Raw genomic sequence first — 60,948 nt, 5'->3', positions numbered from 1 at the left:
TAACAATAATTATTCCCTGGTGGGAGCTGTAGAGAGCCTCCAGAGTACTTAGGGCAAACACATTGCCCTTGGAAGATGACTAAGCAACTGTTTTTCTTCTTCCTGCAAAATGTTTCCAATATCTCAGGCAAGCAAGAATGATTTTAACAACTAAGAAACATTTAGGACAAGCTGAGTCCCTAACCAAGAGTCTCAGGAAAGGAATGAAACATTAGACTATTTACAATGTTTCCTCTTCCTTTGCTTAAAATAGAAACCCTTGTGTGCCAGTTCATGGAATTTTCTCTCCTTCAGATTGAGAATTGCAGTAACATACTTCTGATGAAGATTTTTCTGTGGTTCTAAACTTTCATTCTGTCAGTTCCTTAGCTAGGGAAAGTCCTGAAATGAGAACAGCTATTTTTTTTTTAATTAAAGAAATTTTGATTGCTAATAAAAATTTTTAAAGTTACTTCCCATTTATAATTATTATAAAAATTGGCACTATTTCACATGTAGCACAGCTATATACTTCACTCTTTTAATTAAAAATTTTAAATTTATATACAATCTTTAAAGGCTTCTTTCTACATTTATTTCAAAATATTGGCAATATTCCCCGCATAGGACAGCTAAGTTTTTAAGTCTAATTTCTATTCATACTTTTGACAGACAGGATAATGTATCCTGAAGCACTAAATTTTATTTTCCTTGGAGCACAAAAGGGATCTACCTGAACACCCAGCCCACAGAATAGTCTACCCATTAGAAACTATTTTATTGGATAGACATTTTAATTATGCAAATGTTATGATGCATGTGAAATAATACATACAGTATTATTACAATAATATATACAATTATATATCATGCATGTACGTGTATATTTATTGAATAAAATGAACAATGAATATACCATCCAACCTTAGAACAAGAACATTGCCAACACCATAAGCTATTTGAATATTCTTGCCTAAGTCTCACCCCACCTCCCTATAACCACAATCTGTAATTGTGTTCTCTCGCTTTTAAAGCTTTTAAAATAATATACATATAGGACTTCTTTGGAGATCCAGTGATTTTCTGCTGTTGCTCATATTTGAAACTGCGATTGACTTTTGAATATAACTATCTGTAAATCTCAGTAAGCAATATATTTCTTTCCAATAATTATACCTTTTACTTCTTTTTCTGTACCTTCCTATGCTAGCTAGGATGCTAGCAAAATGAGGAAATGCATTTTACTTGATCAGTCTCTGATTGTAAAAGGATATTTCTAATTTGCATAATTAAAAAGTGTGTGTGTTATACTTTTATAATTCCTTTTACCTGATAGTCTTCTCCTTTTCCTAGTTTGCTGTGTGTATGTGAAACATTATGGTGATTAAGTTTTATCAGATTTTTTTTTTAAGAGAAACTGAGAAAATTTTTTCTCTACTTGCTAATGTGTTGAACTGCACTTTTAGATTTCTTTTTTAAAATATTTATTTGGCTGCCCCAGGTCTTAGTTGTAGCCCTTGGGGTTGTCAGTCTTCACTGAGACACGCCAAATCTTTAGTTGTGGCATCTGGGATCTAGTTCCCTGACCAGGGACCAAACCCGCCCCTGCATTGGGAGTGTGGAGTCTTAGCCACTAACCACCAGGAAGTCTCACACTTTTAGACTATGTTACTTTATCCTTGCACTCCTCATGTAAATGCAACTTGTTGTGGTGTATCATATTGTTTAAGAATAATGCTCTGTATATGTAGCACATGGGGCTTCCCTGCTGGCTCAGATGGTAAAGAGTCTGCCTGCAATGTGGGAGACTTGGCTTCAATTCCTGGGTCCAGAAGATCCCCTGGAGAAGGAAATGGCACCCCACTCCAGATTCTTGCCTGGGAGATCCCATGGACGCAGGAGCCTGGTGGGCTACAGTCCACGGGGTCACTAAGAGTTGGACACGACCGAGCGACTTCCCTTTCTTTTTCATACGTAGCACATATTTTGATGTTTTACTCTTTACTTGAAAAAGGTTGACTTACATTTTTCTTTCATACTATTCTAGCCTCAGTTTTTGTTTCAAGGTTATAATGGTCTATAAGAATGTGTTGAGGAGAGTTTTTCTCTTTTCTTGGAAGAGTCTGTTCAGTTGAACCTGCCTGTAAAACCATCTGAGCCTGCTTCTTCCTTTTGTCTCCACTGTTGTGAAACCAACACATAGGCAATCAGAGCTAACACCTTACTGTGTGCTTATTTCTTCCACTTTTCTGTGCTTTCTTTCTGGACGATTTTTTCTTATTCTATTTTCTCCTCCTCACCAATTAGGAGTTGAAAACACAACTTTTAACCCTTATCATAAAATTTTATTGGGCATAAAGTTTAAAAGTTAAAAATTTATCGTAAAGTCCCTCCTGAGTACAAGGACCCTGGGGATATGTTTAACTTTGATCTTTTTTCTCAACTTACCTAATATTGTCCATTATTTCACGTGTTAACTGAACCTACTATTCTGTTACCTTTAAAAACAAAAAAGGCTCATTAAACTTGATTTGGTGTTAAGTCTTTCCTAAAATTCTGGGACACTACTTTATAAATGCAGAGGAGACCCATCTAGCAAGCCAAGTGTAAAGCTTAAGATTAAACTTCATCAATTATATGAGGGTTTCCCAGTGGCGCTGTGGTAAAGAATCTGCTTGCCAATGCAGGACACACAAGTTTGATCCTTGGGTTGGGAAAACTCCCTGGAGGAAGAAATGGCAATCCATTCCAGTACTCTTGTCTGGAAAATCCCATGGACAGAGGAGCCTGGCGGGCTACAGTGCATGGGGTTACCAAGAGTCAGACACTACTGAGTGACTGAGCATGCGCGTGTGCGAGCGCGCGCGCACGCGCACACGCACACACACACACGCACACACACACACACACACACACACACACACAAAGTGTAGACTCAAAAAGAACAAACGATAACTTCTAATCTGTGCTGGAAGATAATTAAAGCCATAAACAGCCTGTTTCAAGTGTTAGTTGTGTGTTTCAACTTTCACATGAGGTGTTAAGTGAGCATCAGTAGCAGACATTGACTTCCAACTAAATTCAGACAAATATGTCCTATATATTAGCTCCAAGATAAAAACTTCAAATACTTATCCAAGCGCTGAATAAAACACATAAAATATGTTATATCCATAAAGTTTATTTTAAAAAATTGTTAAAAACTGACCATACAGGAATATTTATTAATATACTTAAAAAGTTTGTTCCCCATGTTGAAGGAAAATACATTAGCAACATCTTCTAGACACCGTTTTTATAAAAGTAAAACTTCTAGATGCTGAAATGTACTACAGTAGATTCTATAGTTTATACTTTTAATCACAGGATTGGAAATCATTCTTGCTACTCCCCCGATCCCCCTGAATGTGGCAGTTATTTTACTTAAATTAATGACATTCAATAATGTTATACTACCACAGGTCCTTAAGTAGAGTACACACTGCGTATTTACTAACAGAGCAAAGTCTTCTCTATCTGTTGTCTCATCATTATTTTAGATAAGCATTTGATTCTAAGTACAAACAGAAATACTACATCCCATGATTGTAAACATTCACCAAGAGCTTCCAGAGTACAATGAGTAATAGCGGTGGCCCAAGGGTCAGTCCAATGTTCCTCACTCACATTTGGATACTGCTGAGATTAAGAACTATGTTTTGAAGGCAAATTATCACAGGCCTTACTTGTATTTCTGTAAGAAAGTAGTTCTGGAGATATATATATATATATATATATGTATATATATATATATATATATATATGTTTTTAGTTGAAAACACCTGAAAGTCATTCTAAGGACTATATGAAGCACCATTTTCACTTACCTGAAATACATTGGGTTAAATTCAGCAGTACATGTATGTTTGTTAATGTCAGGGGTTAAAAATAATGGTGGGTCTCAAGTTCCCTTTTGTGGATATATCTGGAGTATGGATACTGAGTTCCAGCGATGCTAATAGGAACCACTCAACCGTATCAAGGGTGGTAACTCCCCCAGGGCCACATGCAACCCGTAAGTCTGAGGCACGACCATTACTTCTGTCAGTGGGTGCTGTACAGGCAGAGTTAAGGCTGTATTCGGCTATAAAGAGTTTGACATCCTCTCTAGTAGTCCCCCTACACCACTCATGTACACCGTTCAAAATGTCACAGGGTGCAGGTGAAAAGTCCCCAAACACTTTTTAAAATACTATTCTCTGTACAATTTGTCATCAATATATTTACATAGGGGAGTGTCCACACTTAAAAACATTTTTAAAGAATGCAACTGTGTGTTGTTTTTTTTTTAAACTCTTATCACAGTTTCCCCAGGATCATCCTTTAGCCTCATTTCCTGACTTCTGGCCGACTTCACATTTGTTAGACACTTCGCTGCAGTCCTTGGGCAAGTCTGGGGTCCTTGGGCAATTCTGACATTGATGTTGCTCTTCAGGATGATATGCGTTAAAGTGTATTCACTGCCACCCACTCTGAGACAGCCCTGGCTGCAGAGAAAACGGTGTCCCTGGTGCTGAAGGGTAACTAGGAAACCCATCCGGCTGAGCTGGGTAGCTTTCCAGAGCTGACGCCGAGTGGACCTGATGGAAAGAAGAGTGCACAGGTGAGCAGAGTGCCAAATCCCACCAGGCCTGTGCTTGCTTTGGCCAGTCCCACTTTTTTTAAAGAAAAAACAAAATGCTGGGGCAAGGTAAGTCTGTTCAGTCTCCTGAAATTTTTAAGAAACATTCAGACTAGTTCAGATGGTAGAGGTGCGTAGAAATGCCTTTAAACTGTTTAACATCCTTTAAAAAAAGAATAGGTTTTCTGGAGAAAATGTGCCTCCACGGTCTTTAGCTTTAACTAAAGACGACAAGCTAAAAGTTAACTGTTACATCTAAAGATTCTGTATGTAAAAATCTCCAGACTGAGATTTGAAAGTCTCTAAGCAGAAAAAAAACACACAGATGAATATATTCTACCGCCTTTGTTACTCTCCTGAGGGAAAACAAGGATAATTTGTAGATTTGGGGGAGGGAATTAGTCATCAAATCTCCAGACATTCTGCTAAGAGCCACTTTGGGTCAGTGCTGGAATACCACTATCTGTATTGCAAGGTTATCACTACAGAAGCTATGTTACACCTGTTGCCATCCTTATTTGCTCCAGGCAGGGCTGCTCACCTGCTGTAACAATGCTGACTGTGCGGCTGCATTATGCTGCAATTCTTGCAGGGATGACTGTGAGGGATTCTGGGAAAATCCCGGGATGCCTGGGAGGGACAAGAGGCCTGGAAAAACTGAACTGCCTGCAGCTTGAAGTCCAGATGATAAGCTGAAACACAGAGAGAATGGGTCAACATGCAAGACAGATATAAAAGCTGTTGCTTCTACATCTGTCAAATACTATCTTAAGATGTTAAAAAACACCCTAGAAATTCTCTATTGTAGGGAACTATAAATAAGGTTTCACGCACTGATGTAAAACCTACTTTCCATTATTAAGGCTATTCTGAATTCAGTGAGTTTACGTTTTGCTGTTTTGTCAACTTTAAATCACCAAATGCAAATCTTAAAGTTATCTGAAAGAAAGTGAAAGTGAAGTCACTCAGTCCTGTCCGACTCTTTGTGACCCATGTACTGTACTGGGCCAGGCTCCTCTGTTCATGGGATTCTCCAGGCAAGAATACTGGAGGGGGTTGACATTTCCTTCTCCAGGGGATCTGCCTGACCCAGGGACAGAACCTGGGTCTCCCGCATTACACTCGTTACTGTCTGAGCCATCAGGGAATCCCTGCAGGCATTGATAGTTTATACATTTATCTCAAAAAGAAACATGTTAGGAGAAACATTTCAAGCCCTTTTAAGTGTCGGCCCAGAAAAAGATAATTTTGCGCCAACAATTCGCTTCTGACTCATTTGAACGACTTCAAGATCACGCACGATCAGTCGTGTGAAGAACCATCTCCCGTCTCTCCAGACCATGCACGTACCCGGCCTGCGCAACCAGAGCAGAGTTGAAATTGGAACTAAAGGCAGAGGCGAAGCCCGGGAGGACGGGCGCTGGCGACGGGGCGGTGGCGGCACCAGTGGCGGGCGGCTGTAGCCCCGGGAAGGCGGGCAGCGCGGGGGCCCCAGGGGCGCTGGAGACGGAGAAGCCGGGGTAGGAGGGTGCCGAGGCCGGCAGCGGGCCCTGGGCCACAGAGAAGAGTGAGGGCACGGCGGCCGGCAGGCTGAGGGGGAAGGCCGCGGCCGCAGAGGCGGGCGCTGGGGCTGAGAGTCCGGGGAGCGCGGGCGCCGCGGAGCCGGAGCCGGGGTGCGGGGGCGCCGCCGAGGTGGAGGCGGCGGGGGCAGCGGGCGCGGAGGCCGGGGGGTTGAGGGCTGGGGTGGCGGCCAGAGGGAAGCTGCTGGTCAGGGACGTGAACGGAGGCAGGGCGGTGAAGACTGGGGTGATGGGTGTGGAGGAGCCGTGCGGGGCCAGGGGCAGGGCGGGCAGGGCGCTCGAGCCCGTCAGGGGCGCGCTCAGCCCCGGGAGGCCCGGCAGCGCGGGGTTAAGGCAGGACGGCAGGCTGACGGGCACCGAGGCCACGGGGTACGCCCGGCCCAGCGCCCCGGAAAGGCCCAGCGCGCCCGCGGCGGCCGGGCCCTTGAAGGCCGAGGGCGTGGGGCTGGTGGGCTCCGTCTTGACCACCACGGGCAGGGTGGTGACGGCGGGGGTGGCGGGGCCGTGCGGGTGGGCGGCCGCGGAGCCGCAGCCCGCCGCGGCCGGCCCCGAGGAGGCCGAGGAGGGGGCGGCGGGCGCGGGCAGGGCGGGCGGCGTGGAGGCCGCCGCGCTGGCCGCGGGCGAGGGCAGCCCGGGGAACAGCGCCAGGCCCGGCGTGGGCGCCTGCGGTGGCCCGTAGCCCTTGTTCGGGGCCGAGCCCGGGGCGTCGGCGCCCTGGTTGGCCAGGGAGGACAGCGAGGCCAGCCCGCTGGTCACCGCGGAGGGCAGGGCGGAGGAGCTCATGAGGCTGGTATCGCTGGACGTCAGGAAGCCTTTCAGGGCGGACAGGAGGGGGCTGTTCACACCCAGGGGACAGGCGACACCGGGCGCCGAGCCCCCGGCGATGACGGAGGGAGTCGGGTTGGACACGCCTTGGGACACCGGCGTCAGGGTCAAGGGCAGCCCTGCGAAAACCGACGACAGCGAAGCGGAGTTGAGGTTGTTGGCGGCGGCGGCAGCGGTAGAGGCAGCGGGGAAGGGGAGGCTGGTGAACGTTTCACTGGAAGCCGGGGTGGCCCGAGGCGCAGCCGTGGCCTGCGGGGCCGGGGCCGGGAGGGCGGGAGGCCCCGGCAGGGGAACGAGGCCAGAAAACACGGAAGGAACGGGCGTGGCCGTGGTGCTGTGGACAGAGGTCACTGCGGCGGCCGGCAGCGAAGGCGTCCTGATCACCGTGGGATTCGGCGTCATCGGCTGGGGCGGGTGAACGGCGGAGACCTGCCCCGGGAACACAGGAAGGACGGTATTCGCCAAGTTCATCCCTGGGAGGCTGGCGGTGGCCGACGCTGACGGATGAGTTCCTGCCTTGACCGGGGAAGCGGTAGGAGCTGGAGTTGCAGCGGGTGTGGAGGGATTGGAGCCATGCGGGGCAAAGAGTTGACTGGCCGGGGTGGAGAATGCTGCGGTGGGAGAGGAGGAGAGGCAAGAGGTGATCATCACGGCTGAGAGTTCAAATGTTAACTCAAAAGAAAATGGATGAAAGTTTATGTGATATTTAACATGTCAAAGAAAAATCAATGACAGGTTTAAGAGGCTACTGAAGTGTACACTTTGCTGGATTCCATTTTCACCAGGCAGCCTCGGTTAGATCCTGCAGAGTTCTGGACTCTGATCCGCACCGCCTTCCCTTTCACAGCGAGGAAGCCTTGACAGTGAGCAAATAAAACTTGCCTTTCATAGCTTCCCAATTTAAAAAAAAAAATTCAAAGAATTTATTTTGTGATTAGTGTTGGCGTGCTCACTCTCTCAGGCTACTTGTCCAGAGTAGTATGACAAGTCATTCCCTCTCTTAAGAGCTGTCAGGACATCGACCCCTCTAGAGGCACCCAAGGTCATCGAATATACTCAGGCCATCTCTGTAGCATTCTTGGTTGCCAGGGTGTGAGTTAATTACCAATCTCTGCAGATTTTCCCCCAAGCACTTTCTCATACTGACTCCTTTTAACCTCTAACTTTACTTGGCTTGTCCTAGGCTTTAGGGGCAAAAGCCATTTCAAGTTCCTCTTTAGTCTTCACACCTAGCCCAGTGCCTGGCATTTATGTGTTTAGTAAGTGTTTGCTGCACTGGACACCTCACGATTACTTCAGCTACAGTTCTCAAACCCACCGAAGGACTTACTCTCAACACTTCTAGAGTTTGCTACAGTACTTTTATTGTGATAAACTCTACAAATAATACAGGCATTTTGGGAATGCCTGGGATTCCCTCCTGAATCAATTAATGAAAACCTTAGCTTCTGATCTTGTTGGTGCCAAACGGAATGCAAGACTTAGGTAGGCAATGTCATGATGACAACTACCGTCCACGCTATATTCACACTGAAGTCTGTTTCAGCTGTAAACAGAGAATGTCCCCTTTGCAGTGATAGCCAAATGAAAGACCTTTTCGTGGGCTAAGACTTCACTTTTTAAATCTATGCGTGACAAGGACTCTGGACATAGGGAAGCTGACATGGTCCATAAAGTGACGCACTGTGTTAATCACGGATAGAGAAGGGACCACAGGAAAAGAATAGAGGAAGCCCACACCCACATAATACGTTTGTGCTCAGTGATGGCCAAAGGGTGCTACACAGGGCTGAACAAATCTTACAGCTGTTTTAGATAATCAGTATGGGAGGAGAATTGACAGATAGCAAAACATAAATATATAAACATTAAACTCAAAAGATCTGTGGGTGAGTGAGTGAGTGAAGTCACTCAGTTGTGTCACTCTTTGGGACCCCATGGACTGTAGCCTACCAGGCTTCTCTGTCCATGGGATTTTCCAGGCAAGGGTACTGGAGTGGGTTGCCATTGCCTTCTCCACACAAGATCTTAGTTCATACCATATTCATATCATGATAGTTTCAAGAAAATCACTATCATTTTAAATTGAGAGTACATATGAAAATAGGTTTGTAGCTCTGTATTCCATTTGTTTTATAAGAACTAGAAGCACAAGGAATATATGCCTAGTTTTGTGTTTGTAAATAATATACCAAAAAATGATTTAGGTTAACATTGGCTGGGAAACATCTGGTGGGGAAAACATTTGAGAATTCCCTGTCTTATTTAACTTCATGCTGAGGACCATGTAGTTAATGACAGATGGCAAGGGAAAGCCAAGCTGTCCCACAGTGTTCTTTATAGCAACCTCTGTTGGAGATCTTTACGTATAATAACACAAAAGCCATGCACTATTAATCACAGTGCCTGCAGTCAAAATGGAATGAAACAAAAGTGGACCCCCCCACCCCCCAAAACCACACCATGGGAATCCACTTTCCTGCCATCTAATGTGGTTGTTAACCACAAAACACGGTATGTTAGGTCCTGTGCTAATTACTTTACACCTGTCATTTCATTTGTCCTCATAGAACCCTGACAGGCACTAACACCCCCATTTTATAGATGGGCAGTCTCAGGCTTAGCGTGATTAAGTAATTTGTTAAAAGATCATGCAGCTATTGAGTGGTGTTCAAAGGACGTAAAGTTTCAGTTATGCAAGATGAGTGAGTTCTAGAAATTGGCTGTACAACACCATGCCTCCAGTTAACAATACTATAATGTGTACTTAAAAATTGGCTACAAGGGTAGATCTCAATAAGAGATCTCACCACAGTGATAACAATGATGATGATAAAAAGGTCATGCAGCTATGAAGTGACACAACCAAGACTTCAGCAAGGTCTGTCATACTTGTGTGCTTAAGCACTATACTTGTTTGTTTCTTAATATGGTTCAAAAAGGAAACACAATCTTAAGCATGCTAACATAACACAGCAAGGGAAAAGCAAAATGTGCTCTTCCTAAAAAAGGTGCTGACGGTTTATTCTCTTCAAAAACGGATCTATTAACAAAGCTGAGCATAAAGGCCGAGGTTTCCTTCACCCCCCTTTGCTAGAAGCTAAATCGGCTGCTTAAGGTGACAAAGCCAGGTGGCACCAGAGATCACACAGTTATGTCCTGACGTCTCACTTAGGGCCCTTTCCTCCCTGCTATGCTACTGCCTTAGAAATTACCATGTAAAAAGCACTGTTTCCACACATTCTCGGGGAATGGAATTCTCCCACCAAGATTCCTACCCGTGCACTGTGATGATCAGATTCATGTGCTACTCTGCTACGTAAGAACTGGTCCCAGGTTTTGTCTCACAGCAGAGAGCACCTCTTTCCTGAGCACACATATCCTCCACTACAGGGAGGGGAAACTGTCACAGAACCGCTGCCACGTGGAGGCCTCGCCTCACCCTCACCTGCTGACTGCGCTGCCTGCTCTGCTGCCCCTTCTTCAACTCTTTCTTCTTTCCTTACGTTAAATTACACTATTCCGAATACTTATTGAAATAATTAAGTCTAAAAAATCTATCTGACACAGCATTTGTCAAAAAAGGGATTTTATCAAAAAGAAATGTTGTTTATATATTTTAAAGAATGAGGCTTCGAATATCATATAATGTAAAGTGAATGCAGATACAATGCCACATAGCACTGAGACGGCTTCAGAGTTTTACAAACAGCACACAGAGACGTATGTTATTTTTAAATCCAGTTAATATGGATTTTAAAGCTTTCTTAGATGATTCTATAAGAGAGACATTTTATAGACTATATTTTATATATTGCATGCTATGTGTATAAGATGTAGCACTATTAAAATTTTATTTTTAAATAAAATGTATCACTCTTCAGTCACTTTTAGCAAGCATCGATTAATTAAATTTTTTAACCAGGAATTTTCCCTAAATCATAAAGATTTCAAATACACTCAAACTCAAATTGATCTCAGTGAAAAACAGAGCAGGCAGCCAGGACAGACATCAAATTTGGTGTTTACCTTGATTCTGTGTAGGTTTTGACTGACTGGAGAGGTCTTCATTCTCTATGAGAAAATAAATAAATAAAAGTTGATTTCCGGCTTTAATCAAATTATGCACCACCATAATCATCAGAGACTGGGGTAAAAGAAAAACAATCCAGAATATGTATGTATACTGTGTTAGGAAAAACAACATATGCCTATTAAAAAAAAAAGGAAATAAAAATCATAGTAGTAACTATACCAAGACTGCAAGGATTATGAGCAATTGTCCCCACCACGTCTCCATATTGGGCTTTAAGCAAACACTGTTGTTTCACAGATTCATTTAAGAAGGCTTTTAGGAGAGATGGTGGAAGGCCTCGTGTGCCTCTAGGAGGGAGTGCAGTAGGAGTGCAGACAGGAGGCTAAGCGGACAAGCACTGCTGGGCACCGCTGCCTACAATGCAGGGGAGACCTGGAAGGGGGAGGTGAACGCTGAGGGCAGAATCCATTGCTGCTCAAGGGGCCAATCTCACAAGGTGGGTGTGTCACCAAGCAAATGGAGAGAAAGTGGCTCTGTCCACTGCTGTACTCAGTTCTAGAAAAGGCCCCATGCTAGGAGATGTCAGGGGGAACTGCCCGAGCTGAGGCTGACTTGAAGCCCATGAAACCAGTAGCCTAAGGCACACCCTCTCCAGCCCCATGGGAAAGGACCCCTCTCACTAAGCCATTAGTCAGAGATACAGTGGCAAACAAATGACCTTTAGTGGCTTGACAGTTTAACTGCCCAAGAAAGCATCAGTATGACAGGCGTAAAGTGCAAAAAGGGAACCCACAAGCCCTGACATAGAGAATAAAAAAGATCAAGCTTGTTTAAGGGACTTGAGTACAAATAAACTTAAGACAGTGTCTATCCAGAGATTTAATGAAAGAAAAAGAACTTTAAAATCCTGTAATGCAAATGATATATACACACATAATATTGTAAGAAAATGAGCAGAGAAGCTGAAGACTTTCAATATAAAAATCTACTCCAAGTTAATAAACGCAAAGAATGGTGAAGATCAGAAATAACACTACTGAAAGCTAAATTACATAGCTGAAATTAAAAGTTCCATTTAAAATGGCAAAGAAAAATTTTTTAAGGTATTGAATGACTAGCTAAGAGACTCAGAACAAATACACTGAAAAATAAGAGTACTAGAAGGAGAAAAAAAGAGATTAAATATCATTAATTAAAAAGACAAAATTTTCCAAAGCTTTAAAGACTTGAGTTTTCACATCGAAAGGGCTTACAGAGTTCTAGGAAGGATTAACCATAAGATCCACACCTAAATATCCTGGTGAAATATCTGAACTCCAAAGACTAAAGACATTTGTGAACTCTAAAGATAAGGAATGTCTTCTTTGTAAGTTTATAGAAAGAGACTAAGGTTCTAATAAAATTAGTGAGAAATGGGTTTCTCATCTATATTCTTACACCTCTACCCTTTCTGAAAAAAGCTGATTAGAGAAATTTTCTACTAGAAGAAAATTAGAATGAGTATACGAGGACAGGGCATCAAAGAGAAGCCACAAAGTTAAGAAGCCATGAGTCAGAGGCACAGAAAGAAAAGTGTATTCCATCAAGAGACACAGATTGATGATCAAGGAGAGGGAGTATGGAAGTCAATGGTGGGATGCAGGACAGCTGTTTTTACGTTCTGTACACTGACAACCACTAAGAATATGAAGATGATCCCTAGCGATGTTTAAAGATAGAAATTCTAAGTTTGAGTAGGAGCAAGAAAAGTTGTTAAAAAAGTTTAAAGTAATTTGAATGAATCCAAGTAAACAAAAATAAGAAAAATGAAAAACTGGGATAAAAGAATAATAATGAGCATAAAAATAAAATGGAAGAACTAAGAACAAATATGCAATTTTTATGATTATCTGAAACCCCTATTCGAAGAGTTGAGTCATTGGAAAAGACTGATGCTGGGACGGATTGGGGGCAGGAGGAGAAGGGGACAACAGAGGATGAGATGGCTGGATGGCATCACTGACTCGATGGACGTGAGTCTGGGTGAACTCTGGGAGTTGGTGATGGACAGGGAGGCCTGGCGTGCTGCAATTCATGGGGTCGCAAAGAGTTGGACACGACTGAGCGACTGAACTGAACTGAAACCCCTATTAAGTCTCTTTCCCACTGGTTTACAAAAATCAGATTCTAGTATATATAATTTATAAAACAACTAACTTACCAAATAAACAAAACCCTAAAAAAATATTATAAATAAAGATATAAGCAAAAGACTTCTGAAAAATGAAAACAAAAAAGTGTGGACCCAATAAGGGTCAATACCCAATAAGGCTGGGGTGGGTTGGGGGGGGGGGGGTGGGCAGAGGGCAGGCGGATTACTTATACTCAGTAAAGTATAAGTCAGCTGACATTTTATACCCAGAAGAAGAGACTTTCAAAGAAAAAAAAACACTAAAATAGGAAATCAGTAACAAGCACCTACAAATGAAATATCCATTTATAATTGTAACCAAAAAACTCCTCTAAAATTCCTAGATACAAATCTAAGGCAAAAAACCTATATGAAGAAAACTACAAAATCTTCTTGAACGAAGCAGAAATTAACACACTGTAAATCATCTATAACTTAAATAAACCTCCCCCACCTCCAAAAAACACTTACTGCAAGCAATAACATAAAGCCTGGAAAAACACTACCACCTGCCATGATTTAAAGACATACATATATAATTAAATGGTAAAATTTAATATAAAAAAAGTCATCTCTCCAGATTACTATGTAACTATAAATACATAAATTCAATTCTTTTCTAATTGTATAAGGTGATCTGAAAAGTTCACATGGAAGAATCAATTTCCAAAAGTGGATAAGAAAGATATGAAAATACAGTGAGAGAAAGCTAGCCTTATCAGATGTCAGAATACACTGTAAATCTGCTAATTAAATCAATATGGTATCATTGCAACATAAAGTAACTAGATTGGAACAGAATAGAGAGCCCAGAATTAGAGCCAGGTGTGTAAATGAAAACTTAAGATAAACGTATTATTTCAAAGCCGCAGGGAAAACAGATTAGTTAATAAAGAGTGCTGGCATGGATGAACTGACTACTGTCTGGAAAAAAAATTAAGATAACCCTCTACTTCACCCCACATGAAAATGAATTCCAGACGGAGTAGGAATCTTAAAAGACTCAGACTACCTGGCCTAACTATTTAGGGTTAAGAATGCCTGAACTAAGGTAACATCTGACTCACTGTGACCCCATGGATTGTAGCTGCCCAGTCTCCTCTGTCCATGGAATTCTCCAGGCAAGGATACTGGAAAGTGAAAGTGAAGTCGCTCAGTCGTGTCCGACTCTTTGAGACCCCATGGACTGCAGCCTATCAGGCTCCTCCGTCCATGAGATTTTCCAGGCAAGAGTGCTGGAGTGGATTGCCATTTCCTTCTCCAGGGGATCTTCCCAACCCAGGAATTGAACCTGGGTCTCCCGCATTGCAGGCAGATGCTTTTACCATCTGAGCCACCAGGGAAGGTAACATGGTTCTAGCTTTTCTTTCACAACCTCTGTCTGTCTACACAAAAATGTAAAACCCTTAGGTTAAAACATACTGTGAATAAGGGCAAGAAATAGAATGACAGATTTTAGAAAAAAGATTTTGCAACTTTAATCAGAGTACTCAGCAGCAAACACCAGAGCCATTCTGACTAGAAAAAAAGAATTTATTAAACATTAGTAAGCAATTCTGAATCTTGGGGAAGGGCAAAAGTAAATTAAGACAGAATTTAACTTCAGTTCTAGCCCTACCCTACACACGTACAGAAACAAATGGCAAGTAAATGAAAAGCTATACACTTAAAAACAATCATTACAATAGTAGTTAGAGAATACAGATCTTGCTGCACTGCTGGGTTGGGGAAGGGTTTCCTAAACAAGACAAAATTCAGGAGAGTCAAATAGCTGAATGAAATAAACTTTTATAAAAGATAGACAAAAGAAGGTATCAGCTGAATCAGTGTATCGGATTGGCAAAAGTAAAACAAAAAACCTGTTATCGTTCCATTGAAAGGGTGTGAAGAAATGGTATGCTCATATACCCTCACTGGCTGGTATAAACAGGTGCAGTCTTTTGGGGGAAGAATTTGACAAGATAGAAAAAAACATTTACACTTCGTACCCTGAGTTCCCAATGGGCCCAAAGGAAAGGCTGGCCTGGAAAGCATGTGGGCAGGCTCAGCGCTTCTGAGCACCTCCTCACAAGCCTTTCCTGCCCATGGAAGACACAAGGGGCCCTAACAGCGACACTCGCCGAGTCAGCGATGCTTCCACTGCCTGTCAGTGTCCTACTCAGGAGAAACGGTTCCCGTTTCTACGGCCTGCTCGTGTTCACACTTACCTCCACATAATAATAAAGGCCATATGCTACAGACCTACAGCTAACCTCATACTCCATGGTGAAAAGTTGAAACCGTTTCCTCTAAGATCAGGAACAAGACGAGGATGCCCACTCTCTCCACTTCGATCCAACACAGGTTTGGAAATCCTGGCCATAGCAATCAGAGAAGAAAAAGGAGTAGAGGGAATCCCAATTGGAAAAGAAGCTGTTAGACTGTCACTGATTGCAGATGGCATGATACTCACTATACACAGAAGACCCTGAATAGATGCTGATCCTAAAGACGCTACCAGAAGACGACCAGAACTCATCGATGGATCTGGTAGAGCTGCAGGCTACAAAACTCACACACAGAAGTCTGCTGCATGTGGACCAAGGATTGCTCTAGTGGAGCCTGGATGTCATACTCGGCTCCATCAGCAGGCTTGGGGGCTGTGCTCCCTGTTAGGACACCACCACACCACACATCTGTCCCCTCTGAATGTAAGGCAAGAAAGGTATTGGCTTTTAACACCCCAAAACAACCTGATTTTACCTGCTGCTACTGGATTAGGAGTATATGGAGGTGGCGGGGGTACTCCTGGAGCTATGACGTTGGCTAATGGCACCAGACCTGCATTGTTATAAGCACCTGAAATAAAAATATAATACAAAAAAAAATGTACACTTTAGCATCATTCCGAGTTCAAGCTGTATTGGCACAGCCACCTACTTTATTTCTAAAACTGTGTTATCTAGTACAGTTGCATTTTACACGGAGGCTTGGGTGAAGAGTGAGATCGAATGAGACAAGCAGAGACTTCTATTTCCCAGTGCAGGCACATTCCAGGCCTAACTCACTGAAGGGCAGAGTGGGCAGAACCTGCCAGACTTGTATGATTTGCCTTTTATGTCAAGCACACACACTTGGCCCTTTCAAGTTAAATGCACTAATGATGTCTTTGAATACCAACTATCGAAAAAGGGATTCAAGATGATTTACCCATAAGCAAAAGCTTATATAAATAATTAACAATGAAAAAAAACCCCTACCATTAATTTATCAAAAGGAAAATATCCTAAATGAGACTCTTAGTCTTCTGCACTGTTGTAGACCAACACCCTAGAGTAAACAACTGTGGGCAAAGGAAAGCTCAGCATAGCATATTTCATGAGTGCTCCAGATTTCCAGAGTATATATACCAACCTTTACTTTCAACTTAATAAATAAGGAGCAAAAAGGAAGAAAAAATGAACTCTGAAAGAGCTCCTTACTTGGCGCAATAGTTGCGTGTGGTCGGCATGGAGGTATCGGGTAAGGAACAGGCTTATGTGGATTGTATGTTGAAGGAGGCTAGAATGAGAGGGGAAAGTACAGCAGTCAGCAGAACATCAAGGAAGCTGTCTCCTGCCAAAACAAAATACAACTTGTCTTTCAAAACATTTAGGTCTAAGAGGACAAAAATGCCCCAGCATATCCATTGCCACTGCACTAACAAATGGCACAAAGGAGGGAAATTTCTTTGCTTTAATAAATGTGGCTCCTATTAAAGTCCAAAGAGAGGTCCTGCCAAAGACTGCGGTTGCTGTTGCTCAGTCGCTCAGTCGTGTGCAGCTCGTTGCAAGCCCATGGACTGCGACCCACCAGGCTTCCAATCTCCTGGAGTTTGCTCAAACTCAACTCCATTTGGTCTGCTCCAGAGGTGTTAATTTTTCATTTCAGTTGAAGATCATCTCCAACAAAAGGCCCAAGCTCATCCTGAACAGCAAATTCTTCTCTGACCCAGTCTAGGTTAATCCAAGGAACACAAGAAACCCACCAGGTTTTGGAGTCTCGGCTACCCAAGAACTTCCCACATCCTCCTGGAAAGTCATCGTCTTGTTCTTACCCCCTTTTCTCTTTTTGAAAGAAACAAGCACTATTTCCTTTGGCCTTTGGCATTCTGACAACTCTTGTAGAATGCAGACTGGAATTATGAATTCAGTAGCTTAGTCTTTTTACCTTTTGAAATCCACAAATCTTCCATTTTAGAGTTTACAGGACTTAGGTATGAAAGAACATTCAAAGAGCTGGTCTCCAGAGGACCAGAGGTAAGCAAAGCTAGGCCACATGCTGCAACTGTAACTACAGAGATGGAGAGGATGAGAGATCACACACACCCCCTCGAGGGGGCTGGCACCCACATCTTGGGGCAGACAGGATGCCCTGGAGTGACGAACCTATACTCTCTCCAGCACTCTTAATGGCAGCCCTGGATAATGTGCTAGTTCTGTGCAAGGACTATGGTCTGTAACTGTTCTACTGTAAACAGCCACCCAAGTTCTTGTCAGGTGGGCACTCAGGACTGCAAGGCGGCTGAATGTTGGCCTCTTGTAGTACAATCCTTCAACTCATGAGGTTGTCTTCTCTGCTCTGTTTATATTCCAATCACTCCCTTGAAAATACACTCCACCTCCTGGCTCCATCCTCACTTCACTAATACTAACACTAATCCAGCCATCACACCTCAACCTTAGTTAAAGTGAACTCTCCACTCTCCATGTCTCCAAGCGAACTGCTGAATATGGCTGCAGAAAAAAAACAGGAATAGCAGTTCAACTGGTCTACCTTTAACATACGCCATTCATCCTCAAAGGGGCCTGTAACACTGTTAACTAATTGTAGTGTATTTCCCTAGGAACCCATTCACTTTCCTAGAGTTTCTACTGCACTTTAGACTGCCCAACAAAACATGAAATTTATGCTTTGAATAGACAGAAAACCAGATATAAGCATCAAGACTTGTCCTGTCACTTATTTTCTAAACATACTGGTTTGGATGGTCCGAGAATCCGTGCGGCTATTCCTTTGCCTTCATTGGTACAGTCTTCACCATCTTTCTTCAAAGGGGTTCCCTATTTCAAAAAAAAAAAAAAAGAAAAAGAAGGAAAGATAATTGAGATCAAAACAAAACAAAACCCATACAAACCCCAAAGCAAAAACAAAACAAAACAAATCCAGACCCTTGCTGTGCTACCCTGAAGAGAGGACATAACTTGGCAGGAGTGTAAGGAGGGACCACAGCCCCAGTCCTGCGCTGGCTCGTGATCCTGACACAGTCCTCATAATACGTACAGAGGTTCAAGGCAACACACAATATACACATGGGGAGACAGAGGAGGAGAAAGTATGTTCTAATTTTTTCACTGCACAGTAGGAGCAGCCAGAGACAGCTCCAGTGCTATAGTACCTGATGCTCAAAGAATCAAAAACAGTACTTATATTACAGTTGAAAATAAGTAATAAGAAATGGTGTTCTCTGTAAGTATTAAGTGTGATCACTTATATTGACCTCACTCGAGACTGCTCTAATTAACAGATGAAAATAAGCTGACACCCTATTACAATGTGTCCTGCTAATTGTTTGTGTTCTAAGTGGTACATACTAGTTTGGAGCTAGTTTCCAAGGTGGCCCCCAGTGATCCTCGCTCCTGTGTGTCCCTGTGCAGCCCCCGACATGAACAGGACTGACCCATGGAACAAACAGGATGTTCCAGAACTGAGGGCATTTGACTCCCAAGGCTGAGCCACAACAGACAACATGGCCTTAGCTGGCGGTCTCCAGGACTATCTGCTCTGGTAGAAGTCAGCTGCTGTGTCAAGAGGTATTCGAGCAGCACTACGGAAATGTCCTTATGCTGAGGAACAAAGACCCCCCGCCTGCCAACCTCAACACTAATTTGCTAGGTTCGTGACTCACCTTGGAAGCTCAGGCTCACGCTCCAATCAAGCGATCAGATGACAGCAGCCTCATGAGAAACCCTGAGCCAGAACCAAACAAAGCTATTCCTAGATTCCTGGTCCAGAGAAGCTGCATGAGACGCTAAATGTTTCTTGTTTCAATCCAGTAAGTTTTGAGGCTATTTGCCACATTGCCATTAAAAATACACCATTCTTTGAAAAAATTATTTCACAAAGAAATCTGAGGAACACTGGGTGACATAAAAATAAGTGTCTTTCTTGTGGGACTTCTCAGAGCCTTTATTTTGCAATGTGATTCTCCAAAAGAGACACTGCATGCAGGATTTCCCAAACACACTTCAGTGTGTGAAACTGTTTGAAGAATACTGAGAATCTGACAAACAGTCCTTTATTACACGCAAATCAGTGCTTCTAAAATACTTACCAAAACAAGTCCAAACTAAATCACTCTCTTTTCTGTGGCTTGCTGTTCTATATATTTTATAGAAATATTTTAATATAGCTTATGTATGAGCTTTCATTCAGTGGTGAATCTATGAATTATGTTGCTGACATCGTAAAATTCCTTTACTTTGTAGAAGCATCATCAACTGCCATTTTCTTTACATACCATAACTGTGTTCAATTTTATACAAAGAAGTTGCACATGTAGCCACACAAGTATACTTACTGGGAAAATTCCATTGATGCGACTAGGTTTTCCTTTGGGATATGGATTTCCTGGGATTGTTCCACAAGAAGATATCATCGCATGAGGAGCTTTGCAACCCCCTTTGAAAGCCTGAAACATAACAAAGAGGAGGACTGTTAAAAAAAATAAACTCACAAAAGGCAATGGCACCCCACTCCAGTACTCCTGCCTGGAAACTCCCATGGATGGAGGAGCCTGGTGGGCTGCAGTCCATGGGGTCACTAAGAGTCGGATGCGACTGAGTGACTTCACTTTCACTTTTCACCTTCATGCATTGGAGAAGGAAATGGCAACCCACTCCAGTGTTCTTGCCTGGAGAATCCCAGGGACGGGGAGCCTAGTGGGCTTCCGTCTATGGGGTCACACAGAGTTGGACACGACTGACGTGACTTAGCAGCAGCAGCAGCACGAAATTTAGTATTCTGGATATTGGGAAGCCCTGCTAAATAGGATGGATTAAGGAAGAGCATCACATTCAATCTGTTCATACATCAGTCAGCACTTCCACTGGTGAACATGACTAAAATTAGTAAGTAAAATCACTTCACTTAAATGGAATTATTTAAACGGTAACAGAATGTTTTTATCGTCGCAACTAGTAGACTCCTACCCAAAGATCTCTTCACGACAGATTCTGTAAATTGTGTGCAAGGACTAAATATGACTGGGCTGCAGCTCCTAGGGGAACAGTCCATGCCCGCCTCAAGCAGGTTTCTAACCACTAATCCAGTTGCCACCTGTCAAAATCCTAAGAAATAACTACCTTGAATGATGAATCAAGTTTTCTAGACTTGGACAAGTACAACTTCTCTCCCTATTAGAGATTTTAAAAGAACAAACTGGAATTTAGTCTTATAATTATTCGTAAGTTTGATGAAAATAAGCCTGATGACAAATAAGTCAAGTTCCTGGTGGTGGTTTAGTTGAAGTGGTGTCTGACTCTTGTGACCCCATGGACGGTAGCCTGTGAGGCTCCTCTGTCCATGGGATTTTTCCAGGCAAGAATACTGGAATGGGTGTGCCATTTCCTTCTCCAGGGGATCTTCCCGACCCAAAGATCGAACCCAGGTCTCCTGCACTGCAGGCAGATTCTTTAAAGTCTGAGTCAGTTCCTCCTGAACACATAAAGACAAAAGCTTGGAGACATGGCAGAGCTACCAAGGGACTGAGAATAAACACCCCGTGAGGCTCATACTGAGGCACCACTGGCTTCTCACTCTCAAGCCATCTCTTCATACCCCAGTGTCCCCCTAAAAGCTCTAGTTCCCCGCCACAGACTGCAGGGCTGTCATTATTAACCCATCACAGAATAGCAATCAGGTTATTCATCAAAAGTTAGCATAGTAATAAGATTGGTACTGTTTTCTTCATCAGCATTCAGGAAAACCATGTGCCATTTATATAGCAATCTTGAGGAAATTACCTGTTCAAGCACCCTCTTACACCGTTTCTTCTCAGACATATTTATCCTGAACAAATCTTCAATGGGTCGAGAATTCTGTGCATCAACAATGTTTCTACCAAGGAAATACAATTTAGCTTTTCATTTAAGAATCTGGACACACACATTTAATACACAGATATATCTGAGTAAGCTTTTTTCCATGATGTAACAAGAAGAGAATGATTATTCAGTTTTTATTGATGAGTGTAATTAACATGTTTATATAAATATGGTAAATATAGTAACTCAATGATGTTTATCTGGCTACTTGAAAGTAACAAAATAATATTTTAAATTTTTTTAAAAATCACTATTTTGAGATTCTTACAAATCTACCCTGTGTCAGGAGAGCTAATGGCTATAATACAAACCCCTATGCTAAATGCATAAAAATCAAGGTTGATCTAAAAATGAAGTTATGTTTTATTTTAAATGTGTGTTTTGTGGTCGTTTATAAATATATTGGGGACTTAAAAACTGCATGTGCTGGAAATAAATAGCAATTTATAGACTCTCATAAATACATTATAGGAGAGTAGGTTCCTTTTCTCTAACATTCATTTCTCAAATTTATTTCACAATCATTTCTCAAATGCTGTGCCAAGTGTTTTAAATCTTACACTATTGAAAATCTGCATCCCTACCACATAGATAAGATCCTTATTTTCACAACGGAGGAACACAAGATCCAGAGAGAATAAGTGTATGTGAAGCAAAAAAATATATACTGTCAGGATGTGGAAAACCCATCTAACCATCAGTCCTCTGGGTTTGTCAACATGCCTTTCAATTTATTCTGAGTGGGAAGGCAAAGCAAGTTACTGATATGCAGCCAAATCAAAAGAATTAAACTCAATAAGCCCCACTAATTTTACAAGTTTATAATCATGTGTAATGAGCACACTAGCTACTTAGATATAAGAATTCAGCTCTATGCTTTCATACATTTTATTAGTTCCATTTACCAATATAATTCTGACACATTAACATACACTAATGAGTTAAAAGATGTTTGAAAAGTTTTCCAAATTTTTCTCTGAGTAAAAAGAAGAAATACTTACGAAGCTAACAGTTCAAGAGCAACCAGTTTGTCTTTACTGAAGGTGAAACAGTTGAGTATATTGACCACTTCTCCTGGGTGAACAGCCACCATTTTCTAGTAATAAAAAAATAATTTTACTTTCAACATGAGAAATTTTCATGCCAGAATCTGCCTTTTGGGGGTGGGGGGTAGTGTAATTAAATGTTCTTAATATAAATATGTGAGATGAAAGCTGCTTAATCAAAAGTAAGCCCTAACAACTATGTGGATTAAAACTAGGCTTTTTTAATGTAACTACTTTAATTGAAGAACTAAGTTCTCCTATGTGCTCTTTCTTATCCACATCTCTCAATATGTTCATCTATAAAAAAAAAATTACATATTCTACTTTCCTCAGAAAGGCTATATAAAGAGAGGCTATTTACAAATAAGGAAGACACATTGCTCGAAAAGTTAGAAAAAAATTGTAATTCGGAGTGCTAGGTTATGTCACAATCAGCACTTCTAGTGAAGTCCATGGTGCTGAATAGTGTTATTAAAAAAAGGTACTCCAATCACACGATTAGGGGAAAGATGGGTTAAATATTAACAGGTTCTTTTACTGCAGAACTTCTAAGAAAGTTAATGTGCATTGTGACACGAGGTGAGAGTTGGACTGTGAAGAAGGCTGAGCGCCGCAGAATTGATGTTTTTGAACTGTGGTGTTGGAGAAGACTCTTGAGAGTCCCTTGGACTGCAAGGAGATCCAACCAGTCCATTCTGAAGGAGATCAGCCCTCGGATGTCTTTGGAAGGAACGATGCTAAAGCTGAAGCTCCAGTACTTTGGCCACCTCATGTAGAGCTGACTCATTGGAAAAGACTCTGATGCTGGGAGGGATTAGGGGCAGGAGGAGAAGGGGACGACCGAGGATGAGATGGCTGGATGGCATCACCGATTCGATGGACACAAGTTTGAATGAACTCCCGGAGTTGGTGATGGACAGGGAGGCCTGGCGTGCTGTGATTCATGGGGTCGCAAAGAGTCGGACACGACTGAGTGACTGAACTGAACTGAACTGAACATACTTTAATATTTGTCTAGGATACCTATGTTTTTGAAAAGCAGGTCAATTTATATATTTATGTTAGCAGTGGAGGAAATTCAAAATCAAAGTCAATATAAGGAGATCAGTTAGAATCAACTGAAGTTGTTTTTAAACACTATTAACCTGTATCACCAAAAGAATTGGTAAAACTGCATACCCCCTTACGTGTTTGTAAACGGACATCTAAAAGTTTTATTGGAAGGTTACATACCTGCAAAAGATTGATTTCCTTATATGTAAGTTTATTATATATTTCTGAAGACCTTGGATCTACTGCTCTAGCTCATTTATGAAAATGTCCAGAACGTAACGTAATCGTCAAAGTCAGTCTTCAGTATGAACACAGTCAAATCAGATTTATTTTGTCTCTAAGTGCATGAAGGGGTGCCTGTGCAGCCTTCCCACTTCTGAGTCTTAATTCTAAGGTGGGTGGGTAGGCAAGCTGGCTTCAGAGCTTTGTCATGAGTTTGCTGTTCTGATAAAATAAGCCAAGGTCCCCAATAGTATTTTTTACAGAAGCTCTCTGCCTTGATCTCCTTTTCTTTGGTCCTTAGAGAAAGATTTTTCAACCCCTGCTGATAGGTGAACGAGTGAGACAATCTTTTCTTTTTTTTTAATAAAGCAGGAAAAAAACCAATTGTTAAAGAGAAGAAGCACTAACAGACCCAGACACTTTCTTAATCAAATTAGTTTAGGAAGATAAGAATCTGTATGTGCTGTGTGCTGGCTCAGTTGTGCTGACTTTTTGCAACCCCATGGACTGTAGCCCTCCAGGCCCTTCTGTCCATGGGATTTTCCAGGCAAAAATACTAGAGTGGGTTGCTATGCCCTCCTCCAGGGAATCTTTCAACCCAGGAATCAAACCAGCTTCTCCTGCACTGGCATGCGGAATCTTTACCACTAAGCCACTAGGAAGCCCTCAAGATCAGCACATTTCTTTCAAGCTATCAGTGCCTGCTACTCCCGGGAAAATGCTCTATACAGTCAGACCCCATTTGACTTCAGAGCCTCTGAAAATCTAGGCTCTAGCACTCTGCCACCCATATGGTAGCCACTAGACATGTTGCCTGCTTACATTAAAATCAAACAACACCTTAAAAATACCATTCCTCAGATAGATGACACATTTTAAGTGCACAAAACCCACATGTAACCATATTGGATAGAGCAGATACAAAACATTTGTATTGTCACTGAAACGTCACTTGGACAGCACTGGTCTAAAAAAATGCAGGCATAGATCAGCCTGACTATTCTTCTAAGACTAAATACAGGAAGGTGAAGACACACAAAAACGGAAGTAAATAAAAATACTTATGAATTTGAATCCTATGTTTTGCTTGCCTATAAATATTTTCTACTCCAGTCTGCCAATTAGAACTCTGTACAATTTAACAGTATAGTACATATGATTGAAATTTACAATTTGGGAAGCTTTAATGTTTTTAACATAGTTATTTTTGAATAGAGTATAACGGAATTTAGTGTCTGCAACTACAGCAAACAAATTGCAACTTGAGATGAATTACAGAAAACGAGGGGAGAATTCAAAATACTTAAAATTCTACATTCTAAGGAAAAGTAAATTACTTACGTGCTGTAATGCTTTCATTGCCTTCAACTGAGGCTCCGCCCAGGAGAAATATCTCAGTAAATCAACCACCTGAAAAGCAAAGAACTAATTTAGCTCTCCCGACAACGTGTTTGCAAACATTTCTACAAGATGTATCCCCGTACTCTGAACACTATTCAAAGTGTGCTGCCGGGGCCCAGAAGACGAGGCATAAGCATGACACCAGAGTTTAGACTGTGAGACAGAGCAGCCACGTGCAGCTACTTATATTTAAATCAACTGAAACTAAATCAAAGAGAAAACTCAGTTCCCTACTGGCATAAGCCACATGGTAAGGGAGGGCTCAACAGCCGTGTGAAGCTACCATTGTGGTTAGTGCAGATAGACAGCATTTCCACAATTACACAAAGTCTTGGACAGCACTGGTCTAGAAATAAAGGGATGCATAAGGTAGGGAAAGAAGAGAGTACCCGGAGAAAAAGAAAGTTGGAAAAGTACTAGATGGACCTAAAATGTTCACTTAGGAATATAAAGATATAGTATGAATGGAAAGCTTTAAAACATTTAGTGGGGAATTACAGTTTTAGCCATAGAAAAAGGTCTTCAGTGGTGTGGTTTAGTGGTGGTCCAACTTCTACTCTCTAACTCAGATGTGGAGGGCACATTATTCTGACTTAGACCACAGATCTATTCTCTAAAAAGGTGAGAACTACCCTGAATCATGCCAGCAGCTGCTAAATAGTAAGTCCCTTTGAGAGCACAGCCAGCCAGGCTCTCTCGTACTACCACCAGCCAAGTTCAAGTGCATGAGGGAGACGCTGTGCCATGGCCAGCCAGAGGTGCGCAGAAACCACAGCACTGCAGTCTCCGGGTTCACCGCCTCCAAGGACACCCCAAAAGGAACAACAACAAAGACTCGGGATGAGAGGATAATGAAATCTGGGTTAATGAATTATTTTACTCTGAGTTCCTCACAATGCTACGGGTGCAATTATTCCACAAAGCAAAGTTAACACTAGAAAATGGGGTGGTATGTAGAGAAGAGTAAAAATACTTCTCACTCCTCACTGAGAGATACGTAAGTAGCAAACAGTTACGGTGTGTTACAACTTGGTAAGAGTATGTCCTTACTTTTATGGGAATAATGTTTTTACTATACACAGTGAATGCTACCTGGGACTACACCAACCATAAAATTTTATAAACTATCATGTATGATATAGGATGGGAGATATTCATTATAATAAGTAGGCTTATAAGATCACACTTAGGAAATAGCTTGATAAAATTTTTAATGACTGTAGCAAAGTCATTAAATTTCTACTATGGGAAGTTTTCTACAAAATTTCACATGTATACATAGAAACACTTACAAGAGAAGGAAAGAAAAGCTATCAGCTATGTGAAATTACAAATCTTCCTGAAACATTCAAGTTTTAAAAAAAAGCACTGTGAAAAGTTATGGGACATCTGGAAACCACTCATTTAACAGGCAGCAACATGTGCAAATCACAGAGTAGCTCTCAGGAATTTAGGAGGCAGAACTACCGGCTTAATGTTATTCCAGTTTTGAAAGTCTTGAGAAAGAGATGAAAAGTTGGGGCATTTACTTACTAACTCAATCTACAGTTTCATCCATTGTCTACCTTACTCCTGTTCCCACCATTTCCCAGAACTCTTCTCCAGATGTACATCTACTTCTGCTTCATATCTCTATCAAGTACTTTCCAAGTATTCCTTGGAAATCCAGCTGTCTCTGCATGTGTGTATATACACGCAAACTTATTTTTCAAACTCAGCAAACTCCTAAAGTTGGGTGAAAGTTTCCACTAAACAATCCCACTAATAATATCAGTCTTCTGGAAGATACAGAAACTACTTATTAGACACTACTTTTTTCCTTATTCGTGGCTTCACATAAGAACATATATCACCATTTGTTCCAAGTTGTATAAATTGTAGTGAATTCTGCAATTACTGACTCATAAACACTGTACAAATTTAGGTATGTTAACTATTAGAAGTTTACAGACATAGGATACTGTGCTCAGAATATAAACACTTTGAACTGTGTTTTTCAGACACTGCATTTTAAAATCATTTTAGCATATGATATCATGATGAAAGTGGGTATGCTTATAAAATATGCCAACTAGAAATTATGTCAAGTTTTCTGTTAAAACCGAAAGCTTCTAAAGTTCCTGAATAAACAGAGCAACAAAGTAAAAGCAATTCTGAACTTGATCAGTAGGTAAATAAGTAAAGGCACTAATCAGAACATCACTGTTAAAAATATATATATTTTAAAAAAGCTTTTGCTTAAATAAACAAAAGAATACCTGTTCACTAGAGAAATATCCGTGTACATATTCAATCGCTTTTAATTTGTACTCTGTCAGAACAGCCTAAAAACACAGAAAAACAGAATAAATATATGTAAGCAGAGCAGCAATACACATACATGAAAGTTGCCTATGCAACTCAAACAGCGACAGACCTTCTGCAGCCCAGAGACAAGGAGGCTGACAAAGCCACCATGGTGCTGTGACATTCTACCTTTGGGGTTCCATGCTGCTAGGGATACAATTAGACACCAGGAAAACCCCTGGCCTGCCTACTCACTCCTACAAAGGAAGGGAATAGAACTGTAACAGATAAGATTCTACATTAATAGAAATTAAGTATTCCTGTAAAAGTGACTGCAGTTTTAAATCGCCCCAAATTCAACCAAACCATCATTTTTAAGGTTAAATGTACTAGGCATTACTCATTCAGCAGATAATTATTTACTGCACACCTATATGCACTAACTGATAGCGAAACATGGGTAAAACAAGTTCTAGTCCAGGCTCTCAGTGTTTTCTACTGAGACAGGAACCCAGAAGCCAAGCCTTGTGCCTGCCACTAACTGGCAGTGTGGTCTCTGGGAGGTATTTTAATTGCCCTGAGAGCCTCTTCACTCACAAAAGGGAACACCAATCACTACCCACCTCAGGATTAAAACAGTCAAGAGTAAATGTGACACAAGTTCAGAGAGAAGTTCGTGGCCTTGACCCAGCACCATCTAGAGCCACAGGAAATCATGTATGATTCTCCTGGCAACTACATGCTAAGCTTAGAGATGGAAATACCAGACTATCACAATCTGGTAACAACCACTCATTAAAAATCCACTAATCCCCTTTGTATGGTGCCAGAGCGTAACTAGATTTACTGTAGGGGTCACTTTCTAGTCTCTAGAAATATGGACAGTACTAGTATATAGTACTTTCTAGCATATGGAAATATGGTCAATCATACCCCTCCCCCCCAAAAATGAACGAATCCCTTTGCATTCATTCCAGAACAATCATAAGTGTACTTTCTACATGCGTCATGCTGCTAGATCGCCATGACGAGTCAACAAAGAAACATGCAGGGAGCTCAGTAGTTGAATTTTCATGGAAAAGGGAAGGGAATGGGATTCTGGATAATGTGCTCTTGGGGGTTTATTATTGCCATTATTGGACACAATCAAGAGCAAGTTTCTGGCCCAAATCCTGGACTGTGTTGATGCCAAGTCATGTCTTATTTCTTTTATCAGCACCTGAGAGGCTCAGCTGTATCCCCAGGCACAACACCATAGCTGGAGTCAGAACCCCCTCCCTTATCAGCTGGGTAACTTTGAGCTGGCTAGTTAACCTCCAGAGGCTAGACGTGCCATCTGTAAAATGAGGGGTATAGAACTCACACCTAGAGAGCTATCTGCCAGATTAAATCAAATGAAGCATGGAGGAAGTGCTTGGAACAAGCACACTCACAAGTGCTCAATAATGAATATTATTAGCCTCTTCTTAGAAAGCAGATTACATATTGCTTTCCCCCCTCCCTTCTTCTTCCTATTTCTTTTTCTAGGGTCTTCTTACATGCCTTTGTTTTTAAATGACAATAGTGACAGCTAGTATTACCTACAGACATAATGGTAACACTCAGGAAGAGATTACCTGGTTTAAACTGATTTACAAAGTCTGAGAGCAATTTTGAAAAGCCAACAGTAACTCTCATACTTGATACACTATATTTTTATCCTATTTTAATAACCTAGTACTATGTTGATGTATCTAATTATTTGGCACAGGCAGAAAAAGATACATCTTGATTTCAGACCAGAAATAAGGGACTTACGTTATGAATTTGACTTTAATCTCTACAAAAGTTCCTATTCCTTTCATTAGTATTTACCATGTCATCTTTCCACAATTTAGCAGGGAGAGAATATACAAACCAACACCCTAGAGCTTCCAAAAGAAATTGACTCCTCTCCCTGAACAAATTGTTTTCTCATAAACAGTAGTTTAACATCAGCTCATTAACAAATTGTGGCAAATTCTAAGTATGTACTCAGCAGGCTGACATTTTATTGCAGATTTTTATTGGGCAAATTGGATTTGGAAAAGAGGAAATTTTATTTTGATTCAAAAAAAGAATACTCAATAGCATTAACAAATGTAACCTAACATGCAAATTTGAAAAAAAAAATTTACAAAAGATGAAGGATAACAGCATTTTGCTTTATACAGAATGAAGAAAAACAGGCAATTTTATTAACAATTCATAAGCTAAAATAAATAATAATCACCAGTGCACAAGGTAACAAGTCTTTCCGCCTCAATCAAGGGTCTTGAAAATATAAAAAGGGTGAGGAAACAGCCCTGATATTCTAAGCAAAGGACCCTGTATTAACATACGAATGGTTAGTCAGTATTTCCAGGTTTAATTTTGTAAAGGCTTAACTTTTTGCACTTAAAATACTGTTAAGCCTCAAGGCTACATTCCAATTTTTTAGAATTTTTTGCTGTCTGGTGGGATGTAGGCTACCTAGAAATAGTCTCAAAATGAAGCAAAAACCTGGCAAGCAGAAGGAAAAAAAGTTTTGAAATGCGAGTTATTGAAGCCCATTCCTAAGAATCTGCCTTTAAGCTTAATGCCACACTTTTTATTAGGATACTAACTTTGTCCCGCCGAAGCAACAAATACAGTCTGCTTACACTCAGACTTAAAAATCCTGTCATTATAGTCACCATTAAAGAAACTTTCTACGTATTTTTAGTTTTCAGTCAAACTTACTGAAAGATGAAGAAATCGGTTCAGAAATACGAAATCACTTATCCAAAAATAGAGTGATTCAAGATTTGTAGGGCGGGCTTGGGAACCGAGGGCACTGAATATAATAAGCTCCGCAATACCGGTCTGATTCTCGAGCAGTTTGGAGTTAGCAAATCTCCGTTTCGTATCGTGAAATGTTATCAAGATATAAACTCCTACACTAGACGTTAAAATTCCAACCAGTTTTGCAATCCTTAAATCCGTTTTACACAATCTGCTCGCAGTCCCTCAGAGAGAACAAACCTTGAGAATTCGTAACTCATAGATTGAAGGAATTAAGTGCAATTACCTTTCTAATTTCATCCAGCACCATTTCAAAGGACTTTTTGTCCATCTTGACTACTATCTCGACGAGGTTTTAACAGTTACAGTTTCAATTACAAAACGATCATCCCCGGTCCGCTCCGAGAGTAAAAAATGTTTCCAGCTAAGGAAAAAGACTCAAGGAGCAGGAGAAAGGATGCGCAAGAGGTAGAGGACTTCAAAGTCTGCAAAAATTTCTAAAAATGGGGACTTACAAAAACTTTTTATTAAAAACAAAACAAAACCCGTCAGGCTTCCCCGGCTTCTTTACACAAAGCTTCAGGACCGCTCGGGGAAGAGCCGGGTCCTCTGAGTCCCGCAGAGAAAACCCGGCGTTTGGCGGCCCGAGGCAGAGCGTCTGTCCCCGCAACGCAAGGCCAGGCGCCGCCGGAGGAAGATCGGGGAAGCAGCCTTCCCGGGTGTAGCGGCCCGAGAAGCAGAGGCACCCGCGCCCCGAATCCTGCGGCCGGCGGGGAGGGAGGCACGGGCTTCTTGGCCCGCACCAGCGCCTCGGCTGCCCCTCACCGCCGCGAAGCTGGCCTCATGGCCCGGCTCTCACTCACTCCCCGCAGCTACCGCCGGACTCCTGGGGCCCGCAGCCCGGGCAGTGGCGGCCTGGCCGGCTCTTTGTTACCAGCTGCCACCGCTTCCGGGAGCGGGCCGGCGGCCGGCGATCACCGGGAGCCGGGCGAAGGGGGTCACGGTCTCGGGTAGGGGGGCTCCCGAACACCGCAGCGCCAACAGCGCCGGGAGCGCTTCCTGGTTACCCCCACAGCTTCCCCCGGTTCGTAGGGGACCTTCGATGGAGCCCGTCGCGCCGCAGTCAACTCAACACTGCGCCGCCAGATTAGGCCCTTCTATCCGGAGAGCCCAAGAAGGGGTCCTGGTGTGGGAATGTAGGTGTCCCTGTCAGATGCCTGTATGTCTCGGAATTGGATGCCGTAGAAGTCCTTCCCAAAGCCTGAAAGTTATTTTTGGAGGGTCACGCCCTTAATTCGAGAGCTTGATTGTGCTCGTTTTTGATTGGTAAGTCCGAATTTAAAAGGATGTACGTCGAGTGGTTCAGGCATATCCACCGGCACCCCGACTTGGTGGACAGGAAAGGTCCACAGCTTGGATGGGCGGAAGGGCGGTCACGTGGTAAGCCCGGGGCTTGTGACGCGGCAGCGGGGAGGGAACGCGGCGGGAATGCGGAATCCCAGTGGGGACTGTGTTTCGCTCTGGTGTCCGGTGCTTTTTGGTTCTGAAACCTCGGGCATCCAGGGTAGGCGCTTTGGAGCTAAGAGTTCACTGCGGCGACGAACTGCCTGAGGCTGTCCTCCGGGCCCCAGGCGCCTGCCAGTCCTTCTCCCTCGCCAGTCTTCCCGTCCGGTCATGACGAGATTCTGGGTTTGCATAGCCGGCGCTGGCTTCTTTCTAGCGCTTCTGGTTTTGCATTCGCGGTTCTGTGCCTCTCGGGTGAGCTGGATGGTTAGGAAATTGCTTCTCCGGTAGCAGCATTCTTACGAGGTGGTCTTGGGATGGAGATGGAGCTGGTTCTATCACTGGCTCGTCTCAAAACTGCATCTGAGGCCGAACCGCCGACGTGTCGCCCCTTAGCGTTAAAAAGTTTGTAATGTGGTGTGTGTGTTCGGTTGTGTCTCACTCTTTGCGACCTCATGGATTGTAGCCAGCTGGGCTCCTCCGTCCATGGGATCCTCCAGGCAAGAAAACTGGAGTGCGTTGCCATGTCCTCCTCCAGGGCATCTTCCCCACCCAGGGAGAGAACCCTGGTCTCCTGCATTGCAGACAGATTCTTTACCGTCTGAGCCACCAGGGAAGTACACTGTCAGTTTCCTCATTTTCTCTTCCTCCCCAGCTCCCACCACATCTGCACTTGGCTTTTAAAATTTCCTGGAGAGCTGAGGAGATTCTTTACCGGCTAGATGTGGATTGGCCGAAGTATTCAGAATACTTCACCGGAGCAACATTTTGTGTTGCAGTTGACTCCCTCAACGGATTGGTTTATGTAGCCCAGGTAAGTAAAACTGGGATTTTTGTTTTCAAAGTTACGAACGCAAAGAAAACAGCTTTCCTGTGCAACTGTACTAAGTATCTATGTACGTTTATGTTACGCCAGTTGTGGAATTTGTTTTTTTAAGTCAGTGTTTTGGTTTTGAGCTTGATAGAGGTTAATATTGTTTGTTTTGTAAACATTACATCATTTCTTGGTTAACCTTTGACTTCTGTTTCTCGTTGTGAAAATAATGATTGCTTCCTTAAAACTGATCCTATCTAAGCAGTTATTTTTGTATACCTTCAGAGAGGGGATAACATCCCAAAGGTATTAGTGTTCACAGAGGATGGATATTTCCTACGATCCTGGAATTATACAGTTGACACACCTCATGGTATATTTGCAGCCAGTACACCACAGGAAAAATCCGTCTGGATCACGGATGTAGGAAGTGGTATGTGTAGTAATATCTCTTAAATTATCTTGCTAGAAACCTCCTCTTTTCCCATGTTCTTGCCTGTCCATTTTAAAATCAGAGTGGCCTAATCTATTTGTAATTTCTTCAGTGATTTGTGAAATCGCCTTTCTAAATTTTTATATCGTCATTATGTATAATTGAGACATTTAACAAGGAGGCTATCATTGTGATCTTTCCTTTAATTTGTCACGGGACTTTTGCATGTTAAAATATCAGTTGCTCTTCTTAGATTACTTCTGTGAAGCCAAATAAAATGGTAGTCTCTAAAAGCTAATAAATGGGGTCTTTGCCTGTTGTTTTCCTTTACCACTTGTCTGAGAGATTTTGCTGAGAAACCAGAACTGCTTTCTTGCCCAGAGTGCAAGATTTGCAGAAACTGCTGGTGGTGTGAATGCTTCTGAAGTCCTGCTGACTTTAGCATGTCTGAAACCTTTCCATTAAATAATTTTAGTAGGGTGTGCAGGCGGTGCTAGTGGTAAAGAACCCACCTGTCAATGCAGGAGACATGAGACTTGGGTTTGATCCGTAAGGTAGGAAGATCCCATGGGGGAGGGCATGGCAACCCACTCCAGTATTCTTGTCTGGAGAATCCCATGGACCAAGGAGCCTGGTCCATAGAATTGCAGAGAGTCAGACATGACGGAAGTGACCTAGGACACACACATGCTGCCAAAGTAAGCACAGTTGAAGTTACAGCTGTGAGAATAGTGTTCAGAGATAGCTGTTGCCTGTGCTTGTGATTTAAGATAAGAAGATTTAAGAGATAACCTGGTATTATTATTTCAGGATCTCAGGAAATAAAGAGCTCTTGAAGAAAATATTTCTAGTCTTGTGCCAGATAAGTTCATGGCTTGAAGGTCATTCTGTTCCCCCACTTGGGGTTAATTCAGATACCATTTTGGAATTAAAGAGGTCTCAGGTTTTGTGAACAGTGCACTAACCGTATCTGTTCTCAGTACCCAGAAGATTTCTGAGCCTTAGTCCGTGAGTATCAGAAAATCTTGGTTACTTCTGAGCTTATTGTTAGACCTTACTGACGTTTGACTATTTTTGCTTTTTTTTTTTTTTCCCCCTTTTCGGGATTCACAGTTAAAAGGAGGCCTTCACTTTTTACTTCCTTCCACTCATGTGATCCTTTTTTATAAAATACTTGACTGGTTCCCGGAAACAGAAAGAACACACATTTTGCTTTCATTCTTTCCATTATAGCTTGTTTTTCCATGCACAGATCTGAAGACAGTTTTTCTATTTCTTCCTATATTTCAAAGAATAAATGCTCTTTAGTTAAAACATGGCTGCATGTTAGCCATTAAAAAAAAAAAAAAACCCCACTGTTTACTGGTATCCTTTTTCCAATTCCTTAGAGACTTTGAAGTTTGTTTTCTTTACTGTTTTGCTCTCAATTACTGCTACAAAGTTTAGCTCAAGTCTCCAAAAGATGTATAATAATAAATTGTCAAGATAGGATGCAATGCAAGCTGATTCACACTGTTTCCAGTTTATCATTTGAATGCCTACCAGTTACTTGGTCTTGATATGCCTTCAAGTTGGTTTCTGTTAAATTGCTTTATCGTTTTTCCTTTTTTATTAATATTCCAGTTTATGCTTTGCTTGTAATAATTTTAACTCTATGGAAAGATTTATTCCTAATTTAGGAAAGAAAAGCTAATGGGTTAAATTTTGTATTTGTTTCCACTTGGAGAAAATGTGGCTTAAAAAAAGTCAGTATTGTTATGAGCCAGTGTTGCTTTTAAAAAAAAAAAAGCTTTAAAAAATGAACGTGAAAATAGATATATGTGTCTGTATTATAAAGAACTTTTTCATTGAGCTACTGAAACTGAGATGTGCCCATGAGTAACTGAAATAGTTTTCAAATATGAGTTGTTCAAGTTCTTCTTGATTTTCTTTTGATTCCTTTTTCTTTTTAAATTTTACACCTGAGTATAGTTGATTAACAGTGTTCTGTTTCAGGTGTACAGCAAAGTGATTCAGTTATGTGTATAGGTGTAGCTTGATTTTGTTGTTCAAATAATGTTTATTGAAAGTCATAAGATAAAAAAAGAAAATGATGTGCCAGTACTTTTACATCATGAGCCTTCTGTTTTAGGAGTCAGTTCTCTTTGGTTGTATATATTTTATTTAGAATCTATTTATTTTGGAGTACATGAGATTCTAGTCTGAATAGATTTGGCTATAACGAATGAAGCTTCATTGCTTGTCAGGTATAATATATTTAATTATTAGTGTTTAAACTTTTTATTGCTGTTTAATTTTCTCAGATTTTTTGCTCTCAGCTTACTTGAAACATGTAAATGTTTGTGCAGTGGTTATATTTGTGAAATATGCATGTTTGTCTTTATAGGATTCTATGGTCATACTATTAAAAAATACAATTCCTTTGGTGATCTTGTTCAAGTTTTGGGGACCCCAGGCAAAAAAGGCACTGGTTTGAACCCCCTGCAGTTTGATAACCCTGCGGAATTACATGTAGATGACACAGGAGATATTTACATTGTGGATGGAGATGGAGGGTTGAATAACAGGCTGATCAAATTGTCCCAAGGTACGTGGCTTAGTTTCGTGTGGTGTTCTCAGAGTATCACTCAGTTAGTTGGCTCTCATTTGTCTGACGCTGAGCAGAGCTTCAGTCAGCGCCTCTGTCTTCACATTGCCTTCTCTGTGTGCCCTGTGTCTTCACACCTCCTCCCCTCTCTCTTATCTGGGCACTGGTCACTGGGTGCACTCTAAACCCAGTCATCTCCACCTCAGGATCCTTAACTGTATCCGCAAAGGCCCGGTTTCCAGTAAGGTCACAGTCACAGCTTTGGAGATTTGAGACTGGGGCGTGTCTCTTTTTTGGGGGGTTGGGGGCGAGAGGGACATCTTCAGCACGATACAGGGGCATTAAAAATGGCCACCTACAAAATCGTAATTTGTAAGCTCAGAGACAAGGTAATACCAAATAACATATTGATTATGAGGGGGAACCAATTTGAAGAAGAGGTTGGCATGAACCCTAAACAATGATATTTGGGTTATGAAAAATTTAAGTGGAGAAAACCATTGAAGAAGCTGATTGCTTGAAACAGAGAAGGAATTTTTTTTCAAGCATATAGATTAGACAAATTTACATAAACAGAAAGCCAGGAAGGCATAATCAGCTCAGGGTGTAATTGAATAGTTTGTAACTCATGACATACAATATAACATGCTAATGCATAAGGCATCCTACATGTTGTACCGACCAGGTGTGTTTACCGTTTATAGATTTTATGATCCTTTGGCTGCGTGGAGAAAATGGAACAGGGCCTGCTAAGTTCAACATACCCCACAGTGTTACAGTGGATTCCACTGGTCGGGTAAGTATATGGTCTGATCTCTGTGTTTGGACTGTCTGATTGTATGGGGGTGGGGCATGTATCAATATATATGGATCTTGGTGTACATATGCCTGTCTGCACACCTGGATGTGCGTGTATGTTAGTGAATGTGTGTATCTCAGGGCGTCTGGGCTGTTCCTCCAGGACTGGGTATACCCACGTACTCTTCTACATACCTCTGCAGCCCTGGGCACATGTCATTAAAAACCATTTCACTGAGACTTCCCTGGCCATCCAGTCATTAACCCTCCATGCCTCCAATACAGGGGGTGCAGGTTCGATCCCTGGTTGGGGAACTGGGATCCTGCATGCTGTTCGGGGCAGCCAAAAGATGAAGAAGAAAACAAAACAAAAAAACAATATCCATTTCTCTGTTTGTATGCCGTGGGTTGTATACATCAAACCCAGTACACCAAATGTCGCTTAGAGCCAGTCTGCCTTCCTGTATTACAGTAACAGTTCCCTGAAGAACTCAAGACAGCCTGTCGCAAACCTAAATGAAACCTACTGTTATCATGCTTTATATGTCACTGAAATCTCTCAAGCTTCCTCTTTTAAGTGCTTTGGCACTTTGGACAAACCCTCGTAAATACGGTGGAAGTTTAAGGATGCGGTACGAGAGAACAGCTGGCTTCCCACTGGCCTCAGCCCCTAAGGATGTGGGCTGCTTTTCCACATCTTGGTCTTGTTGGCTGACCCAGGAACCGGGAGGTTGGAGGGACTCAGTGATAGCAGATGCTTGTTACAGGAGTGAGTGAGTGACTGGTTCTCAGTGTCTCCTGATTCCCTGCGTGACAGTGGAGTGCTCCAGCTGTTTAGCCAGCCAGATGCTTAGCATAGCAGCCAGAACATGCTAGGCTTTGGGTCAAACCCATGTGTGGCTTTCCCATCTATTGTAAGCTCACTCCAAACTATTTAACCTTTCTGTAGTTGAATTTCTTATCTGAAAATGGGGCTTTAACATGCTCTCCTTTGGGGTCCTCTAAGTCCTCGATGGGAGTGCTTATGAAACTACTGAAAATAAACAGTCATTCTCTCCCCCTCTTCTTTTTCCTTCCTTTTCATTATGATGTGGACATTCTCCAGTCACCGTCTTTCTGCATTCGCAGGTGTGGGTGGCTGACCGAGGCAATAAAAGACTTCAGGTGTTTGATAAAGACACAGGGGATTGGTTGGGAGAGTGGAAGAACTGTTTCTCGGAAGAGGGGCCTTCTGCAGTCAGGTAATCGTTTCTTTTTTTGTTTTTAAATGCTTGTTTAATTTGGTTTTTGTTAGTTTCTCTGAAGAGCTAGCTGAAAGTTTAAAATATTTGTTGTGGATTTTAAGCAGGGAAAAGGAGGAAGGATAGAAGTACTCACAGAACATGGAATCACGTTTCAGATTCAGGCAGAGTGCTCAGTTGCTTCAGTCGTGTCAGACTCTTTGTGACCCTATGGACTGTAGCCACCAGGCTCCTCTGTCCATGCAGGCAAGACTATAGGAGCGGGTTGCCATGCCCTCCTGCAGGGCATCTTCCTGACCCAGGGATAGAACCCTTGTCTCTGGCAGTTCCTGTATTGGCAGGCAGGTTCTTTACGACTAGCACCATCTAGGAACCGCACCCCATATCCCCCTCCCCCGCCCCCCAGGCAGAGTGTAAGCGGTTAAACTCTCATGTGTTTGAGATAATAAAGGGTGGCCCTTCTTGCAGCCTCTGCCTTTGAGGTGTGGTGTATTTTTAAACATAGAATAAAAAGTAAAACCTGGAGTCTGTAGTTTCAGACCCAGCTTGACACCAATTCTCCATTAGTTTATCTGTGTGTTATTTTTAATACTCTGCTCAGTGTTATGTGGCAACCTGGATGGAAGGGGAGTTTGGGGGAGAATGGATACATGGATGTGAACGGCTGAATCCCTTCTCTGCCCACCTGAAACTACCACAACATTGTTAATCGGCTATACTTCAGTGTAAAATAAAAAGTTTAAAAAAAAAGTAGTAAGCTAATCATTTTTGGCTAAGTCTATCATCACAAATCTCTTGTTCCCTCAGGGGCAGAGTCAGATCAATTTTAAATGTCCTTTAAAAGAACCCTTCAGCAGGTGGGTCCTTGTACAAGATGTAATATTGTAGGGATACGTACGTGTATTGCAAAAATGAACATTTATGTTAGTTTTGCACGGTTGATGGTGTGACATCTCCTCCTCAGGTTTACTCCTGATGGTAAATACGTGGTCGTGGCCCAGCTGAATCTGAGCCGGCTCTTAATCCTGGTGGCGCCCCCGGTAGGAAACATCGGTGACTGCTCTGTGGTCAGCACAATCCAGCTGGCCGATCAAGTCTCCCCGCATCTCTTAGATGTCAGCAGGGAGACCGGAGCAGTCTACGTAGCCGAAATTGGAGCAAAGCAAGTGCAAAAATACATCCCCGTGAATAGGTATTTCTCTTTATTCAGTTCATAACTGTTGGTTTTTGTTTTTGTTTTCTGGAGGTTTTTTAGTTGGAAGTTCAGATCCTCAGATTCTCGAATTTGCTGTTAGATACTCTCAACTGATGTTGAGGCACAAGGATTTGTTTCTTTTTTTTTGCCTGACCTTGTTGTCAGAGAGATACATGTTTTTATATCATCATGAACCAGGTTGTTGGGCATTCCTGTGATTTAGTTCCACTTCAGTGTGCACAAGGATGTTTTAAAGAAATGTAACTAATGAAGAATAGGACGGGAAAGAGAGACTAGGGTAATAACCCAGTAATTTGCCCTCTAGACTCATTTTCCCTGGCGGGGAAGCAGAGAAATTAACATGGGTTTGCAGCATAATTTATTGAATTTCATATAGGTAGCACAAACTTTCTCTTTATTTGCTTCATAAACAGTGAAGTGCTTGAGAGATGGGATCTTGATTAACGAGAACCCACAGGGCGCCGGGCCCTGAAGATGCAGACGTGAAGAGGCAGGGTTGTCTGCGTGCCTTTGAGTAGCTTACAGTCCACACGATGTGGTGACAGTAACACGCGCGATTGGACTTCTGGAAGAGGAGCGACAGGTCTGAGTTGAGGAGTCTTTGCAGGAGAATCAGTTTCAGCTCCAACTGGAAAAACTGAGGAGGAAAAACCATGAGTTTCGGGTAGAGAAGTGATGAAAAATCGCACCGTTGCTGTGAACCTCAGCAGGCTTTCTTTTAATGGCCCAATTTAGCTTTGGTTGTTTAGCTCAGGGGTCCCCAGCCTTTGGGCTGTGGACAGGTTGGTACCGCCTGTCAGGTCAGCAGCAGCGTTAGATTAGAAATAAAGTGCACAAATGAACGTAATGCACCTGAATAACCCTGAAACCATCCTCCCCATCGCCTGGTCTGGGGAGAAACTGTCTTCCATGAAACTGGTCCCTGGTGCCAAAAAGGTTGGGGACCACGGCTTTAGCTGTAAGATGCTTCATCTCAATCCTTAAACACAGAAATAAAGTGGCTGGTGTCTAAGCCCTTTAGCAAGGGATCTTAAAAATAACTAGAATGTTTTTAAAGGTAGCAAGAAAAATACATTCTCTTCTCGGTGCCTCTTTTCTTCCTTTTTCTTTTTTTTCACATGAACTCTGTCTGTTCCTAACTTTTGTCTGCCTCAAAGAAGTTTTAGATTTATTTATATAAGGGTGTGTGCCAAACACTTGGAGCTATTAAGATGAATAATTTCCTGCTTTTTCTTTCTGCATCTTTTTTTAACCCATTTGTTCTGAATATTAACCTCGCAATTAAGACCATTTTTTCAGTTTGTTCTAGTTTATTCTTGAGTTGAAAGGAAACTTGCCATATTACAGTCTATTTCACATCATTCTTTGCCTTTTCTCATATCAGTTCAGTTCAGTTCAGTTCAGTCGCTCAGTTGTGTCCGACTCTTTGCGACCCCATGAATCACAGCACGCCAGGCCTCCTGTCCATCACCGTCTCCTGGAGTTCACTCAGACTCACATCCATCGAGTCAGTGATGCCATCCAGCCATCTCATCCTCTGTGTCGTCCCCTTCTCCTCCTGCCCCCAATCCCTCCCAGCATCAGACTCTTTTCCAGTGAGTCAACTCTTCGCATGAGGTGGCCAAAGTACTGGAGTTTCAGCTTCAGCATCATTCCTTCCAAAGAAATCCCAGGGCTGATCTCCTTTAGAATGGACTGGTTGGATCTCCTTGCAGTCCAAGGGACTCTCAAGAGTCTTCTCCAACACCACAGTTCAAAAGCATCAATTCTTTGGTGCTCAGCTTTCTTCACAGTCCAACTCTCACATCCATACATGACCACAGGAAAAACCATAGCCTTGACTAGACGGACCTTTGTTGCCAAAGTAATGTCTCTGCTTTTGAATATGCTATCTAGGTTGTTCATAACTTTTCTTCCAAGAAGTAAGGGTCTTTTAATTTCATGGCTGCAGTCACCATCTGCAGTGATTTTGGAGCCCAGAAAGATAAAGTCTGACACTGTTTCTACCGATTCCCCATCTATTTCCCATGAAGTGATGGGACCAGATGCCATGATCTTTGTTTTCTGAATGTTGAGCTTTAAGCCAACTTTTTCATTCCTCTTTCACTTTCATCAAGAGGCTTTTTAGTTCCTCTTCACTTTCTGCCATAAGGATGGTGTCATCTGCATATCTGAGGTTATTGATATTTCTCCTGGCAATCTTGATTCCAGCTTGTGCTTCTTCCAGCCCAGCGTTTCTCATGATGTACTCTGCATAGAAGTTAAATAAGCAGGGTGACAATATACAGCCTTGATGTACTCCTTTTCCTATTTGTAAGCAGTCTGTTGTTCATGTCCAGTTCTAACTGTTGCTTCCTGACCTGCATACAGATTTCTCAAGAGGCAGGTCAGGTGGTCTGGTATTCCCATCTCTTTCAGAATTTTCCACAGTTTATTGTGATCCACACAGGCAAAGGCTTTGGCATAGTCAATAAAGCAGAAATAGATGTTTTTCTGAAACTCTTGCTTTTTCGATGATCCAGCGGATGTTGGCAATTTGATCTCTAGTTCCTCTGCATTTTCTAAAACCCGCTTGAACATCTGGAAGTTCATGGTTCACGTATTGCTGAAACCTGGCTTGGAGAATTTTGAGCATTACTTTACTAGTGTGTGGGATGAGTGCAATTGTGCGGTAGTTTGACCATTCTTTGGCATTGCCTGCCTTTGGGATTGGAATGAAAACGGACCTTTTCCAATCCTGTGGCCACTGCTGAGTTGTCCAAATTTGCTGGCATATTGAGTGCAGCACTTTCACAGCATCACCTTTCAGGATTTGAAATAGCTCCACTGGAATTCCATCACCTCCACTAGCTTTGTTCATAGTGATGCTTTCTAAGGCCCACTTGACTTCACATTTCAGGATGTCTGGCTCTAGGTGAGTGATCACACCATCGTGATTATCTTGGTCGTGAAGCTCTTTTTTGTACAGTTCTTCTGTGTTTTCTTACCACCTCTTCTTAATATCTTCTGCTTCTGTTAGGTCCATACCATTCATATGATTTCTCATATCAGCCTGCCTTTTTATCCTAATCATGTGTCATGTGTGTTAGTCACTCAGTCGTGTCCAACTCTTTGTGACCCCATGGACTGTAGCCCACCAGGTTCCTCTGTCCATGGGATTCTCCAGGCAAGTTGCCATTCCCTTCTCCAGGGGATCCTCCTGACCCAGGGATTGAACCCAGGTCTCCTGCATTGCAGGCAGATTCTTCACTGTCTGAGCTGCCAGGGAAGCCTCTTTATCGAAGTGTTTATGGTAATCTACCAACGGAACTCTGTCCTGAGCTCCAAGACGTGCTTGTGCCACTGATTAAGCTGTGTGACCTGAACGAGTCACCGTCATTTTCTCTTCTGTAAATTGGACTGTCATTGTGTTTTCTCCTTCAGGAAGGCTGTGAGGTTCACGTGTGCAGTAGTGAGGTTCACGTGTGCAATAGGCACAGATGTGCCCTTTGAATTCTGTAGTTCCAAGTACATTGAAGGCATCTTGTTAGAAAAGGTCCTTCTAAATGTGCTCTTTACCTGATACCAGCTATCAGTTTTGCCTTAATTTTGCATTTATCAAAATGCCAAAAATTTATGCAGTTAGCCAAATAATAAATCTACTTGGATGAAAATAAATAGTTTGAGGTTTTGTTTGTTTTGCTTTCAAGTCAGATCAAGAAGTGCAAATGTCTCTTTGAAGGAATATAGGTTAGATTTTTGCCATTTCAAAAATGTTGTATTTAACTTTGTTTTATGCAAGATTCTTATACAACTTGCTGAAAGTAATAGTTGCGTGGACCTTGCTAACGTGTTTATTAGCATACTTGTAGTCATGGTATTTCACCTTTTTCCTCTGGATTAATTAGTTAAATTAATTGAGAAATGTGTTGTATTTTCTGTTAAATAAAAATTTTGCAAAGAAAATGCAGTATTGTCTGGTTTTCCAATTAACGTTTGATTTTGTTGTTATAAAGCTGTATATAATTATGCCATTAAGTAATTTCAGCGATTACTGGTTGATACTGAGAGTATATCCTCCTCTTCATTCACATGTGAAGTGAGGGCTGAAGTGGGTAAATATTGGGAGAGGCTGTGACTTTAAGATGGTGGATGGGGTACAAATGATAGTGGTAACTAACTCTATTTTTGCATTAGAAATGGAATCTCTTTATGTCTCTACCATCTAGATCTGTTCTGGGAGAGAGGGATAGGGTGTTCTAACTTAAAAACCAAGGCTAAAAAAAAGAAAATCAAGACTACAGGTAATCTTTCTTAACCTCCACTAAAGCATCGAGCCTTTAGATTGGAATGTTTATCCATCAAAGCATACATGCAATCTGATGAGAAGCTAAGGAGACCTATATACTTTGTAGAGCTCAGGCCATATTAAAGAACAACTTCAAACAATGAGGCTGCTAGGTCAAAAGCAATCAAGGCTCAGCTTCCATTTTGCCTTTGTTTATTTTAAACACTGCTGGATTTTAAAATAGGATCGATTGGATAGCCAACATTAAAACAGGAAACTCAGGTTTTTTTGCTCCTCAGACTCAGGAGAGTAAATCCAAATCAAAGTCTTTCATAGAGAGTCAGAATAAACCAAGTTTATTCAACAGAAATATTCAAAACAACGCACAAATGAAGACACTTAGGTGAGTATCATCTGCCCTAGCTCTTCAAGCTACCTAGTTTGGAAAACAAAGCAGGCTTGCTTTTCAGCTTTTCTGGAAGGGGCCATTTGACACTTGTGTTACATTCTTGATACACAAGAGGGCAGCAGAGTCCTGCTTATGATAAGCATTTCTTGAAATCAAAGTGGGCATCTTTATACTTGACCTATACGTGACCTTCTTTATATTTCTGATTTTTAAAAATCTGAGGCAGTAGTGTTAACCATACTTTTAATTTTCCTTCAGCTTGTTTGCATCTTGAGGAAATTGGTTTATAGGTGACATCTTCCAAGGGTTGTTGGAAATATTTACTGCTTTATTGGACGTTTCCATGCTTAAGAAAAAAAGGGTTAAATCTTTTCAGTAATTCAAACTAATATCTAGAAGTGAATAACGCATTTTAAACATTTAAAATTGTAACCTGAAGGCATACTTAGTACAACAGAAAATGTATCTGTTACCAGAGAGTTATTTTTCTTCTACTAGCCTTGTTGTTGTGTTTAACAATCTTGTCACGTGGTTGCTGACTCTTGCTGATAAGAATGATGGATTATTTTATAGAGAGGCCCAGTGATTTATCCACTATGTACTTACCCATAGAATTCCTGAGTGTATTAAGTAAATCAATCCTCTGAACATTTAATGACATTTAATACAGATACTCTCTTTGTATGTAAGAACTGAGTGGCATTTGAACAATGAAAAATAGCACTCTGGAACTTTTGTTTCTTCCATTGTAAGCAATGAAATGATACTGTTATGATTCAGTTCTGCTTCTGTGATATTTGTAAAGAAAACATGTTACATGATGTAACACATGAAACAAGCATGTTTTGAAATGAGCATCTTGTTAAGTGGAATCTTTTGAATAAAATCTTTTAAAAGGTAGATTAAATTACCTTTGTAATGTGTTACAACAGTGTCATATCCTAAACTTGCTCCTCAGTTTTCAGCCACTTCATTCTCAAGAAAGAGAATCGTAGTAGCATGTTCCAAATCTCAGACTTATTCTTTATCAAGAATGATGTGTGAATTTTAAAAGATTGATGTATAAAATACTATATGATGAATGTTCAAGTTTCGCCCTATATGGCACTTTTACATACAAATGGCCTCAATCAAGTTATAATGTGTTCAACATTTTTACATACAAATTAAGTTTATGTAACAATGAGTATTTTAATGATTTGATGTTTACTGTATTTAAATACTAATTTTTAATTAAAGGGATATAGGAACTATGTATACATTTGGTTTGATCACTAATTTTAAATTTTTATCTAGTTTTTTTCTTTGTGTTTTCTGTGTGTGTGTGTCTATTTAAATAAATGTGTAAAGAGCATTATGCTCAGATAGGTCAAAACAACTGTATCAAAAAAATTAACTGCAAATTACCATGGCTAGTTGTATACATTTAAAGACTCGTGGAGGAAAGCCTTATTTGGCAACAAACTGTCTAAAAAAGATTTGAAAGGTTTGTTGGCCAAAAGTATTACAAGCCTTGTTAGGAAACAATTTGTTGCAATCTCAGATAACAGTAGGTGTAAATATAATGGCAAGTTTATAAGACAGGATAGTCTGTGACCCTGGTAAACAAATCTGAGGTCTTGAAGTTTTCCTTTGGAATGCCACATTTTAAGGGAAAACCCCACAAATAGACTCCAGTCCCAAAGCAGGTGACCAAGATAATACTAATGTTAGGAAATAATTCTGAGACCTTGTAATGTGATCCTATAGTAGTAAACGACTCAGTGAGCTTTCCTCTAGAACTAAGACAATGAACAGAAATGGCAGAGTAGCCAATTGGCCCAGCCCAGTGAAAGAACCTTCTAGCAAAGAGCTGCAATGAAAGTGAAGTGAAAGTCCCTCTATTGTATTGGATTCTTTGCAACCCCATACACTATATACAGTCCATGGAATTCTCCAGGCCAGAATACTGGAGTCGGTAGTCTTTCCCTTCTCCAGGGTATCTTCCCGACCCAGGGGTCAGATCCAGGTCTACCCACATTGCAGGCAGATTCTTTACCAGCTGAGCCACAGGGTAGCCCAAGAATACTGGAGTGGGTAGCCTATCCCCTTTCCAGTAGATCTTCCCGACCCAGGAATTGAAAGGGGTTTCCTGCATTGCAGGCAGATTCTTTACCAACTGAGCTATGAGGGAAGCCCTTAGCAGTGCAATGGACTGTGTTAATACTGCAAGTGGTAAAGCTTATTGGTACAGAAACCTGGAGTTAGTTTGACCTGAGTTCTGATCCAGGCCCTGCCACTTACTGTATCATTTTGAGGCTCTCTGCTTCATTTTTCTGATTTGTGAAGATAATAGTATTTTCCTCATAGGATTCTCGTGAATACAAATAAGATCATGCTTGGAGAGCATTATACTCAGTCCCCAACACACAGGAAGTACTTAGCAAGCCTGGAGAGAGCCCCCTGCAGCATTTAAGCCAAAGGTGGGCAGCCATGCCACCTTGGACACTTAGACCGGGAAGAGGACCCTCCTTATTTATGACTCTTGTGTTTAGTCACAGTATTGAAAACTAAATTTATAGTTGTGATAGACTAAGGTACCTATCACACAGAAATGCTATTTTTTTAAAAAACACTTTTCAGTTTGCATTAAAGCTATTTATCAAACCATCAGATATGTACTTGCCAATTACCAGGAATCCAGTGATACGCAGGGTAAATTTTCTGGAATTTACATTCTGCTTGGGGGGGACAGAACAGTTTGAGTGGAACAGTGAGACACTGATGAGAACTTGTGGTGCACGTTAACACTTGATTGGCTAAATAAACATCCATTCCCAATCTTCTTTACCTTTTACCGCCTTAGATACTGGAAGAGCTAGGTGCTTGCCTCCTCAGCTTTGCGGCATCTAGAGGTAAGCATATGATGCGGTATGGTCTGGCCAGGGTGGCCCTGGGACTTCTGGAAGATCATCTGGTTTCTTTGACTTAGAAAAATGTGTCTTTAGCACCATCTTCTCTCTTGAACTTAAATGTGATGCCTGGAGTGACAGCAGCCCTTTTGGAACTATAAAGCAGCAGGCCAGCATTCTTAAGGAAGGCAGTAAGCTGGAAGGAGCCTGGATTTTTATGATTGGGAAACTACCGAACTGGTCTTCTAGTTCCTTTCTCCAGACTTATGATGTGAGATAATTAAATATTTTAGTTACTTAAGCCTCTGTTAGTTGAATATTTTCTTGCAGATTAAATTATTCCTAAGAAATTCAGTGTTGAATTAACCTGTATTAATTTGGGAAGGGCGGATATTTTGTATGGTTTTAAGGGTCTGTATCTAAGAAAATAAGTCACTCTGCTTTTGTGTCTTAAGTCCTTTCATAAGATTGTATTGGTGTTTTTTAAAAAAATACACATCCCAGGCCTTTCTTTTTAGACACATTTTGATTCTTGTGTCGAATTTATCCTGTGCGTTTATTAATAGTAGTTACTATAGTAGGATTTTTGCCCCCCTGTTTCTAATTAGTTTTTGGTAATATAGAGAAAAAGTATCAATTCTTTTTACATATATCTACTCACCTTTATAAGTCTTACTCATCTTAATTAGTTATTGGAGATATTCAGATATTCTAGGTATACAACTCTGAAAGTAAGGGTGAGTATACATCTTTCAATATTTTTATTGCTTGTTTGATTTTTAAACTTTCATTGCATTAGGTACACTGTTCAAAACAATGTTGAATGATAGTCGTGATATGGAATATCCTTATTTCTGATTTTAATGGAAATGGTACTTCACCAATTTATACAGTATTTGCTATAAAGTTTTGATAATTTTAATAATTAGGTTTTTCAATGTCTTGGATTTTTCTTTTGAGGGGGAGGGCATAGGATCTTAGTTTCCCCACCAGGGGTTGAACCTAGGCCACTGTAGTGAAAGTGCTGAGTCTTAACCATTGGACCACCAGGGAATTCCCGTCTTGGAATTTTATTAAAAATACTTAGTTTTATAAAATGGTTTTAGGGATTGATGTTTGCAATATGTTAATTAAAGTTATAGTATTTTCCACATTTATTGTTAGAAAAAAATTTACTTGCTCATAATTTCTTGCTTGGGATTTTATTCTTGAAAAAAAGAGGGCAGTAGAGTTCCATTTATATACACTTACTTCATTATATACACTTCCACCCATTTTCAAAAGGAATTTGAGTTTCTTCACAATAAAATGTTTTAAATATGTTAATATATGTCAAAAATTGTGTGAGATGAGGAAAGTACATTTATTCAAAACCTAGATTAATAATAGGTACAGCAGTTAAACAGTAAGTTAATTCTAAACTTTCTTGTAGCCATAGTAAAGAAGGAAACATGAATATGTAATTTTCATCTGATACAAGGAAGTAGATCTGTTTTTAAGAAACAAAAACTTTTCCCCCAACTTTTCTCATCATGAGAAGACTAAAAAGGGACACAGAGATGAGATAAAGGCATGAGCTACCCAGGTCATCCGTGTTCCCTCCTCCCCCATCAGTAGACTTTCAGAACCTGGAAGACTAGCCAGGGGATGAGTGAGCTGCTGGGCTTGGGTGTGAAATTTAAGGCTCATCAGAACACTCATCAAGATAAACGATAGTTTAAGGCAGTATTTTTAAAAAAAATGCAAAAAAGTCTCTGATGAAGAAAGTATCAGACTTTTAAATAAAGACAGGACTCAGCAAGATATGTATGAGGTTGAGGCAATGGAGGCCACATTATACAAGTGGAGGATTAGATCCTACTTTTTTTTTTAACTTTTTGGCCATGCCATGAAGCCTGTGGGATCCCAGTTCCCCTACCAAGGATGGAATCCGTTCCCTCAGCAGTGAAAGCATAGTCTTTCACTAGGACCACTAGGGAAGTCCCTAGTTTATTTTTTTGTTGCACCTAGTTTATTTACTTTGTGTTGAACCCGATACCCCAGCAGTGAAAGCCCGGACCTCCAAGGAAGTCCCTAGATCCTACTTTAATTTAAAATGTTGATATTGTCTTCATTTTTTCCATTAGCTTTGAACTTTAGAATGTTGTATTAAAATATTACTTACCTTGATTGCCATATTTTGGGCACCCCCTTAAATTTTGTGCCCAAGCAGAGGGCCTCACTTACCTCACCCTCATCTGAATTTTGGGAAGAAAAGAGACTGGAAAACCGATCGGAGCCTGAGGAATAGTCCTGGGGACTCATGAAAGAGGAAGCCTCACTAAGAACATCCCAGACCAGACTCCTTTTCATGCATTATTTCATCTGTAATTACTCCCCAAGGCAGCTATTAGCATAATGGTTTATCTAAGGAACCGAGTGTCAATGTGGAAGAGTAGAAAGCAACCAAACCTGGTTTCACCCAAGATCTACGTGCCTCAAAAGCCTTGCTGTTCCCACTGTTGATACAGGGGCCACATCGCTGCTCAGCACAATTCTTGACATTTGCGCCACCTTTCAGGTCAGAAGCTCTACTGTGTGAAGACAAAAATCACAATGAGAAATTTCACTTGAAGCTGCCTGAGATTTTAAACCCTAGCTTTTCTCTTCCTCACGCTCTCTAAAAAATAACTATTCTTCCTGAGTTGCTTGTATGTTCAAGTAAGAAGCTTCTGACAGAGTGGTGGTGGGATGCACCCTTCTTTGTATTGGTCTGCCATGTGCTGGGCCACAGCATTGCTGAGACAAAAGGTCGGTCAGTTAAGTGAATCCAGCGGCAGTGTACACTCGTGTTATCAATCTAGCCAGTTACGGCAATTCATATTGGGTGCGGTGAGAAGAGAGCTGTGTTTGGAGTCTGAAATGAAGTTGACTGCCAATACGTGATTTTGAATCATTTATTCATTTCTCTAGGGTTTCAGATTCCTTTTGTATGGAATTTTTTCCATGAAAATATGATTGTGTGAAATCCTCCCTTCTTTTAAGCCCACCTGATCCATTGATGAAGAAAGTACATTGTGATTTCAACAGTCACGTGGGGAACCTGGGCTCAGTCAATACTTCTGCCAATTCCTAAATGTAAATAAGGCATACAGTCTATCTGGATCAAACCTATCAATAAATGACTATGTATAGGGCTAGCTCCACTAATGACTTCATCACCGCTTTTTGTGGTAATCGCTGGGACATCTACCAGGACTTGTCCTGTCATAAATAGAGGATTGCTATGAATAAATGCATTGTTTGTCTTATTTGTACAAGTTCTTCGGTGAACCATAACCATTACCTAAGAAATCATCTTTTGACTTCCAAAAACTAACATTTTAAGAATCAGACTGGACATAGTCTTTCAAGCAGAATTAATCAAATAGCTCTTTGCACCTTAAGAGTTGAGGCACAATTTGGTTGTATTTCTTTCACCTTTGTATACCCAAAGCCAGGAACAGTGCCTGGCTAATAGTGGGTTCCTCCGAAGATAAAACATAGATGTTTTTGCTCATTTATTCTATGCTTAGAAAAATAGACACTGCAAACATTAGGCTCACAAGCCTCTCACCCAGATAAATATCTATGCTCTTTGGCAAATGACCCATGAAATAGAGCATTCACCTTGAAGAGGAAAGAGTTGGACCCAGAAAAACTGGTGGTTGATGTTAATCAAGTTTTACCTTATTGGAGCTTATTTAGGTCAAAGGCTAATCCTTGCTATTTAACTCCATTTTCTAACATTTAAGTATTTAATCTTTTAGGAGGATTTTCTTTGGAGGAATTCATTCCTTCAACAAATATATTTTTTCAGATATACAGGGGCTTAAAAATGTCTCTCTCTCTTTAAGGATATCACAGAAGACTCTCTCTTTAAGGATATCATAGGCTAATGGATAATAGAAACATGTAAGGAAAGAGTTAAATGCAGTTAAATGCAATTATAGGAATAAGTCCGTCTAGTCAAGGCTATGGTTTTTCCTGTGGTCATGTATGGATGTGAGAGTTGGACTGTGAAGAAGGCTGAGCGCTGAAGAATTGATGCTTTTGAACTGTGGTGTTGGAGAAGACTCTGGAGAGTCCCTTGGACTGCAAGGAGATCCAACCAGTCCATTCTGAAGGAGATCAGCCCTGGGATTTCTTTGGAAGGAATGATGCTAAAGCTGAAACTCCAGTACTTTGGCCACCTCATGCAAAGAGTTGACTCATTGGAAAAGACTGTGATGCTGGGAGGGATTGGGGGCAGGAGGAGAAGGGGATGACAGAGGATGAGATGGCTGGATGGCATCACTGACTCGATGGACATGAATCTGAGTGAATTCCAGGAGTTGGTGATGGATGGGGAGGCCTGGTGTGCTGCGATTCATGGGGTTGCAAAGAGTCAGACGTGACTGAGCGACTGAACTGAACTGATTCAAACAGAATATGGGCATACATTGGCAATGTTTAACTCTGATTTCCTGAGTCTAGGAGACTTTAGTGAAGAAGCTTGAATTTGGTCTAAAGGATGAGTAGGAGTTCTCCAGGTAGAAAAAGAAGAGAAAGACATTCCAGAACCAGGGAAAGAATCTGCAAAAATATACAGGGACAAAATTACATAACAAACCTGCATGGGTGCTCAGTTGTGTCTGACTTTTTGTGACCCCATGGATTGTAGCCCACCAGCTCCTCTGTCCATGGGATTTTCCAGGCAAGTATACTGGAGTCTTTCTCTTCTTTTTCTACCTGGAGAACTCCTACTCATCCTTTAGACCAATTTCAAGCTTCTTCACTAAATTCTCCTAGACTCAGGAAATCAGAGTTAAACATTGCCAATGTATGCCCATATTCTGCTTAAATCAGTTCAGTTCAGTCGCTCAGTTGTGTCCGACTCTCTGTGACCCCATGAATCACAGCACGCCAGGCCTCCCCGTCCATCACCAACCTGGCTGTGCATTGGAGTCCTCTAGTAGTAACTTTTAAAAAATACACATTTCTCTTTCTCTTCCATCAAATCAACATACTGAACTTGCCCAACCAGCGATCCCTGAACTCATGTTTGCTGCTGCTGCTGCTGCTGCTAAGTCGCTTCAGTCGTGTCCGACTCTGTGTGACCCCATAGACGGCAGCCCACCAGGCTCCCCCGTCCCTGGGATTCTCTAGGCAAGAACACTGGAGTGGGTTGCCATTTCCTTCTACAGTGCATGAAAGTGAAAAGTGAAAGTGTAGTCGCTCAGTTGTGTCTGACTCTTCACGACCCCATGGACTGCAGCCTACCAGGTTCCTCCGTCCATGGGATTTTCCAGGCAAGAGTACTGGAATGGGGTGCCATCGCCTTCTCCGGAACTCATGTTTAGGGGCTTCTTAAGTGGAGAGACATTGACAAATGTGAAACAGAGGTTTAATGTCAAGGTAAAATTTACTACTTGGGGAAGGTCGCATTGTCACTGCGGGCTTTTCCAGTGGCTCAGTGATAAAGAATCTATGTTCAATGCCGGAGACTGGGTTCAGTCTGGATTGGGGAGATTCCCTGGAGGAGGAAATGGCAAGCCACTCCAGTATTCTTGCCTGGAAAATCCCATGGACAGAGGAGCCTGGTAGGCTATAGTCCATGGGGCCGCAAAGAGTTGGACACGACTGAGCGACTTCACTTCACTTATCATCACATTCTTACAGACAGTTGTACATCCCAGCATAGAGTTCTGGAGAGAGGTCTGGGCTGAGGATAGGAATTTGGGGGACATCTTTGCTTATGTATAAATAGAAGTGAAACCAATAGGTGATGTCACTCAGAGTGGAAAGAGTAACAGAAGACTGAGAACCAAAGTCTAAGAGTCAAATTTTAAGAGGAGATTAAGAGAGAAGAGTTAGCAAAGGACACGGAAAGGGATCAGCCAGAAGGATGGGAGGAAATCCAAGAGAGAGCAACATGACCGAAATTACAGGAGCTAAAAGAGTAACTTCAAGAAGAGGATGTGGCCAGCACTTAAAAACGTGCTTAAGACGCAGCAGATGAAATGACCATTTGGTGAGCAAAGAGAAGGTTATTAGCAACTTTGGTGACAGCAATTTCAGCGTAACAATTAGGAAAGACGAGCCAATTTGCTGTGGGTTGAGAAATCAACTGGAAGTGAAGAAGAGATAAGGAAGGGGCAATTACTCTTTAAAGAAGTTTGCCTGCAGAGAGAAGAGACATAGAGGGGTAGCTAGCTAGAAAAGATACAGAATTGAATGCACATATGTGTCTGGTTTAACATGAGAGAATAGTAAAGATTTGCTGAGAGGAAGACAGAGTTTGAAATTTTCAGTGAAAGCATAATTGATACAGGAAGAGAAGGGAGTCTGGAATACGGAGTGGGGTTTACCCTAGTTTTCTTTATGGTTTTATCTCCTTCCAGTCATTTGGGGAAAACAAGAGGCCATACCAGAGAAGAAGGGAAATTTTCTTTTTTCTTATCTCCCCAACTGTATCTTCCCGCTTTATTCTCTAAAGTGACTCCATCCCACTTGCACTCCCTTAAGTACACTTTGAAGACATACCTTTCACAGGCACAGAGATTTTGTGGCATTTTATGTGGTAGCATGATAAAAGTATTGTCAATAAAAGTATGGTGGTGATTAGTATTTCTCATTCAAAGCACACAAAACTGCATTGACTTAACCTCAAAAACAAGGCAGAATTGAAGTTACTGTTGATTCAATGACCTTAAAGTGCAGTTTTTATTTTTTGCTGCATCACAGAAATTGGCAGTCATTGTCCCCACACATTCTTTTTCCTGTTACCCTTGAGAGTATATTTTTAAAACTATTTCTCTATTTATTGGCTGCACTGGGTCTTCGTTGTGGTGTAAGGGCTTCTCATTCCAGTGGCTTCTCTGTGGTAAAGCATGGGCTCTTGGGGGGGGGGGCTCAGTAGTTGCAGCTCCTGGGCTCGAGCGTGGGCTCGGTAGCCATGGTGCACAGGCTTTAGTTGCCCTGTGACATGTGGAATCTTCCCGGAGCAGGGAATGAACATATGTCCCTGTAGTAGCAGGCAGTTTCTTACCCATGTGCCACCAGGGAAGTCCTCCTTGAGAGTATTAATTGAGGTACTTCTGAAGGGAATTAAAGTCTATCTCTGTACTATGCCTTCCTATAGTCAAGTGAGCTGAGTTATTATTTCATCTAATTCACCATCTCTTTCTCATTTTTCAAAGTAAAGAGATCACTATGGAGAAAATGTGTTCTCATTGTGGAAGTTGTAGGTGTCTGCAGAGCCTAATGAGGGCACTGTGCATTATGGATTTTATATATTAAAGAATAACACCCTTCCTAAATGTAAAATTAATCAGATGCACCTCTGTTGGTATCATTTTGGAAGTTGTCACACAAGCGTGGGAAATAGAAACAGCACATAAAGATAGACACAATGTACCTCAGGAAATCAAGATTTTAACCTCAAAGGATGTAACAGAAGAGGCAGTATTTGAACCCAACACACCTAGGTTGAGAATGCATCTGTGGTATCTACTGTGTCCCTTATCTTCTAACACCCCCTGGAAAAGGTGAAATGCCTCTTCAATGGGACAGGAATTTCTGCAGACACTGTTTCAAATCATTTTTAGAGTTGTATAGCTATAGCTCCTGGGCACTTATGAGAACCACACAGTGAAAATAAAAAAAATTTCCCCCAGATTCTCCCAAACTGCCCAAATTAAGATTTGTTATTTGTACCCTAGAGATGAGTACAGAGATAGACTTGGGAAAAAATAACCTCTTTCTGGCTATAAGAGTCTAAGGAGGCTTGGGAGCAGACAACCTATCTGGTTATGCATGAGCACCATGATTTGGTGAGTTTTCTTCCCTCTGAGCTTCTGTGGTTGAATACTTCAGTCTTTCTTTGTCTGCATTCCTGTTGTTTGATGAGGTATATAGATTCCACAAACACGACCCTCTGTAGATTACAAGGTGAGCTTATACCTGAAGAACGGAATATTCATATTCAGCATTGAAGAGCAAAATATCAAATGAAGTAAAAGGAAAAGAAGCAGCTGGTAAGGAAAAAACCAAAGCCCAGAGAGGCTAAAATAGGAGCTTCCTAATACTCTTGCAAGGACTTCCCAGGTGGCTTAGTGGTAAAGAATCCACCTGCAATGCAGGAGACACAGATTCAATCCCGAGGTCGGGAAGATCCCCTGGAGAAGGAAATGGCAACCCACACCAATATTCTTGCCTGGGAAATCCCATGGACAGAGGAGCCTGGCGGCTACAGTTCACGAGGTCACAAAGAGTCAGACACGACTCAGTGATTAAACAACAGCAACAATACTCTGGCAACCCCCAACAAGTGTTCTATTATTCTTTCTGTAATGTTCTCTTTTCATTTCTTATCTTGCTTATTTGCAGTTTCCTTAAAAAAAAATCAATACATCCAGAGCTATATTTCTCTTTCCAAAGAACCAATGTTTGCCTTAGTTCATTGTTTTTGTAATACCTTGGTTTTTCTATTTTGGCTCTTATTCTTTCATCCCATTCTCTTTGGGTTTATTTTCTTCTTTTTATAACTTCTTAAGTGTATGCTTAGCTCATTCTTTTAATATTCTGCTTGTATTGCATAACGGTATGAATTTCCATCCAAATTTTCATAGGTACTATCTTAATTATAATTTGGTTCCAAATACTTTATTTCCATAATGATTCTTCTTTGAAGTCTGTTCTTAAATTTATAATTATGAGGGACTTTATCTTTGCATTTCTGATTTCTAACTTAATTGTGTATGGACAGAGAAAGTAATATGTTTGATACAGACTATCTGGTATATTTAGACAAGGTTTTTAAACATGTATATGGTCAACGTTGTTAAGGTCTATCTATGCTTCTGAGGAGTGAGAACTCTATGTTGTCCTTAGATAAAGCTTGCTAATTGCATTATTTGAATTTTCTTTAATTTTTTTCACCTCCTTGAAGCTATTAATTAGTGGGAGAAATATGAATTTGTTTATTTTCTGTGGATTTCAATCAGATTTTGCTTTATATTTTCTTATATTCTCTCTAAACTATAAGAAAAGAAGCCTCAGGAGTATTAAAGAACATAAACCCTGGAGTAATTGATTTCCATTGATTGAATGTATCATTAGTTGGATTAGATTAATTTGAATATTTCCTCCCACTGTCACTTTTCCAGGCTTTTTAGCCTGAGGCTCATTTAATGCCTTGTTACTTTTATGGTTCCATTAAAGTCACCATGCCCTGGGCAAAGTCTTGTTAAGGGAGGCAGGAGTTACTTCCAGGAGATCTCCAGCCACCCGGATCTGGATGGTGCCTGCTTTCTGACAGCTTTCTGTGGAGGTTTACCTTTTCATTAGCAGAATTTGTCACTTAACAGGGGACTCCAGCAAGTGGAAGGGGTGAATGGGCTCTGTGTCCACACACCTTCTTACACAATCTGACATAGTCAAAGAGGTAGCAAAAAAGGCCCTGCCAGCCATCAGATGAGCTGAATTTAATACATTCTTCTAGTCATAATTTAATGGCCTTTTATTCCCCATCTCATCTTCCTTGTTTCAGTTTTTTCTCTTGATCCCCTTTATAACCCCACGGAGATACACCGGGTCATGGATATCTGTGTTTTTTTTTCTTTTTCTTTTGTAATTTTTTGGACATAATTTTAGCTCTCAAGAATTACAAAAACTGTACAGTTGTTCTTACACACTCTTTGTATTCAGATGAACATCTTTCCTAACCATGTATACATTTGCCTTACCTGAGCATCTTTCATGAACACAGTACATTTATCAAAAGAATAGAAATTAACCCTGCTATAATAGTATTAACTGAAGTTAATAAAATAAATAAGATACAACCAGATTCACCAGGGTTTCTGTTAATGGCATTTTTTCTGCTCTAGGCTGTGACCCAGGATCTCGCATTACATGTAGTGATCGCGTCTTCTCCGTCACCTCCAATCTGTCATGGTGCCTCCTTCTTCTCTCGTCTTTCATGAATTTGATACTTTTCATGCCCAGTTATTTTGTGGAATGTCCCTCACTTTGGATTTGTTCGATGTTTTCTCATGCTGAAGTCCTGCCTTGTTGGGAAGGATTGGACAGAAGCGAAATTCCTTCCCCAATGCACTGTTATCGGTGGTACCTGACGTCAGTATGGAGCTATCATCGTGTTAACCATGATCACTTGGCTAAGGTGACACCTGCCAGGAAGCTCTTCTGTAAACTTACTACTTTTCCCTTTGTAAATTACGACACATTTGTAGGGAGACACTTTGAAGCTATGCAGATACCCTGTTTGGACTTAAACATTTCTCCAGGCTACCCAGGGTCTAGTCTTTTGGGAACATAAAATAGAAGCTCAGAGGCTCTGAAAGTTCCTCTTTCCTCCAAAAACAGGAATCTTCCACCGGTTCAGCTTACAAACTTCCCTCGAAGGTTTTCAGTTTCCTTTTCATTTTGGTCACAGAGGAATTGCTTCTTACTGTCTTACAAGCTCGGTGAACACACTGGAAAGAGTACTTGTGTCTTGTCCATTATTTCTCTGTGTTTTGTAATGGAAGAATTTTTTTGGATAATTCAAACATCCTGCTGAAAGTGATCCTTGCTCTGCCCACACGCATACGCTGACACTGATATCCACCTCCATATTCTCAAGGCCATCATTACAATGGTTGTACTTTCTGAATCCAAAACCAAGATTCCTCTTCTGAAAAAAAAAAAAAAAAAAAAAGGACTCCTTTTGATCTGTGAAATCTTTTTATGGGAAAAGACTTACAATTGTGTAACACTTTTCAAATAAAATGTTCCATGCATCAAGGGAACTCTACTCAATGCTCTGTAGTGACCTAACTGGGAAGGAAATCCAAACAAGAGGGGGGATATATGTATACATGTAGCTGGTTCACTCTGCTGTACAACAGAGACCAATACAACATTATAAAGCAATTGTTGTCCAATAAAAACTAATAAAAACAAAAAGAATTACCATTGTACATACCTTAAACTGTGATTAAATATTGTCACTTTCAGTCATTTTTTAAAAATAAGATTACCTAAAATTGAGACAATCACAGAAAATACTGGACATATGTTCTCTGCACCTCCGGCTCATTAATCACGTTGCTCACCTTCTGCGTTTCTGTTTTGGGCACGTGATCTCCTACAACACAGTTGCGTCTGTGGAACATCAAGCTCCACTGTTTTTCTGTAGTTGATGTTGATGATATGAACGAATAACTACTATTTCTAAACAATGGATAGATACACAGTATACGCAACAAAATTGTTCTTAACAATTCTTAAAAATTGTTTTGACAATCTCCTACTACAATTTTATTACATCTCCCATGTCTGACTTCTATACTCATACTGCCAATACCCTTCCTGCGTGTTTCTTTCTCTGGAGCTACTTTTTTTTTTTTTGACTGGTGCCATCTGTCATTATAACTCATCTTCCATGCTGAGTGGCTTTGCATGAGGCGATTGCTGGTTCCCTGGCCACTTGGACCTCACAGTCCCCCATGAAAAACCGGAGGACCCCACTCTGGCTGGATTCAGATACCTGACTCATCTGAATTTCCTGCTGAGATGGAAACCTGCGATGGAAAGTCAGTCAAGTGTTTTCTGTTTAGGCTGGAGTAGAGGTTGGGTTCTGTGTGTGTATGTGTGTACATGCAAGTGTGCTCATTTGGAGAGTGAGACTAAGTCTCAGTGTGCAATAAAGCAAGGAACAGATGGTGCTGTCAGTTCCAGGCACCGCACAATCGCACACCATATGAGCATTCCCCAACAGTGCTGCATATGCAAACCCAAGCTGCCAGCAATCCCTCGGATCCTTAAATTCCCAGAGCTCCGAGAGAGCATATTGCACTGCATTCCTCTGAACAATAAAAATTACTTGACTTTCTGCCTTCCCTCTACATTGCTTCCCACACCCTGCTCCCTGGGGCTAGTTGGAGATGAGCTTCAAACTAAAATATTATGAAATTGAGTCTTTAGTCATTTGTTCTCTAAGGTAAAGCAATACTGACACACAGCGATGTTAGAAATAAATGATTGGGGCTCATCATAATAAACGTGAAAATTATTCACTGAACCAGTAAGTGAAAATCTCCCTTTATGAGCAAAAGCCCGTATGGAGTAGACAATTTTTTTTAAAGTACAATTCCTGCCCTCAAACCAGTAATCAATCAGAGATGATAAGATACACAATATAACCAAAATATGAGTTGGAACATAAACAGTATAAAGTGAAAAAGCATTTACATGAATGACATTGTTGTTCATTGGAGGATAAACCTTATGGAAACAATAACTTTGAGTTAGGCTTTGAGAAAGTCAGTTTAGGTATAAGACAAGGGGGTTATAGTTTACTAATAAATTAATAGAAATTATACACATAGTACCAGATCTATTGCCACCACTAGTTGTGTAACCAATGGAGAATTAAAATGAAAAAATATTGTATTATTTGGTTCGGAGATTTGGACATTTTATTCTCAGTAAAGACAGCCCACTGCAGCATGTTCTTCTCTGTTTGAAAGCTTTCAGTTTAACTGGAACTCATGCATTGCTGCTTGAATGTAAACTGGTACTACCACTTGGAAAAAGGAAAGCTGAATGTCGGCATGTCGAATGTCTTATGATCCAGTAAGTCCATTCCTATAATATAGTCATCAAAAGGCATCATCTAGAATATTAATAGCATTACGTAGCCCCAAACTGGAAGCTACCCAAGTGCCCATTGATGTTAAAAAGTAAAGACTGTATCATGGAATATTCACTCAATGGAATATCATACGGAGATAAATGGATGGTATATATATTTATGTGTGTGTGTGTGTGTGTGTGTGTGTGTGTGTGTGTGTATACACACACAGATGAATCTCTCAGGCATAAAGTTGAGCATACAAGAGAATAGATAATGTATGATTCCTTTTATAAGTCTTTTGTGCTAATTGCTATGGACTGAATTGTGTTGCCCTACATAAACTGTCTAAAGTAATGTGAGCTGTTAGAAGTCAGAGTAATTGTCACCTTGAGGAACAGTAAGTGGATGGAAGCACAAGGAAGGGTTTCTGAAATGTCAGTAAATTTGCAATTTCTTTTTCTAGGTTCTGGTTAAATGAGTGTGTTCAGTTTATGAAAAAATATCAAACTTTATTTTTGTGAGACATCATATACTTTTCTATAATATATTTAATTAGAAGCCTTAAAATATTTTCTTAAATCAAGATAACCTAGATTTCTCAAATATAAAGCATAGCAGGCTTTAGTAGACCTTCCTCTTGATCTTTGAAATCTAATTCTTTGTCTTATTATTATAAAAACCTGACTCAGTTTCTAAGTCTGTAATGCCTCTTCTGAACAGACAGTATGTAGTTTTCTTCAACAGGTAAGTTGGACCTAAAAGTTGACACTCCTTAGGTTCTTCTCTTTAAGTATTGCTGTATTCAGTTCTGTCCTTATATTGCCTCTTCTTGCTTTCTCTTCCGTCTCTACGTGATCTATCATCCACCTCGTTGCTTCAGTTTCCGCCACCGATACGAAAGACCCAAGTTTCTGGCTCTCTTTCTCCTTTGGTCCAGAGGCCTTAAGGGCATCTTCACCCGGATGTCTCACAAGCCCTTTAAATGTCACCTGTACCGAGTGGAGATTGGTGTCTCTCACAACAAGCTCCCTGCCCTGTACTCACTGTCCTGGTGACAGACCACACTGTCCAATTCAGCAGACTGTCATCCTAGACTCCACTCTCTTCCTTCTTCCTCATCTAATTAGTCCACAGCTTCTGGCACTTCTGCCCACTCAAGAGTGCCTCAATCTTGATTCTTTTTCAGTCCCAAGTCCACTCAAGAAAGCTTAAATGACCCTCCTCCAGATTTTCAGCCAGCCCCTTCCTGCACACCTTTTCCTTCTACAAGCCTCTATTTATGTAGATAATCAGTCCACTCTACTAGTTTCTCAGAACAAAAATCTTTGGGTTGTCTTTGACGCATCTCTTACATATCAAGTGGATAAGTCTATCTCAAAATAGATTCAGAATCTGACCATTTCTTACCACCTCGCTTCCCTCCTTGCCGTATGATCAACACTAGCCATTCTCATGCCTGTATCTTGAGATCCACCCACCTTGTCCAGTGAGCTGTGCCCCAATGTCACACCATTGTGTGACACACTCACTTTGCAAGTTGAATAATTCTTTCTCATCATGTAAGGTGCTCAGACACCACAGTCTCTCCAAGAAATCTTCCCTGGACCTTTCAGGCTGAGCTAATAGTCTATTTATCTTTATTAATATATTCTGAGTGCTGAGAACGTTGCCTGCCATGTAGCTGGCTCTCAGTTCAATTCAGAGAGGCTAATGATGAGCCAATCTACTGCACTGAAATAGAGCCCTGCATATTCCCTCTTACATTGCTTATAATAATTGTCACATCCTATTGTGATTTTTCATGTCTAACTTCCTCACCAGGTTATGCACTATTCAAGGTTAGGAAACATGTGCTTTAATCATTTACACATTCTCTGTATGCTCACAATAGTGTTCAAGAATGATTGCTAAAAGGTTAGAACACAAATGAGTTGAGAGTGCATTGATAAATCCCTCATTCTCACTGCTATGGGCTGAATTATGTTGC

General features: G+C 41.2%; 2 protein-coding genes across 5 annotated transcripts; one reads left to right on the top strand and one right to left on the bottom strand.

The window, feature by feature from the left end:
• Positions 1-3,140: 3,140 nt before the first annotated feature.
• PROSER1 (proline and serine rich 1) lies at positions 3,141-31,321 on the bottom strand. The gene is made up of 13 exons (XM_027973600.2): positions 30,449-31,321; positions 27,354-27,419; positions 25,036-25,104; positions 22,375-22,469; positions 21,293-21,386; positions 19,849-19,959; positions 18,248-18,331; positions 16,712-16,790; positions 15,993-16,088; positions 11,074-11,118; positions 5,990-7,655; positions 5,181-5,331; positions 3,141-4,598 (listed from the first exon to the last, which is right to left on the bottom strand). The coding sequence occupies exons 1-13, from the start codon at positions 30,491-30,493 to the stop codon at positions 4,476-4,478; spliced, it is 2,724 nt and encodes a 907-aa protein (XP_027829401.1). The 5' UTR covers positions 30,494-31,321; the 3' UTR covers positions 3,141-4,475.
• A 276-nt stretch (positions 31,322-31,597) lies between these two features.
• NHLRC3 (NHL repeat containing 3) lies at positions 31,598-57,137 on the top strand. 4 transcript variants are annotated; one of them, XM_060394041.1, is made up of 9 exons: positions 31,598-31,920; positions 32,321-32,479; positions 32,765-32,912; positions 35,299-35,499; positions 36,204-36,295; positions 37,426-37,538; positions 38,503-38,730; positions 46,276-46,324; positions 56,212-57,137. In XM_060394041.1, the coding sequence occupies exons 1-8, from the start codon at positions 31,837-31,839 to the stop codon at positions 46,289-46,291; spliced, it is 1,041 nt and encodes a 346-aa protein (XP_060250024.1). In that variant the 5' UTR covers positions 31,598-31,836; the 3' UTR covers positions 46,292-46,324; positions 56,212-57,137. The 4 variants fall into 4 exon arrangements, with proteins under 4 accessions (XP_060250024.1, XP_060250025.1, XP_060250023.1 ...); XM_060394042.1 differs by lacking the exon at positions 56,212-57,137 and adding an exon at positions 49,274-49,506; XM_060394040.1 differs by lacking the exon at positions 56,212-57,137 and having other exon boundaries at positions 46,276-49,506.
• The last annotated feature ends 3,811 nt before the right edge of the window (positions 57,138-60,948 follow it).

The sequence above is a fragment of the Ovis aries genome, chromosome 10 (genome assembly GCF_016772045.2).
Source record: "Ovis aries strain OAR_USU_Benz2616 breed Rambouillet chromosome 10, ARS-UI_Ramb_v3.0, whole genome shotgun sequence".
NCBI lineage: Eukaryota > Metazoa > Chordata > Mammalia > Artiodactyla > Bovidae > Ovis > Ovis aries.
Note: the sequence above shows the minus strand (reverse complement) of the source record. Positions and strands in the feature narration are given on the sequence as shown.

Coding starts and splice junctions, on each gene's coding strand:
- NHLRC3 (XM_004012098.6), top strand. CDS start 31,837: ATGACGAGATTCTGGGTTTGCATAGCCGGCGCTGGCTTCTTTCTAGCG. Junction 37,539..38,502: donor GAGGGGCCTTCTGCAGTCAG/GTAATCGTTTCT, acceptor TCTCCTCCTCAG/GTTTACTCCTGATGGTAAAT. Junction 38,731..39,167: donor AAATACATCCCCGTGAATAG/GTATTTCTCTTT, acceptor CTTCATAAACAG/TGAAGTGCTTGAGAGATGGG.
- PROSER1 (XM_027973600.2), bottom strand. CDS start 30,493: ATGGACAAAAAGTCCTTTGAAATGGTGCTGGATGAAATTAGAAAG. Junction 21,387..22,374: donor GCTCTTGAACTGTTAGCTTC/GTAAGTATTTCT, acceptor TTTCCTTGGTAG/AAACATTGTTGATGCACAGA. Junction 11,119..15,992: donor TCCTAATCCAGTAGCAGCAG/GTAAAATCAGGT, acceptor ATTTTCTCATAG/AGAATGAAGACCTCTCCAGT.